Genomic DNA, 71,776 nt, shown 5'->3' on the forward strand with positions numbered 1-71,776 from the left:
ATTCCAGCGCAGAGTTTTATGTTTTCTAGTTCTTTTATTTATTGACTTAGCAATAAAGGAGTAACACAAAAAGGTAGAATTAGTGGAATAGAATCTGTGTGTGGAAGGTGAAGAAAGGGCAGAGCTTTACTTGGGAAAGAGGAGTTTAAAGAGAACTCATTGTTCCTAAAAGAAAAGCTGAGGTATGGATCCGGAGGAGCAGAGAGAACAAATACTTTTATTTTTCTGAAAGGAAGGCTGGAGTCTGAATCTGGGGGAGGGACTTCACTAGTTCGGTACTCGGGATTATTGCACTGCCTGGGCAACCCCGCAGAGGCCCCTGCTTTCTACTAGCCGCAAGAAAATGAGGAGCATGCAGTCATTGGATTTGATGAAAGAGGTGGGTGGTGTAGGCAGGAGGCAACAAGATCCGCGGTGGTGGGAAGGGGTGGTCCAATGCAGCGGGCGGAACCAATCAGCAGCGACTCCGGGCTCTGGCAGCCTCTTTAGAGACTCCGCCGCAGTTGAAGTGCCGGCGCTGCTGGCTGCCGGCCCTGGTGCTGCAGCCGCCAAGGCGCAGCGCCCCGGGGGCAACACTGGAGCCGCACTCCATGCACCACGCACGTTCTAGCTCCTGCTGCCCTGCGCCTTTGTGCATATCCTTTCGCGAAGAAGTTGCAAGCCTTGCAAGTGGCCCTGTGGAGGCACTAGGCCGGGAAAAGAAGCTGCGGGTGGAGGGACATAGGTGGGGAGGTGGGCAGGCGACTGGCTTCTCAGAATCGTCCCAATTAGCGCTAAGTTGGCAGACAACCCCGCAAACCCACGAAGCCTTTGGTGGTTGCCCATATCTTCCGTATTTCAAAATAATCTGATCCTATGAAAACTTCCAACTCCGCCTTGGGTCAAAGAGCGACTGACAGACTCTAAGCACCACCGCCTCGCAGTAACTACGTAAAACAAACCCAGGTGATCCTCAACTGCAGAGCTCTACCCAAAGTCCGTATCTCCACGAGGCGGGCGGGGAGGAGCAGGGTCGGCTCTGCAAAGAGCCCTCTGCGGGAGGGGCGAGACGGTACGCGGAACGTGGCGACAGAAGCGGATTATTGTGGGACTGCACAAACGCAACCCCATCCAAGGAGTTTTGCCAGGAACAGCACCGCCTGCATTGCGTCGGACCTGACCATTTGAAATGTGAAATTCCCGGGGAAGGTTGTGGCCAGGGACCGTGCCTGTGGATGGCTGTGGACCATGGGGAAGTAGAATTGGTGGTCGGCTTTTCTGGCAGAAGCAAAAAGCTGTGCTGGCAAGGGTGGAAAACGAATGCCAACCCCCCTCTGTCGAACCACCCCCTCATATTTTCCAGCTACCTCCTCGCTCCTGCCCTCCCCCGCCCTCCCCAACCCACGCCCGGGTGGGCCAATCGCAGCTCCGCATTCCAGGCGCTTTCTCAGGTTTCTGCTGATCTTGCAGCGCCCAGAAATGGACCGAGCGGACCGGCCACGGCACGCACCCTGCCCCACTCGGCGCTCCTAACAGCTCCCGGCGCGCCGCTCGGCCTTGGCGAGGTCCACGCGCGAGTGCGGGAAGCGGAGGGCACCCGGGAGCCATGTAGACCCAGGCTTTGGCTTGCCCGCCTCCTTCAGGATCGAATCAAGGGCTCCCATAGTGCGCGGAGGGGGCGAGAGTGCTGTTTATCGTCATTTGCTTCAGAGCTTCGGGAGAGGGTGGCGTTTTGCTTCTCCGCCCTGCATCCTCCGGAACTCACTGTACCAGAGCGAGGACGGCGTCTCTAGGTGGCTGGCAACTGGTGAGAATGGGGAGAGGGATGGACATTTCCTCCGCAGTTGCTCAGAAAAGCAGTTGCCCTGCTGAAGGTGCGTAGGACGAGGGGACGAGGGCGGCGAATCTGCCCGGCGCCTCTCGGTGCTGCGGCGGCGGCGGCCGCGGCTCCCGCCCGGCTACTGCAAAGCGACCTGCCGCATTCCGACTCCGGCTCTCCGCCGACTCAGCACCGCCCCTGCGCCAAGCCGGCCGGCCAGGTAAGGGACTCCCCAGTCCGGGGCTGCAAAAGCGGGGGTTGGGGCGATGGGTGGGGGAAGCTGCGGGTATGGGATGCTGCCCGGAACCCGGAGCTCCCCCGGGTCTCTCGGCGCTTTTCCGATCTAGAGTTTAACGAAGTTGTAAACAGATCGGCTGTTGGGCATTGGGGAAAGTGGGGTGGAAGAGCCCCAAACTTGAATTTCCGGGTGTCTGTGTGTGTCTGTGTGTACGTCCAACAAAAGTCCAGTGCTTTCTAAAAAAAAAGCTAGAGGTCTGTGCTCTTCGGTGTCTGTAGGTCCGTCCCATCTGAATGCTTCTGATTTTCTACTCCCGTATCACTTTCTATTTCTCCGCAGCGTCCATCGATCGCTCTGGTGGGAGCTTAGAAGGCGGCAGGCGAAGAGGTGTAGGAGGGGGGAGAACCGAGGAGAAGCAGAGGGGGAGTCAGGCGAGGGGATCTGCTGAGCTGGCTCTGCACCCGGTCCTAGGAGGGCTCGCAGGAGGGAGGGGAGGCCAGAGTAGCCCCCGAAGTGATTTCCCGGCCCTCTAGAATGGCACTCCGTTAAGACACCTCGGAGGAGGACGAACCACCAGCCCCCACCCCCATCCCACCTCGGCAAAGAAAAAAAAAAAAAAAAAGCTGCACCCGGGCTGCAGGCGAGGGGTGTTACAAACTCAGCCAAAGGCGGGGTGGAGGGGAAGGGAACCAGAAACATAGTCGCAGAACTCTCGGCCTGCTCTCTTTGACGCCCCTCCCCCCTGAGCGTGGGGGTGACGCGCACTCCGGTGGGGGGGGCGCTGGGGTCCCCCCCACCCCTCCACTCTTGGTGCTCCCCGCCGCGGGCCCTCTCCTGGTCTCTCACCCCTGCACCCGGCTTCCACCATGACGGTGATGTCTGGGGAAAACGTGGACGAGGCGTCGGCCACCCCGGGGCACCCCCAGGATGGCAGCTACTCCCGGCCGGCGGACCACGAGGACCACGAGTGCTGCGAACGCGTGGTGATCAACATCTCCGGGCTGCGCTTCGAGACGCAGCTCAAGACCCTGGCACAGTTTCCCAACACGCTGCTGGGCAACCCTAAGAAACGGATGCGCTACTTCGACCCCCTGCGGAACGAGTACTTCTTCGACCGCAACCGACCCAGCTTCGACGCCATCCTCTACTACTACCAGTCCGGGGGCCGGCTACGGAGGCCGGTCAACGTGCCCCTGGACATGTTTTCCGAGGAGATTAAATTTTACGAACTGGGCGAGGAGGCCATGGAAAAGTTCCGGGAGGATGAGGGCTTTATCAAGGAGGAGGAGCGCCCCCTGCCCGAGAAGGAATACCAGCGCCAGGTGTGGCTGCTCTTCGAGTACCCTGAGAGCTCAGGCCCTGCCCGAGTCATCGCCATCGTCTCGGTCATGGTCATCCTCATCTCCATTGTCATCTTTTGCCTGGAGACTCTACCTGAGCTGAAGGATGACAAGGACTTCACGGGCACCGTCCACCGCATCGACAACACCACGGTTATCTACACTTCCAACATCTTCACGGACCCCTTCTTCATCGTGGAAACCCTGTGCATCATCTGGTTCTCCTTTGAGCTCGTGGTGCGCTTTTTCGCCTGTCCCAGCAAGGCGGACTTCTTCAAAAACATCATGAACTTCATTGACATCGTGGCCATCATCCCCTATTTCATCACCCTCGGCACGGAGATAGCTGAGCAAGAGGGGAACCAGAAGGGCGAGCAGGCCACTTCCCTGGCCATCCTCAGGGTCATCCGGTTGGTAAGGGTTTTTAGAATCTTCAAACTCTCCCGCCACTCTAAGGGCCTCCAGATCCTGGGCCAGACCCTCAAAGCTAGTATGAGAGAGCTAGGGCTGCTCATATTTTTTCTCTTCATTGGGGTCATACTGTTTTCTAGTGCAGTGTACTTTGCCGAGGCGGAAGAAGCTGAGTCGCACTTCTCCAGTATCCCCGATGCTTTCTGGTGGGCGGTGGTGTCCATGACCACTGTAGGATACGGTGACATGTACCCTGTGACAATTGGAGGCAAGATCGTGGGCTCCTTGTGTGCCATCGCTGGTGTGCTGACAATTGCCCTGCCCGTACCTGTCATTGTGTCCAATTTCAACTATTTCTACCACCGAGAAACTGAGGGGGAAGAGCAGGCTCAGCTGCTCCATGTTAGCTCCCCTAACTTAGCCTCTGACAGTGACCTCAGTCGGCGCAGTTCCTCTACTCTCAGCAAATCTGAGTACATGGAGATCGAAGAGGATATGAATAATAGCATAGCCCATTATAGACAGGCCAATATCAGAACTGGCAATTGCACCACAGCTAACCAAAACTGCGTTAATAAGAGCAAGCTACTGACCGATGTTTAAAAAGCCAAGCAAGCAAAAAAAACCCACTTAGCAGCTTGAAAGACTTAAAAACAAAACAAAAACCCTAGTGACCCATGTCACTCTTTGTCGATACTTTACTAATGTTTGAATGCTCTGTTTATCAGTCAATGCATTGTTGCATTGTGGATTTTTGGGGTGGCCAACCAGAAATTTTCAAGATCCATGAAAAAAAAATGTTTTCATTTTATTTAAAAGAAAATACTGGGAAAGAAAGTGTATTTTATAAAACTGGTATAAAAAAATCGGTCCATAAGCTAGTCTAGGTAAAATAGGATTCATATGCTTCCCCATACTGAAACATTTGTAATCCTTGGGCTTTTTAACTTTTTTCTTTTAACTAAAAACCAGATGATCACTTAAAAATATGAAAATAAAAGTTGTATGGGACTCCAATATAAATCTTTGCAAACTGCACAGCACATTTAAAACAGTGCATCTTATGATATGTAACATGATAGGCCAGCCAAAATGGGCAGTGAACACATGTTTTTAGTTTGATCAACTGAACTGCATATTATAAGGTGAAAAACAAAATTACTTAAGACTGGTCACAAAGCACCTTGTCGATCTGATGCTGGTCCTGGTCTTTAGGGATCCCTGTCCCATTCTCCTTCTATTCAAACTATTCTCATAAAAAAAGATACCAAATTAAATTAATTGATTCTTCTGCAGTGCTGCTAAGTTTCTCAACTGCAGGTGAACCCAACACAGACAGGTCTTGTCTCACCGGTCCCGTACCCTGACCCCTGGCCTCCAGAACTGGATGTAAAACCTTAGCCTCCTTACGGCAAGAGAGCACAAATGGAGTTAAATGTAAGCATGTTTGATTCTGGTAATATTTATTTTATAATCGCATGCCAAGAACGTTAACTCAAACAATAGGGGATAAGCTTACGTTTTGAATTGACTCTTCTAAAAATAGATCCTTTTTCATTTGCATTCACCAAAAGTGCACTCCTTTATTTATTAACTACTTTATTAGTAAATAAAGTACTGTATGTAAGTGCATATGTTAGTCAGATGGGAACAATAACTTTTCGGAGCTCAAAGCATGTTCTCTTATTCAGCATTATGGCCTATTTGATTAAGGTGTACCTTGAATTAATTAATGCATGATTTCAGTAAAAAAAATAAAAAATAAAAAAATAAATAAAAACTACAAGTTTGTGGGATGAAGGGCCCAAATAAATAATGGGGGGTGGGTGGGGGCCACTTAGTCAATTTTCCTGCCTTTGCTCAGGGAAATGTCAGGTTTCTGTGCAGGTGTAGGCAGAGAGAGGACCAATATGCCCATCCCTTAAAGGGAAGCTAAATGGAAAATAAGTCATCAAGGTATATATAGCAACACCTAAGAACAAGTATTATTTCTAGCTGAAGATAAACACAAGCAAAACAAACAAACAAACAAACAAAAAAAGGTGCAATACTGCATGTTTTCTGGTGCATTCTTAAGATGTAAATGAAAATGTTTATCTATTGTATGCATCCAAAGCAGAGCTGATTTCTTTTTGCAGTCATGATTTGAAGTCTGTAGAGACTTCGGCCCTTCCCTTGAGTCACCCTTAAGGAACTTAACCAATTGATTTAATAGTTGCTTAGTGCCTTTATCCTGTACCCACAGTGAACTGCAGAAAGTGCCTCCATTAATACAGCTGAAAAGTTATGTAACAAAGGGAGGAAGGGTTGGGGCACAGATATTTTGCTTTTTCTTTTTCCATCCTCGCTGTCTCAACATCACCACTGTAAGAAGACCACACCATCCTGAACCCTGGAGAGGATCGACCCAAGAGGGTGCTGTTTCTCTGGCCATCCACTGGTCCGAGTCCCTTTGGCAGCCTGCTGTGGGATGTAAAGTGGGACCTGAGACCCAGCTTCCAACTGGACATGAACCATGAACTTGTTTTTTTCCCTCTTCTCCGCCAGAAACCAAGATAAACTTTTGGGGAATTTGTTTCCTATAGAGGGCCACTCTGGACATTCAGGGCTTCCTCAGGTCCAGTGTAATGTTTCTTACATATTTCCATATTCTTTCTCTGTTGGCAACAGCACTTTGCAAATCTCTGATAGTCTGATCTTTCTAGGCATCGTTGTGAATATGGGAATGCTCAGTTAATAATAACCTTTCCTAGGCCCTCCTTCCTGGTCCAGTCCCTTCAGATATTTCCTATGATGCTCCTATGATCTTCCCACCTGGCAGTCACTTTACAGGCTGAGCATCTCACTCCTGCTGCTCCTGGCACCCAGCCCAGAGAACAGCTGGGACCCTGTGCCTAGCTGAAAGAGAGCCACATAACAGACGCCTCTGGGGCCCAGCAGCTGTCCACCAATGGACAGGCACTCACTGCCTTTGTTAAGGACACGGAGTGGGGATCTTCATTCTACACTTAGCATGTTGCCGCCTGTTGCTGACCACTTTACATTCCTGCCCTGCTTCTCCTGGAATTCTTCCCAATTGCCCCCATTCTCTTCCCGACCTTGTACTAGAACTAACAGTAAGTCAATAAACGAAGAAACTAGAGTAACACCCAGGCTGGCTGACACGGTTGAAAGAAAGAACACGGATATTTTATTTTCCTGTGCTGCTCCTGTAAATCTGCAAGATTAATGCAACATCGTGGAAGAACTCACACATCTGACCACAGGGCATAAACTTTCCCCTAAGATGTGTCCTTCTCTTTTGAACCTTGACTCATCTTGGCTATTCATTTGCTACCTGCTTAAAAGTCCCCAGTTGGGAAAAAAATGCCAACCTCCCCCAAATTTTCGGGGATACCATGATCTTTAATTTAGACTCTGAGGTCTAGGACACACAAAGTTTGAAACGCTGCACTCTGTCAACAGCAATAATCCACTCAGTACTATGGGATGGGTGGGTCAGAGGATGAGAAAATGGGACCAAGACTGATGAGACGAACTTTGGCTACCTGGTATGCCTCTCGTAGTTAGAGGCTGGACTGTGGTTCTTCTGCACGTGTTACAGGACATAGTGCTGCATGCAGTGAACCTGTCGGCCTGGGATTGGGGATGAGTTATTGTTATGAGTTTGGGTGGTATGGGGAAAATGAATGCTGCTTATCCATTTGTAGCTCATTGCAACCAAGTCAGTAAGAATGGAGTTCAGGGACTATCTGTGTAGCATAGGCATGCAAAGTTTCACAAAGCTCTTACCCCTCGCACTATAATGTGCTGAAATGTTTTTGTAGACCTGAAGGTGCACTTAACAAAACTGCCTATTAAGGAATGACTATCTTTTGGTTTACTTATATTTATTTTCTTGGGCTTTTTACCTTTTCATCCCCTTCCTAGGTCTTGAGCTTTAACAGCTCATGTCCTGAATACTTGTTTTCTCCGGAAGGAGACTTCTGACAAGCTGATAGCCATAGCTCAGCTCTTCCAGTGTTTTGGGACCCTAGTTCAATAGGGTGACAGTGGAAGAGTTGGGTCACACCAGGGCTGTTAGCCATCCCTGAATCTCTAAAGTGGTTAACTCACCTCAAGTGATCTGAATTAGAGAGACCAAAGACATCCATTTCCTCTGTCCTCAGATTTATAGGAGACAGACTGTCACCAGGAAAGGGTTTTGTTTCGCCTCTCCTCTCCCCCATCTGCCCACAGCCCTCCTTCACTCCCCCTTGACAGTTGAGTTTCGATTATGAGTTAACACAGTTCATTGGGAGTGTGTTAGTGAGTTAGACTAGCAAAATCAAATAAACCAATAGCAAATTCTTCTTTTGGGGTATGACTGATGGACTGTCATTTCTCTAAAATAAAATTGTGCCGTAGGTTTAGATTCGGTGGAACCAAAGCACCAATGACATCACAATCTTGACTCACTTGAGATTTTTTTGTTTGTTTTTTTAAATAGATGTCAATGTTAAGTGAGGAATAGGTTTCTTTAAATAGAATTTGGTTTAGGCCATAAAGGACCTTCTTTACACTGTGTGTAGTTACAGAGTTTTCAAATTACATCACATTTGAAGAGTCAGTACAAAAGTTTCCCACCGTTCCTATTTAATATGAGACCTCCAATCACATGGTTGTTGTTGTTTTTTGTTTGTTTGTTTTTAACAATTTTACATTTGAATTTTCCTTGTTTAGAAGATTAGAGTGAACAGAAAGGAGAAAGAACATCAACAGAAGGCAATTCCCCATTTTCTTTCAGGAACACTTACTCCTGGGAGGGGTGAGAATTGGTGGGTGGTAACCATCCATAGTATAAAATTGTTAGAAAGGATATAAACTGCCAAACAGCCATTTTATCCTCCCACTTTTTCAAGAAAAGATGAAGTCTTTTGATGTTTATGTTCATTTCAAGAAGACAAAAAAAAACCCCACAAAATATTATAGTTTTTAAACCAGACACAACCCAAGTTGACTTGCTATCTCAGGAGGTGGTTCTCATCCACCATGCGGTGTATTAGTACTCGTGTTTATATTATGGAATTTCAGGGTATTTGCGAACATGTCCAGCATGACTCAGGTAAACCTTAGAGGAATGTACATTACTTATCACTTTTGCAAAGAAGTGAACAGGAGCTGAGTTAACTCCACCACCTTGGGTCACTGTGAGAACTCATTCAGGGTATAGGTGTCGGGTTTAGAGGTCTTAAGATCAAATGCGAGTCTTTGTGCTCAGGTCAAACGACCATGGGCTTTCTGGGGAAGTCCAGTGTGTATATAAGGGGTGAAGCCCTGCTGACGTCAGGACTATTAGCTCTAAGGAGATTAGCCTTGGTCACCATGACTTTCATTCAGGAGCTAACTAGGAGTTTATAACGTGAGGCTTCAAAGAGCATAGAACAGCTTTGTACCACAATCAGAAAGGAAGAAGAAATGGTATAGAGAAAGAAAACAAAACAAACCACAACATTTCTTGCAAAATATTCCAGCTCAAAGTTGTCTCTGTTGTGCAGCAACTCTAAGGAGACAGCATGGACTCTAGATGACATACCTCTAATAGTAAAGGTGATGTATTACCAAGCTGAAAAATAACAATTGAGTAGTATTAATTTCAAGTGCACCATCAGGACAACAAACCATTGAAGCTGAAAAAGCACTCTTATTTCTTGAGTTTGCCAGTTGCTTCCCCCTTGGGTTAAGGATGTCTCACGCTCACCTCCTGTGCATCCCCCTGCCCTAACTGTCTAATATGTCAGGTAGAGGACGTTGAATGTTATGAATTGAGAACCTAATTGAAGCGCATAGTTTTCATCTATGCAATTTTACTTGCTTCTGTCACTTTATGATCTGTTCATATTTGGCATCAATTAAAGATAATTTTTAAGGATCTTATCAAGGAATATCTTGACTGTTTTTTTTTGTCTCTTGTTTAACTGGCCTTTTGGGAGCCCTTTCATGTTGGGTTTCTTTAAATAACATAATGGATCCAGGTCTTGTTTTCTTTGAAACACCTGAACTTCGATTTCTTCTGTACAAGGAAGTACGCTGGGGTTGAATTTTGCCGATAGTTTCACAGTTTAGGTTCAGGTAGGATCCCAAGGAGAGGCCTATGAGAGCAATGAGGATCGAGCTCTGAAAAGGGGGAAAAAGAATTGTGACTCAAGGAGTAAAGTAAACTGATTGTTTACCTAAATTGTTTTGGATTTGAAACAATTTGGCATTCATAGTCTAAGCTTTTTAAGAAGGATGAACTACAGTGAATCAAATGTTTGTCCCCCTTTGATTCTTGGTGTGATATAGGTTTGAATTCTAAACTCATTAAATTTGGCAGCTTCCTTCAGACTTGAAATCTGCCTAGAACTTTTACGTCTGCTTTTAACTATCTTTCTATCCCACCGTGCTTTAGCTCAGCCTTGTCCTGAACTTAGCTTTGTGAGAACACGTTTGGGGGCCCTGCGTCTCATGCTGTTTAAAATCCAGAGATCATTCACCCAGGAGGACTTCTGATTTTATCTGCCAGAAGGAGGTTTGGTCTTGCTGCTCCCTCCCTTGCCCCTTAATAGCACTTCTTCTATTACCAGCAGAAACAAACGTCAGCAGCCTTTGGCTTCTATCATTTACGGGCAATCTGACACTCATTCCCACTGAGCTGCTAATAGCAACACCTCCAGTATGTATATCTCTCTTTGCAGTTTTCAGATCACTTCCACATTAGTTATATTACTTTATTCTACTTGGCGAATTAGGTAGGGCTGATTTGCTGTCCTTGTTTTATAGCTCAAGGAATCTGCCCAAGGTCGCTGGGTGGAGGAAGCAGGCCTAGGCTTATTGATGATTTTACGATAGGAACTCTGTGGAATTGATGGAATGCTGGAATGTGTAATGTCACTTGTTAAAAAAAAAGATTAGTGGATTTTGCGTAGGGTTGAAGGCACTTTGAGCCTCCAAATTGTTTATTTCTAAAATGGAAATATAATACCATATAAGGTCGTGTGGACTAAATGAGATAAGATAGGTTAAAATGTTTGGGGTTTTCTCATGTGTTCTATAAATGTGAGATATGAATAGCTATATTATTAATGACACTGGTGGAAGGAAGAGCAGGGGGAGGAGGCCCCTGTATAACCCCTTCTCAGAGGAGGGGCCACACTTTAGAAGAAGTCTCCAAGTGTCCTGCATAGTGATTAGACATTTATGTAATTTACAAAATGGTCCCCTGATAAATCTCATACCCATCTGACACCATACGTCGTTATTACAGTACTATCAACTCTGTGCCCTATGCGGTACATTACACACCCCTGGCTACTCTGCAACTACCAATTTGTATTTCTTAATCTCTCCCCTTTTTCAGCCATCTCCTCAACGCCCCTCCCATCTGGCCACCATCAAAATGTCCTCTGTAATTATGAGTTTGTTTCTGTTTTGTTTGTTTGTTTATTCTGTCTTTTAGATCCCACATATAAGTGAAATCATATGGTATTTGTCTTTATCTGATTTATTTCACTCAGCACAATACCTTCTAAGTCCATCCTTCTTGTTGCAAATAGTAAGATTTCATTCTTTTTTATGGTTGAGTTATACTCCATTGTACATATGCCTGAAACTAATATAATATTTTATGTCAACTATAATTGAAAAAATTATTTTAAAAAAAGGAAAAGAGGGCTCCAGGGAGATGCTTAACTCAGGGATTAACTGGGCGATGGCAACACTTGAGGACTCAGGGCAGGACTTTCATCGGGGTTCGCAGTACATCCTGCATCTCGCACCAGGCACGTGGCAGCCTCACAGGATGCTGAGCCGCTACTTCCAGTTTGTTCGACCCTTGCCCTGAGACATAATACTATTTTACATCTCCAAACCCCAAATGGCAAGGGTACACTCTGCCTCGCAATAAGCGGAGGAGTCGGAAGTTATCTTAAAAATTAAACATCACTTCTGAATGCCTCATTTTCCCCATGTGCACAATATTGTGTGATTTTATTTTTTTTTCTTTCTACCTGTGAACATTGAGAAATAAAGCAAGATGTTGTTTGCAAAATTTTCTCATATGCTTGTCTGAGAGACATTATGTAAATATCAAAACCTAGTCTTACCTTTCTTTGCTAAAAATAAAATAACCCTCACAAGCATACATGAGTCAAGACAGTCTTTTTTTTGAATAGCACATAGTGCAAAGGTGATAATAAAAATTTATAAGTTTTAATATCCCAACAGTGGTCCAGCCCTTCTTTCTTAAACCTAAATAAAGTAGCCATGGTTTGAATAGCAGTAAGGTTTTTTTTAATCTGCTTTTCTTAAAGAATGTAATTGCATTTAAGTAAGGAGTTGAGTATCTGTTAGAATCTTTGGTTCACAAAATATTTTTCTAGAAAATAACATTAAGGCACTAGATTGAGTTCTCAACCCTATTAATGATTTTTGAAAATAGATTTTATGCACTATGTTCATGTTAGCTGTAATAGAGAATGTTCTCAATGTTGTTTCAGGTGCAGAGCAGCATTAAATGCATTTTAGGAATGTTTCCAGAGAAACTAATTCCAGTTGAAATTTATTTTTTCAGAATTAAAATCAGAGGATGATCAATAAGTAGAGGCTTAAGCTTAAGATAATTATGTTTTGAGCTCAGGGCCAAATCCAACTTTTATTAAAAATACTATTTCTCAGTTGATTGAGTTAAGAGTATATGGAAGCCCAAGATACTTTAATTATTTCTACAGTAATTCTTCCTTGCATTTCAGACCATATCATTATCTCCCTGTTTCATAAAGGAAGCAATTTTGTTTTATGTGAATTTCAAAGAAAATCTCTCTTTGAAAGACTCACCCACCAAATGCTCCCTCTTCTTAACAAGCAAAATGTTTTTTAATCTTAGGGAAAGTTGTGTAGATGTTAGCCTTAAGAGAAGAGAGCCCAGCTCAGTTTTTGAGACATCACAGGGTATTTTCTTGTTCTCAAAGGATATTTCTAGTCAGGATGGGATGGCTTTCTTTTAAGTTTTCGGAGAATGAAGATCACATTTGTTGGCATTGAAAAAATAATGTTTATCCTTAATGAAGAAAGATGAGTACTCTAAACATCATTTAATCACAATGTTGGTAACTCACAAAACAAAATAATTAAACTTTATAACACAGTGATTAGTGCACTGGAAGAAAAATGTTTGCCCGCTGTAAGAATTTCAAGTGGTATATTAGAGCAGTGGTACAAGACAGTGACACTCATTAGATGGAAAAAAGGAGGTTGTTTAATATGAAAAAGTCAAATACTTGGTTTTAATTATAATTTTCAAAAGTTTGCAGCAAGAGTATGATAGGTAAAATGGCAGTGGTAATGTTTTACCTGCCTGAAGGTAGGAAGTTTAGCCAAGACAATTCACTAGTTTTATGATGGATGACTTAGAAACAGGCTGAGGAGAGTTTTGAGAACCTGGCTTATGTGTTACACAATTAGTACAATAGTTAATAAGGTTTAAGTCGCTCATTAATTACCTATGGTTATGAAGATGACTAAAACAACGGTTCATTGGTTAATGCCATTTAATATTAAGTGATGGACTGTTATGCTGTTTTTAAAAAGCTATGTAATTTGTCTTATAGGTCAATTCACTGTGCACAGTGGTCAGCCAAGTTGTATGGGAATGGTTGTTGGACTTGGCACTAAAATATCCAAAAAATTTGTTGGTGTCCAATAAGATCGATTCTTTGTTATCACAGGTTTTATAGACATTATTACAGAGGAAAGCAGTTAGGATCAGTGGTCCCCGACCCTCGGGCTGTGGACCGGTACCGGTCTGTGGGCCATTTGGTACCAGTCTGCAGAGAAAGAATAAATAACTTACATTATTTCCGTTTTATTTATATTTAAGTCTGAACGATGTTTTATTTTTAAAAAATGACCAGATTCCCTCTGTTACATCTGTCTAAGACTCACTCTTGACGCTTGTCTTGGTCACGTGATACATTTATCCGTCCCACCCTAAAGGCCGGTCTGTGAAAATATTTTCTGACATTAAACTAGTCCGTGGCCCAAAAAAGGTTGGGGACCACTGCATTAGATGACATTATGGTCTGATTTTGAGGCGGCTGAGAATTCTAGTGTTCAAAACTAAAAAACAACATTTCCATAGGTCCCGAACCTACATAGTGGCCTGAAAAGAAAGTGATTAAAGATAATTTTAAAAAGACAAAGTCTTGTATAGGTAATAAGGGTAACCATGGTTCATTTAAATGTATTTCCTTCATATCTGACGATTTTATATTAAGTGAGTAATTTTCACCATTCACATGAATTGTACAATTACTTTGTTAATGAAAATTCTGAATGTCTAAGCCTATTATAGCAATTCCCAACTTCTCTTGCTGGACTGACACTTACCCCTCGTTGTATTGGGTTCAATCCCCTAGTTCAGTAAACATAATAGTTGAGATTCTCAACAAAAACTGTTGTTCTTGATGTTTTCTCCTTTGGGGAGGAATCTTTTTGTGATTTTCTTTTACAGGGGCTGTAATTTTAATTAAAACCATGCATTGATAATTGAGTTCTTTACCAAGACCTGAAGCTTGAACATTACCAAATAATACATTTCTCATCTATTCTGCTTGAGACTGGATTGTTGCACTTTTCACCTGCTTTCTTCAGAGGTCAGATCAGATGATGCCAGTTAATTTGACTGGGAAATTGTTGTTTATATTCTTAGACCCTCTGGGATTTGATTTGTTAGAGCGTCACCTTTTGAACTGATGGCTGTACATATTCTGTTATTTCTTGAGATCCTTACAACTTATTTTACTGGCACTTACTTCAATGTTGTACCTTTCAAGAGTAAAAGTGAGAAAGGGGATTGGGCACTTAATTTGAAGGTAGACAAATAGGACTATAAAAATAAGTGCTGGTGGAAAGGTCTCTAAAATAAGAAATTATATTCCAGGTATATTTTATTCCTTGCTTATACTATTAAATATCATACTCATTTATTTTGGGGTCCTAATATAAGTATCCCCAGGAAAATGCTTATCCCCAGCCACAGCTCATGCATGTATGTGTGCTCACACATATGCACACACATGTCTGTTAATCTACCTGTCCTCATGCCCTCTAACCCAGTGTCCCCAACCCTCGGGCTGCGGACTGGTACCGGTCCGTGGGCCATTTGGTACTGGTCTGCAGAGAAAGAATAAATAATTTACATTATTTCTGTTTTATTTATATTTAAGTCTGAATGATGTTTTATTTTTTTAAAATGACCAGATTCCCTCTGTTACATCCATCTAAGACTCACTCTTGACCCTTGTCTTGGTCATGTGATACATTTATCCGTCCCACCCTAAAGACCAGTCCATGAAAATATTTTCTGACATTAAACCAGTGCGTGGCCCAAAAAAGGCTGGGGACTACTGCTCTAACCTATACTCATCTACCTGTCCGTAAACCTGCAGCATCACCTGTGCTATAGGGAAGGTAGGTGTTAGTCTAAAAGAGGTAGTGCTTTTAATTGACACTAAAGATTTATGATCACTCCCTTTTCATTAAAAAAGAATTACATAAAGATATCATGATAAAGTTTTCCATTTTGTAGTTAAAGAAACTACCATTCAAATAAAAGGGAAAAATAATCAACAGCAGAAGTTGAGGATCTGGGGGTATTTTCCTCCGGGCTCTGATTGTCTCCTGCTTGGGCTTACACTCCCTGCTGCTCAGACTGCTCAGCTCACGGTGGCAGACGGAATCTGGGTGGACAATATGTTTGTGGATCCCTGATAGGACTAGAGATGTGGCCATCTCTGAACTCTGGTCCCTTCCTGCCTGGTCCATGTCCTTCTACTTTGCTAAATTCAAAAACTGTGTATTTTCTGAGGCAGTGACAGTCCTAAGTGGAACACTAGGCTGGGAGCTTTAGGTTATCCCTTAGACTTGCAGAACGGGGGTTTGTGGCCACGGCCTGTCTCTGCAAGAGTCCAAGACTTTGTGTAAGGGTTTATCAATGTGCATGATATCAAAGAATGTTTGTCTTTGCAGTGCTGTTTGTCTGACTCTCAAATGCCAAAGCATTTTGATACTTTTTGAAAAAATGCATTTTACACACACACACACACACACACACACACACACACCACTGCAAAGCTCAGCAGCACTCCTCAGATTTTAATGAATAGCAGACTTGTTATAATGAATGAAAATTTAAGTGATATCTGCACTACAGGTATGCAGTTTCAGTGTTATTTAAATTTACACCTCAGTAAGCTTGGACCCTCTAGCTTTGTTTATACTCTACATTTGCAGACCACAGGGAGGCCCATTGTGTTTGCTCCAGGTAGAATACCACATATTTCAATGGTGTCTTAGTTAAAGGGGGATGTCATAAGTATTCTTTTTTTATACTTTACCACTTATCAGGGATTTTCAATACACTATCATATTTGATCCTTAAAACAGCCTTTTGAGGTGGCAGGTCAGGTATAGATTCCTTCCCGGTTCCAGCCTGGGGCCCCGGGGATCCAACTTGGAGATGAAGAGGAGGTGTGAGAAAGTTGTCGAGGGTGCCCTTGGTGGTGCACCTGAGGTGAGAAGAAAAAGCAGGTATAACCAGAGCGAAGTTGGGCTGCGGACAAACCACGACAGAGGCCCAGCCACCCCTCCAGGGGGTTCTGAAGGTGGGCTGGTCCTTCGGAGTTGGGCTAAATTGAGATACGGTTAGACGGTTAGACTAGACGTTCTCATTGACCTGTCTTGAGATGAGGCTGCCCTGAGGAAAACCAGGACCTGGGGTGGGCAACGTTTTCTATCTGAGGCATTTGCAAACAGGGCTGAGTGCTAGGGGCGCTCCCAGTGGCTAGGGGACTGAGTGCCACAGTGGTGGAGGGGGTCTGGGTGATGCACGATGGAAGGATCATAACCTTGTATGTGGCCAAAAGGAAGGCACCGAAAGGGTGCATAGGAAAGCAGAGGAACATTCAAAAGCCGGATCATCAGTTTCTAATAATCAAGAGTTGACTGTAGTTTATGAATTGACTTGTTAAATGGACAAAGTGCTCTGAGGCCCCCAGAGATGCTACTTTCTAATGCACGGTAGGAGGTTTCTTCCAGACTTGCTTGAGCTCGCCTGTATGGATCGAGTTCAATTATTAATCAGGAGTGCTGGTGATGCTGGCTAATGCTGCCTAATGGCTCAGGCTGGGTAGCTGCACTCCTTTGTAATGTGTGCGCAGATGATATTGACATGGCCTGCCTCTGGACACCTTGTGGTGTAATGCTTTGAGGCCCCAGTGAAATGCACCAAAGCACTGTGTGACTTAATGCATCTGTGTAACATTAGCATTTCCTCTTAATGTGTCACATGGATGATAAAGAAGTGCCAGGAAGGGAGTTGATGGGAAGGGGGCTTTTAAAGGCAAACTCTCAGTCCTTGTGGCACTACCACCATGCCCTTAAGTGTTTTTGTGGCCGATTTAGAACTACTAGGCATGGAATACCTGGTATACTCATTAAGAGAGTCAGCTTGGCATTTGGTCCAGAAATGACAAAATTATTTAGATTTTTCATCTGAAAACAGATCTCAGGGGAACTAATTGTTTGGGCAGCTTTGCACTTGGATCTGAAAACACCTCTGGGCTATGTGATGAATGGTAATTCCCATCACTCTGCCTCTAACCAGCTAACACAAAATTTGCATTCACTAAAATGCCCAGCTTGTTTCACTAGAAACAGATCTGGCCCAAAGGCTATCTGATGCTATGCAGTGAATAAATATGATTCCCCAAACTGCTGTCATTCTGTACTATTGAATTGTAGTTGTATTAGAAAGCTAGATTTTATACTTTTAATCCAAAACCTTAACATTTTAATCCTTTAAATCTAGAAATAAAATGACAACTTCTTTTGGCTTAAATAGTAAATTATATAAATCCATGGATGCCTGCAGTTTATAAATTGACCATTTAAGCAGTAACATTGGATGAGCCATATTTAAGACAAGCCTGTTTCAGAGGTGTCAAAGACCCAGTTGTACTTAGATTTTGCCAGAATCCCTGGGGCCGGGCTGTTACCCAAGCCTGCAGATTGCTGAACAAAAGGGGAGGGAGGATGGGGAAGCCTGTCACCTCAGAGCCTTCCTTTCCCTACTTCCACCTGGAAATACTGTCCATGAGGGATATGTTTCTTTGCCTTCTTACTTGCTTTTCATTTTTCCTTCTAATTAAATTTTTCTAGCCACTGCCAAACAAAACAAAACACACACACACACACACTCACACACACACACACAAACCTAAGTATGGCCCTATTTCAGATCAGACTCTTCCTGCTGGGAAACTGAGCGCTGAATTGAAACAGAAAAGTCCATTGTTCTTGTTTTTTTCTTGAACCCTTAGAAACATCACGTGTCATACGATTCTTCTAGAAAACTAAGCAAGTCTCTCAAGTGGATTCCCTTCTTTCAGGGGTAACAAGAGAGAAAAGACTAAACCAGTGAGATCCTGAGCATTAGAGAGGATGTAGGTTTGGATCTGCGGGGACTTCGTGACATTTTACTGGGGAAGTGTGCACAGTTGCAGGAGTACGGAGATCCACGCTGACCAGGCGGTTTGGTGAGCATGAGCTCCAGTTCAGAGCTGCCATACGCAACAGCGTCTAGACAATGTTCCAAGACCTGGAATATTTTTAGTTACTATGAAATGATGTTTCTGGGTAGCATCTCAGATACTGTTCCTATGAGAATATTCTTAACTCAGAAGAGCTGGCTCTGTGAGAGAGATGGGTTTTGTTTTACTTTTTTTTTTTTCACTCAGGAACAAAATCTGGACTCAGAAACCATTTACTATGCTGCTAGTTAGCACGCCCGTAGCTTTTCATAGCTGGCCTGGTGTATGTGTGCGCACGCATGTGTAAAGTGTTAAGCTACAAATCTTTAATTCCATTGCCACATAGAGATCTTTATATCAAGAGAACCTCAAATTGTTGTTTGGATCTTATCTGCAAGCCACGGACAACAAGACCTGATACAAATAACGCCTCGGGTGCGTGTTGCGGGACCACAGAATCTCAGAGTTGACCTGGACCTTCAAAGTCATCTATTTCCTTCTTTCTTTCACCAACTTCATATTTGAATCACAGCAGCATCCTTGCCGGCCCCCACAGTTTCCAAGTTTTGGCACTCAAAAAGCTTGGCACATACCCGTTTGCAAATCCAGGTTTTTTTTTATCATTATATGAATGTGTCATAAGCTTGATTCTACTGGCGAGGAAGGACAGAGCAATGCGAAATGCCCAGCTGCTCAAGGACGGAAACTGAGTGCTAGAAGGGGTAGGAATCAGGAGCCCAAGTCTCCAGCTAGGACTTAATTCGCATGGTCTCACACTGCTGTGAAGATGAGAGATCTGATGCAAGCTTAAAAATATACAGTGCAAATAGCAATTAATAGATTTTATTCTTGAGCCCATTTTAATTCATCCTATCTGGACACGGTAGTTATTTAGTGTGAGATTAGGAACATCCATTTAAGCCAAGTCCAAAATGCGTTTGTTTATATAAATGAAGATGTGTGTGATTTATAAAAATCCACCTTTTATAATAAATTTGTTGAAGTCTTTCTACTGCAAAATGTACATGGTTGTATATTTCACTAGGACTGTATATTGTAATATTAAATATTAAATTTTTTTGGCATATCCCACGTTATTTTATCAGCCCAAGCATTTCAGCATAAAGAAAATAAAACTAGGCTTTGGCTAAATAAGAATTTAGCTAACCAGAAGATTAGTCCATTTTTTAGATCTGTGGCATCATTATTCTTCTTTAAAAATATTAATTCTTCTCTCCTATATAGAGCATGAAGCTCCAATTCCTTAGCACAGTGAAGAAGTGCCTTAAAATCCAACCAAGCAGAAACCTCACAGAAGGGATATACTTTCTTTTCTGCTAAGTAGTTAGCACTCGATACATTTTTATTATATATCTTTTTATGCCACATCACTCTGCTCACCGTGTACTCCAGCCTCACAGAATTGCTCACCAGTTCTAGAAATTACATTAATGATATATTTATTTCTTTTAAGTCATGATACCTTTGCAGGTACTGTCCTTTGCTTGACATTGCCCTGCCCTCCCACTTGTATCTTGACTAGGCCAGTATTCAATCCATAAAGACCCAGCTCAGACATCAGCATCACCACGTCCCCATTACATTTAGAAAAGTATATTTAAACTAATGTTTGCCTGTCATTCCTGAGACACTGAGCTCCTTGGGGAACAGGAATCATTTTTGATACATAGTAGGTGTCTGGTAAGCGCTGAAGGGATGAGGAAAGAAAGATTATTTGCTCTTTTGGATGCTATGGGGGGAATGCAAGAAAATTTTGCAAGCAGGTAAAAATTTTTTAAGTGCTTATAATATATTATTTATGCAACAGCTTTCTTCAAGGAGCATAATGTTCTAAAGTCTTTAGCCTTATTTTATCCTTCCAGATTTACCATTTGACTTTTCAAAATAGGGTAAAGAGTTCTCCATCTGTTATTCCTTTGGGCAGGAAAGATTTCCGTCCTTCATGTGGCCCGCAGAGGTTTTCCTTATGAATCCTTTGTCTTAACTCATTAAATGAGAATTACATAATGGGGTTGAGAACTACATGCCTGGGACAGAGAAGGAGACCAAAAGTGCCTTCCGGAAAAGAGTAAAATAAGCCCAGAAATGAAAGAGAACCTTCTAAAAATGACACTGAATTAATAGGAGACCTGAGACTAGAAACCAGAAGGCCCAACAGTTGAAATACTCTCTGCCTTAGTCTTAGAAGTCAGACTCTTACTATTCATAGTGCAGTGGGGTCTGTGTTTGTCTTTCTATTCTCTCTCGAGCCCAGGAGTTGTATAGGGCTTTTCATTTAGGTCTTTGGTTTTGTTCACAGCTCCTGAAAACAGATGAACTCTTTTCATGCTCCCAGGATTAATCCAGCCCGAAAAAAAAGAATAAGTCTAAATAAAAGACTTCAGATAAAAGCTGAGCCATAAGCTTTCCCTGTCAAGGACCAGGTGACCTCTCCTGGGTAAACCGGTCCCTTTGCCGCCCAGCTGAATCCTGTCCTCTCCTTGGCTGAATTGTCTCCGCCATCCCATCTTGTGCTGTTTCTTTGTCCTTTGTGGTGTTTGCAGAACCTCCCAATTTAGCATCCTCTTGCCTTTAATGAGTGTGCTGGTAGTGCTCCCCCTCCTTTGTCGTCATCAAAAATGCTGAGGGAAACCGGCTCATCCCCAATCTGCGGAGCACCCGCTAAACACCTCCCACCCACTTGCAACATAATCATTTTTTCATCACCCTTTGTTTACACTCCTTTCTGCTGTTCCCAATCTGCATGGCAGTGCTTATATCCCAGACAACCTGCAGTTCTCTACCAGTGCCATGGAGAATCTCGCACTTTCTGCTCTGCTGTGATCAGCGGGAGAGCCTTTGTTCTACTTGGTGAGAAGTAAGGGATTTGATGAAAAAGGACAAATGCTTGAGTTCTGATTTTTTTTAGTAATTATTTCCAGGGAAGAAACAGACAGTACACAGAGAGTTGACACAGGAGCCAGATGCCCCAAAAGTGGCAAGTGTAGCCAGTTTAATCTGCCAAAGAGATGCCAACAGCTCTTTGTCAACCCAGAATGCACGTGGGCACTTACAGAAGCACATACAAGCGCTCACTCATTTTCTTATGGCTTAAAAATAGGCTCCCAGTAAGTAAATTCTCTTGGTCCTTTCTTGGAATTGGGTTCTATTTGACTTCGATCATCTAGACTCTGAGAATTGAAAAACAAGAAAGATAGGTTCTCTCTCTATGAGAAGCTCCTTATAATGAGATGTGACCACTGACAATATGATGGGATAAACTTGCTGTGGGCGTAGTAGGTTAAGAGGAAGCAATTAGTTTTGACAGGAGGATTTGGAGAGCTGTTGGGGAAGGAAGCCCATTTAAAGCAGCCTTACTTTTCATTTTGGGAGGGGGTGCTTAAAACAGCTGGAATTTATTCTTTCACGGTTCTGGAGGCTTAAAGTCTGAAATGGAGGTGTCACCAAGGCTGCGCTGTCTCTGCTGGCTCTCAGAGATGGTTCTTCCTGATCTCTTATAGCTTCTGGTGGTGACTGGCAGTCCCTGGTTCCTTGGCTTGCAGTGGCATCACTCCAATCTCTGTCTCATCTTCACACAACTGTCTTTCCTTGTGTATTTGTGTTTGAATTTCCCTTATTTCATCTGGACACCAGCCTTTGACTTAGGGCCAATGTCTAATCCAGGAAACATCGTTACATTCTATCACTACAGATGGTTCTTTTTCTTACTTGTGGTCACTGATCTAATTTTAGTGTGTCTGTCCATATTCTGCCTCTTGTGGGTTACAGTTACCCAGACCGCACACTTTACTCAGGCATGGATATGCCATAGAAAGTGTAGAAGTGTTTTCTTTGCTCCTTCCTTATAATGCCTGTTTGGTTGAAGCAAATTTTCAGATTAATTTCAGCCAAGTATCCTTTCTCTATCCTCTGAACTGCCACAGCACTGTATGGACCTGTTTCATGGCACTTCCTACTCATTAGTGGTTTGGTTATATCATCTCTCTCTTTGCAGCACTGTAAGGTCCTTATTGGAAAGATCCACATTGTGGATACATGTGTGGCCTCCACAAGACTGAGAGCATGGCTTACCTGGTACTAGATACTTAATATTGCATGAATAAATGGATGCACGTGTAAATGAATGAATGAATGAATGAATGAATGAATGGAGTGGGTGTCCGATGTTCTTCCAACTAAAAATCAAGGAAACTATTTTTTCCTTTTGAAATCTTTCCTTCTCTCTTTTCTGCTTTAAAATTATAGCAGATAAATTAAATCAAAAGGTAATACGGGTTTAAAGAGTGTCAATCAGTTTCACTTAGAAAAGCGGAACGTATTTTGTCCTTCCCGCTTTGCAGTGACTGTTTCTCTTACTCTCAACACTTCCCTCTCCTCAGTCCCATCGCCCCTGTGGCTGCAGGCCCCTCACCTGTGATGGGATATGCTGGAGGACTTGCTGGAATGGCAGTTTGGCATGTTTGCTCCTCTGGACTTACATAGTGCTTGAAATGCTGATGTAAAACTTGAAAAAAAAGGGACGTTTGAAATATATGTACACCTTTTTAATCTTTCTTTAAATCTCTCTGTACTCTCTGCATTCTTTCTTCATTCTTACATCTTAGTGCATTAACATAGCTTACATCCTGTAATAGTTGTTTACATTCCATTTTGGTGTTTTAAAATGAGGATAATGATTGACAAGGGTGTAAATAGAAATATAATTCTATCCCTTATTTTTGCCTGAGAATGAAAATACCAGGGAAAAGGTACAGGATTCCATGCCTGAGGATGATATCCGTGGAGTGAGCAGGTTCCACGGAATAAAACCGACAGGACTCTGCCCGTCTGGGTTCTAGTGCTGGGTTCGCCACTCCTGGGTGGTGTGTGTGATCCTAGGCTAGTGACTTCCCTTCTCTGGGCCTCAGTTTCCCTTTCCTTCCTGGTCCTCATCTTGAGCTGTCCTTTTTGGTGCTATAGATGCCCTATGGGGTAAAACAAAACCGTGAAGAGTCTCAGGACAAGTCATACAATCTCAAAGCAAAAAATGGCTTTGTACTGTCAAGGGCCAGCTCCTCACTTGGTGCTTATTCAGGCCTTGCTTCTCTTATCCTCCTGTGCTTCTCCTCTCTGACTGGCTGACAGGGAGGAAAGCGGGCAATTGAGTAAAACAGTACTATAGGCACTTCTTGTAATGACTGAAGGAAGAATATTGAAATTGTTTTTGTTTTTTTTAACTAAACCTATTCAGTTCTTTGTGGATTTGACTTTAAGGTTTTATACTCATTTTTTCTATTAGTCTGAAGAAGAAGAAATCGACAGCTTCTTTTACCAGTGATGGTACAGACATTGAGTGGTGCTTAATGGAGTAATTTTTCTGGTACTTACAAAGACAGTGATAATATGGTAGTAAGCTGACTTAGCTGAACCTAGTAAGCTATATTTATTCCTTTATTAATTATTCATACTTGGACTTCTTCCAGAAATAATATGGAGGGATATACAATAAAAATTACATTTGCAGTAAGACTGTAAAACCGAAGGTAAAAGAGCCATGTAATGGACGGAGGAGATGTAATTGTACAAGAAAGCCCAGCGTTAAAGGACTTTATTTCAGTTGAGCACAAACTTTACCTTTGAGATTCCTGACAACCAAGGAGAAGAAGGAAACACAGTAAGTTGCATGGCTCTCCTCATCCAGTAAAATAAGCATGCTATACCGCAAGTTTAATATGACAATCGAATCTTTTTTCTTCCGCTAGTCAAAAAGCAATTTAATATGTGATTTTTATGACAATAAGCATTTTTAAAATCTTTTATTCGTGCTTTTACAGCAGTAGTGAAATTTTCATTTTATAAAACCATATTTTCTGTTAACATTCAAATTAAGCTGAAGGCATGTTAAATTGTAACAACAAAAGCATCTCTACTGCGGTAAGATAAAGTACCAAGGCTTTTCTTTTTGTTTTGTGGTTTTGATAATTTAATGAGATCCAGTAGTAGAGCCTAGAGAATCAGAATTGTGATTGTGCTCCTTATATTATCTGTCTCAAAGATGAATGGTCTCCTGCAGGCTTTTGATGGGAGCTGGAGAGTTTACTTCCCAAGCGCCAAATATCCAGGAAATACAGCTTTTTGTAGAAGAGGTAACCATATGCTTTACCTACAGGGAACATCGGTGGCAAAGTCAACATTTCCTGTGCAATTAAACAGTTTCCTTTGCCATCTTACCCTATGGCAACCTGGTCTACGTGAGAGGGAAAAAGGCTGTTGACTATTTCAGACAGGGGTAGATTTTGACATTTAAAGTAAGGACAGCTAGTCCTGGCCCAGTAGTTCAGTTGGTTAGTGCATCATCCCGCTATACCAAAGTTGTGAGTTCGATCCCTGGTCAGGGCACATACAATGCATAAAGAACAAATTGATATTTCTTTCTCCTTTCCTTTCTCTCTCTCTAAAAAAAAAAAGTCAGTATATAAATAAGAACAGTTTTTAAGTAAGGACAGCTATAAAAGTGGATAAATTGTCTACATGGCATAGCTTTCTCACTTAGGTACGTAGCCCTGAGTAGAAAAAAAAGTTAATTCTGAAGCTCATAGAGGTAACTTTGATGTAGCATTTCCCAACTCACTGAACCATGAGACTCAATTTTACTTACAGCATAATTATAGAACTTCAATAGGAGCTTATGAAATAAAATGTGTGTTGAAAAATGTGATATCACAGATGAACTAACTGTTGTAAGAAATGATCAAACGATTCATATGTTTAATATACAATAAACATTGACTAATATTATAAAGATATGTTCAAACATAAGACATGATGCATAACATAGACCAGCAGTCTTCAAAGAGATGATGTATATTTGATGCTGGTTTGCAGTTGTGAGTTTTGAGTTTCCAAAACCCTTTGCTTCTCTGGAGTGCTTTCCGGAGGTAAGGTATGAACACTAAGCACTGAGCCATACTGGGATCAGCACATTAGCTTATTACTCAAGGTCCTGCCAGACTGTAGTATAGGGCAGCATTAAGACTTGGAGCCCAAGGGAGCATCCTCTTCTGTAGCACAGTGAGCTAAGCTGCACACTCAGGCCCAGGAAGAGAGACAGAGGATTTGAGAGCTGTTTCTTCATCTTCACACTGCTCCCCCTGCCCCGTGCTTTGCTGAAACTTACAAATGCCTACTCAAGAGCGCCAGTTGTTAAATTTTCAGGAATTATACAAGCCTGTTATAAAACATAGCCATTCAAAAGAATTAAATTCTATAAACTTGGAATTAAGGAAATTATTAAAAACAAAAGCAATGTTCATAACCTGTCACTTTCCATTGTATTTCATTATTATCTATGCTCCGAACATTATTTATGTCAGTCATATCCATATAATGGAAAAACTAATCTGTCATATCAAGTTGGCAGCTTGAAATTGGCCATGCTGGGAACCTTTACACCATGGAAATTGGCTAATGCTTCAGGCCCTCTTTTATGTTTTGAAGAACTAGTTGTTAAGCATTCACTAACATTACTAGGCCCACTCCTAGCCAATTAGAAACTGTTATCTCTATTTTGTTCAGAGGAAACTGAGGCAAAGATAACTGAAGTGCCTGACCTGTGGTGGCGCAGTGGATAAAGCGTCGACCTGGAAATGCTGGGGTTGCCGGTTCGAAACCCTGGGCTTGCCTGGTCAAGGCACATATGGGAGTTGATGCTCCCAGCTCCTCCCCCCTTCTCTCTCTCTGTCTCTCCTCTCTCTCTCTCTGTCTCTCCCTCTCCTCTCTAAAATGAACAAAAAAATAAAATAAAATAAAATAAAATAAAATATAACTGAAGTAACTGGCTCAAACTTACGTAGTTCGCCAGGCAGACTGGACTAGATCTTCCCCTCTGATGCTTTGGCATATCTTCTATATGATGAGAATAACATTTCTACTCATGGGACATCTGCTACATGTATAATAAGATATCAGGCTGTGATAGATTATGGTAATTGACTCACAAAAGCACCAAAATAATTAACAAGTTTAATTTAAAACACTGAGGTCTCTCCTGTGCCAGGTCCTGAGCTGGGAGCTCCTTGTTCCTAAGGAGATTATCACCTGGAAGAAGGCACAGAAATCATCAGGGGATTTCACTAGTGTATGGTAAGTGCTGGGGTAGTGTAAACATAGGTCCTCTAGCAATACATAGTGGAGGCACCTATACTCAAGATCCAGAAAGTCTTCCTGGAAGGAGAGACTTCTAAACTGAGATCTGAAGGCTATGGAAGCCTTAGTGAGGCAAAGAACAAGAAAGGGTGCTGCAAGCAATGAGAATAGCACGTGCTGAGGCCCAAGCAGAGAAAGGGAGTGCTGAGGAGATTGGGCACCGTAGGAGGGTCAGTGTGCATGGAGAACAGAGCCCAGCAAAGGGGGATGGGAGGCAGGCCATAGCAGGATTGTGGCAAGCTTTGCCAGCCAAGTCTCAGGTTATACATTTGATCCCAAAGATGATGAAAAAAGATTTTAAATAGGGACATGATAGCCCTGGCTGGTTGGTTCAGCGGTAGAGCGTCGGCCTGGCGTGCGGGGGACCCGGGTTCGATTCCTGGCCAGGGCACATAGGAGAAGCACCCATTTGCTTCTCCACCCCACCCCCCTCCTTCCTCTCTGTCTCTCTCTTCCCCTGCCGCAGCGAGGCTCCATTGGAGCAAAGATGGCCCGGGCGCTGGGGATGGCTCCTTGGCCTCTACCCCATGTGCTAGAGTGGCTCTGGTCGCGGCAGAGCGACGCCCCGGAGGGGCAGAGCATCGCCCCCTGGTGGGCAGAGCGTCGCCCCTGGTGGGCGTGCCGGGTGGATCCCAGTCAGGCACATGCGGGAGTCTGTCTGACTGTCTCTCCCCGTTTCCAGCTTCAGAAAAATGCAAAAAAACAAAACAAAAACAACACACACACACAAAAAATAGGGACATGATAGAGTCAGCTTCATATTTTATAATTCATCTGATTGCTATTTAAAAACAGTTTGGAGACCGCGGCTACAGAAACAGTTTAGGGCTCTGCAACATGGAAATATGGGCAAGGTTGTAAGATGAAGACTCAGTTTCTTCCAGTGGATTTGTCTAACTGGGAAACTGGTAGTGACACTGTTGAGAGCAATGTCCGTAGAGTGATTGGGAGGCCAGCTAGAATAGGTTGCAGATTGAATAGGAAGGGAGCAAGTGTTGATCACATTTAGAAGCATCTTGGTGGGAGAAATGGACAGAGAAAGGGTGGAGGTAACATGAAGTTGGAGAAAGGACTCTGTCTTCACCACCCACCTGGGAATTATTTTGTTCTTAACTTTTTGCTGATGGTCCTCATGGCCCCGATGCTCAGATCTCAAGCTGACACATATATGTTACTTGCAGCAGACAACCACATTATCCCTCCAACCAACCAGACCAGGGTTCTGGAATGTCCTCTCTTTCTACTGGTCTTCTTTGATAAAATGTTAATTGTCTCAGCTCTCAATTTTATTTGTTCTTGCTTGTTTGAGGACAGGGTTTATGACCTATTCATCAGTATATCCTCAAGGTCTGCTTTATAATTCACACCAACTTTTTGTGGATTGATTGATTGATTATGTTATAGTTAGATGACAATGATTTTTAGATTTAAAGTTTCTAGAGGGTACTTTCAAATTAAGAGGCATTTTTTTATCTCAATTGAATCTCTAATTTGAGGAGAAGAGCTACTTGGAGAGTGGAAGCGTTTATGATTTCTTCTTATCTGCTCTTGTCTGCTCAATTCAGTTCTAGATATTGAGGCAAGAAGGGGCCATTTTAATCTACCTCTTTTCTTGGGCTCCTGTTTCAAAATGGAAGAATTCAGATTGTGACTCATTTCTAATCTCAAAGACCTGCTCTTCTTTCATTTCTCAGTGCAGTTCAGCAAACTCCTAAACTGAAACTTCAATGTGGTCCTCAGCATCTCTTTCTCTCTTGCTGCATCTAGGGCAGTGGTCCCCAACCTTTTCTGGGCCATGGACCAGTTTAATGTCAGAAAATATTTTCACGGACCGGCCTTTAGGGTGGGACGGATAAATGTATCACGTACCCGAGACAAGCGTCAAGAGTGAGTCTTAGATGGATGTAACAGAGGGAGTCTGGTCATTTTTTAAAAATAAAACATCGTTCAGACTTAAATATAAATAAAACGGAAATTATGTAAGTTATTTATTCTTCCTCTGTGGACTGGTACCAAATGGCCCACGGACCGGTACTGGTCCGCAGCCTGGGGGTTGGGGACCACTGATCTAGGGCGTCAGTCTCCATGTGGGTTCTTCTCACGATGAGCTTCTCATACTGGCCCCAACTACCCCTCTTGCATAAGCCCCTCTGTTACATGTGCTGTTGCCTTGGCCCAGAGTGCCTTGGACAATTCCTAGTTGTCCTTCAAGACCCAGCTCAAATGCCAGGCTTAGTTGCTGTCCATATTTTTGCAGTAGCCCTTATCACACTTGGGAATAATTTATCTGCTTACAAGCTGGTTTCTTCTAAATCACAAGCTATCTTTGAATAGATTCACTACAGTGCTTATCACTTAAAAGATGTTAAATAATATCTATAGAATGAATAAAGGAGCACATAGATGAAGACCCACTTCCTGGAGGGTGCCTAGACAAAGACTGCTTGACCTCCTCTCAACTGAAACAGTTTGATAACTTCCTCAGTTCAATGTAGTGATGCTCCGTTGAAACCCACTGTCTCTCGCATATCCTGTGATATCCCTCGTCTGCCACGTACGTTTGAATACCACTCTGGAAGGCACATGTGAGTGCTATTTCAACATGAAACTGCTTTTGTTATATACTCCCTTATAATTAGACTCTCTGTATAATGGGACTTGCTAAATAGGGAAGAGTCAGAGCATGTGTGGGGGCAGGAAATAAGACTGATAGATTATATTCAGCTCAAACTTTCAATCACTCATGAGATCTGTTGCACTCATGGCAGATGGTGAAATATTAAAAAAAAAAAAAAAAAAAAGAACTTGTAGAAAAGATCCACAGAATGCTCTGGAACCAAGGCAAAACATAACCAAACATAAAATGCAGTGGTCAGACATGAACGTGAGAGGACGTCCATTTATTCCACCAACCTTTATTTACTCTTTGGCCGTTCTAAACTTTGAGGATACTACGGTGAATGGTACAAGCACAAACGTCTCTGACCTCAGGGAGCTTATATTCTAGTGGGAGGATGCACATAGTGAATATGAAATTAGTAAAACATGTAGACAGTCTGGAGAGCAGAGAAGGAATGTCAGATGATTCTAACTTTAAACAGAGAAGTCAGGAAAAGCAACACTGAGTTGGTGATATTTAGATGAAGACCTAACAGCGAGGGTGAGCCACATAGATGTCTGGAAGCGGGGGTGGAGGGATGAGCAGTCCAGATGGAAGAAACAGCAAGTGCAAAGAGCCTGAGGTGGATATGTGTCTAGCTTGTTCAGACAACAACCGAAAGGTTAGATGATGTTGAGTCTGTAGGACAGTTGAAGGAGTTTGGATTTTACTTTAAGATAGGAAACTGTTGGAAGGTTGTAAGCTGAGCAGTAACATCTGACTTTGTTTTACAAAGACAGAATGGATCTACTCTATTTGGCAGCATTTTGAAATAAAACCTATTTATTAGGTGAAGACAAGGCTGTGCAAGACATCGTGGCTCAAGTCTGTGTTAATTCTCCTGTTAGTCTTCCCATGTAGTACCTTCTCCTTGTTATTCACTCGACAAATCTTTATTAAGAACCTTTTAAATGCCAATCCCCGAGGAAACAGGGATGAGCAAGGGGATGGCATCGTCACTTTTACAGAACTTGCAGTGTCGTGGGAAGACAGAAGTAAAGCATAACATGTATACTAACTTGGTCTGGGAGTACAGGAGCAGCTCTCCCAAGAAACATGTGTCTGTGGTGAAATCTGATGGCTAAGGAGAGGCAGCCAGGTGAGGGGGTGGAAGAGAGCATTTCAAGGTGAAGAAGCTGCATGGGCGAAGGTTCTGAGGCCGGGGCAAGTACTCACCTTCTTGACTCTCAATTACAATGGGCAGCCAGTATGACTAGGGTACAGAGAGCGAGTGTGGTGAGGGTGGACATGGGGGCATGAAGTGAACTGGAGTGGTGAAGGGGAGCAGGTCACAAAGGACACTGTAGGAATTTGTTCTAAGGGCGATAGGAAGCCACCAGATAAGATTTAAATTTTGAAAAGCTAATTTATTCTGGCTGCAATGAGGTGGGTGAAATGTCAGGTAGAGACTAATAAGGACATTGTTGAGGTCATCCAGGCAAGAAGGGATAGAGGTTTGTACCAGCCATGTGGCAGGAGTGTGAAGAGAAGTGGGTGGATTTGGGACATAGTAGGACATAAAATAACAGAATGTGGTGATTAAATATGGGAAATATCAAGAAAGATAAAGAGTACCAAATTCTGACATGTAGAATACAAGAGGATGAACAGGTTTGCTGGAGAGAAGCAGTAGCTAACTTTGGGTGGCTGGGAAATACTCATGAGAGGTGGGGAACCAGCAGTTGAGTATATGGGTGTGGATGTGCTACGAGAGTCATGTGCGCTACAGATACACTTTTGGAAATCCTTAGCACAGAGACAGCATTTGAAGCCTTGGATGTGACGTGATCACTAAAAGGAGAGGCAAATAAAGAGAGCCATGGAGGTCTTGGAGGGGGTCCTTTTAACGGCTAGACTGAGTTGGAGGCTCAGAGCAGCTCAAGGAAAGCCAGAGAGGGTGGTGCTTTTGAAATCTAGGGAAGAAAGGAGTGGCTTTGAAATGCTATTGTTGCTCCCAGCCCTGGGTGCTGTCTTTGTAAGGTTGTTGAAATTTGATCTTTTAGAATGTTTCCTCTTTAACTCTAGAATGCTCCTTGTCTGCTTCTTCCCTCCTTGCCTCACCTAGACTGACTTTAGTCCTGTCTTTCCAGATGTGCGCAACTTAGAGAAGGGCTCTGACTGTTTAAGACACCACAGGGAGTGAAGTGGAAAATTATAGTTTCCCCTTCGATGAATTAATGTGTTGAGGTTCTAAGAGTATTTCTTAAATCTAATGTTCTTCTCTGGCCATCTATATTGGACCTTCATTTGACAAATGTGAAGTTCAGAGATGGCTTTCTCAAGGACTAACAGTGAGCAGGTGGCAGTCAGGACTTGAACTTGGACACCTAGGCTAGAGCTTTCATAGCTCTTTGCTCACACATACCCAAACAAAGCACACCCACGCACCCACTAACACAGTTTGGAGCACCACATTGAGCTGCCACAGGTGTATTTTTTCCAAGTGATACTAATGGAAGAGGTTAGGAGAAACACAAAACTTTTCCAAAGACAGTTTTGGAGAGACCATTTATGCTGTTTGTTCATGTTCTGGGTCTCTATTAATACACTTTGCAGAAACATAAGGGCACACTGGAAATCAACGTGCAGTTGCTGAAGTCAACTGAAGAAACTCAACAGAAACCATAAGCCAACACTTAGCTAACATGGCCTTTATTTTCGAAATCCAAAGGGTCAAAAATCTTGGCAACTGGCTTTGAACTCTTCACTGCTTTATTCCCTTGTGAGCAATCATAGGCAGGCTTGGTGCTGGGGAAAGAGCGAGATTAAGGGGAAGAGTTTCTCTTCAATGACAGACACCGTGGTGTTGTTACAGACCATGGAGCTGGACACGACATTTTCCACATCTAAAATTAGTGAGGCCATGTCTAGAAAAAAGTTAAGAAGTCAATAGAAAGAGGCACAAAATGTGTAAAACGGGTTAATGGCTAACAAATACTTGGAGAAATGCTTTGTCTCATTAGCAACCAAAGAAATTCTAATTTTTAAAAAATAATTAGACCTATTTTGTTGGCCAAAATTTAATGTGATAATATCCATTTGCAGCAATAACCTAAGTATATTCTCATGACCCAGCAGCCTACTTCTGTGTACTGACCTCAGAACAGCATTTACGCAGGTTTGTCTGGGGACATGTATGAAGGTGTCATCTCAGCACTCTTTGTGATAGCTGGCACTTGGACACAGCCTAGGTGTCAATGCCATGGGAATGGCCAAGTTGCATGTGGTGCATGCATGTTGTGGAATACTGCATGCCAAACGATGGGTGGATCTTAACCCTGGACTGTAAGGTTGAATTCTATAATGTGTTTAATGGAAAGAGAAAAGACACACAAGAGTCCAGCACTGTCTGTTCCTCAGGGACACCTATTTATCCAAATATGTATACTCATCACATTAAAGCAGGAGCTTGTCAGGGAACTGGGGGTCGGGATCAGGGAGGAAGGGGGAAAAATAAAAAATAACAGCGCAAAAGAAGTGCCTTGCAGTGATTCTGACCGGAGCATACCATGAACTGAGCAGTGTGCTATGCTCCACTCTCAGGACTTGGGATCCAAAAACAAAGAAAAAGGAAAAACAAAGCATAAGATTTGGAATCAGAGCTTGACATTGTTCTTTTGAGCCTGGTCCCTAATCCTTATGCACATGACTTAACTGGCAAGTCTCAGCTTTTTCATTTGTAAAATGAGAATAATTAATAACTTCCCTGAAAAGATGTGGCTAGTTCTAACTGAAAAAAATGAATGCATCTTGCTTGGAACACAGATATGCGGTGAATGTTAGGTTGCTTCTTCCTGTCCATCAGTATCTCCACGGGAGGCGCAGGGGTTTGCCCTCCAAATAACTCCCCTTGGTTGGGTCCTCCAACTTTAGCAGTTGTTAATCTGTGACCAGTCTCTTCACGGGGCATTGCTGCCCAATGAACCGAATCATACTGTTGAGAAGACACAGGCTATCCTGGGGCCAGGTACACTGAAGAACCACCTTGCAAAGTCCGTTTCCCATTATCCTTCAGCTCAGGTTTGCAAAGCAGTGCTGGTCTTCCCAAGCCATTCCTGGTGCTTCTGCAACCCGATGTCTCAGATTTCTGTGCCCTTGTTCCCACTCCAGTGAAAGTCTCCTCTCAGAGACCATAATTACTTCTCACTCTATCCAGCCAGCCTGGAATGACTCCCAAACCCACACAGACTTTTCAAGGAGGTTTTGTTTTATCTTCTTTAATTATATCTACTCTTACAGAAAACCCCTCCCTCTCTCTCTCAGCAGAAATGAGTAGCCACAATCCTTCAATGGTTCCTCATAGTCCTTAGGATCAAGTCCAGATTTCTTATAATGGGTTTACCTGCCTTCATTTTACTTGAATAGGCTCACCTGTTCCCACTCACCTAAGTCCTAAAATTGTCTGCTTAGGTTATAGCAACTTCCTTTTGATTGTGATGTGCTCTGCTTTTGCTTTAGGGGATTTTCCCAAGCTGTGCATTCATTCAGTCAACAAATTTTTGTTGAGCACCAACTATATGCCAGGCATCATAACCAGTTCTACTCCTTCTGCGTGAATCTTTTCCCTTCCTCATATTTGCCTAGTTACCTCCTACTTCCTTCAGGACACAGGTGAAATATCACTTTCTCCCAGAGCCTTAGTTGATCCCCTTCCTTATACAGGTTAGATGCCTTTGCTCTGTGTTCCCATAGCACCTCATATGTCTCTCATCACTGAACTTTTGTATAGTTTCTTCTCTCCAAGTGCTGAGAACAGAGGGACCCTATCTGCTTTGATCTCCTCCGTATCTCCAGCTCCTAACTTAGTATAGAGCAGGCACTCACGAATGGTGGTTGTCGGGTATAGAGAATGACCTTGCGGCATATTCTAGTATTGCATCGCTGGTCTAGATTAGGAGGGGACCCTGGAAATACCGCAAGTTAGTCCCCCTTTTTTCACCCTAAATTTTTATTCAAAAAAATATTAAGATATTATGCACATACTATAAAAATTACCTTTTTAATATGTAGAGTTCAGTGGTTTTTAGTAGATTACAGTGTTGTACAACCATTTTCACTATTTGATTCTAAGGCATTTTTATTCCAACAAAAAGAAACCTTGTAGGCCTGACCTGTGGTGGCGCAGTGGATAAAGCGTCGACCTGGAAATGCTGAGGTCACCGGTTCAAAACCCTGGGCTTGCCTGGTCAAGGCACATATGGGAGTTGATGCTTCCAGCTCCTCCCCGTCTCTCTCTCCTCTCTCTCTCTCTCTCTCTCTCTCTCTCTCTCTCTCTCCCTCTCTCTCCTCTCTAAAATGAATAAATAAAATAAAAGTTTAAAAAATAATAATAATAAAAAAAAAAAAAAAAAGGAAACCTTGTACCCATTAGTGGTGACTCTCTGTTCCTCCCCCCCCCCCCCCGCCCAGCCCTAAGCAACCACTAACCTACTTCCTGTCTCTATGGATCTGCTTATTCACACATTTCATATCAGTAGAATCGGTAGACTCATATAAGATGTGGGCTCTTGTGTCTGGCTTCTTTCACTAAGGATAATGTCTTCAAGATTCATACCTGTAGCATGTACCGATACTTCATTCTTTTTTACGGCCGAATAATATTCCATTGTAGGGACAGACAACATTGTGTTTATGCATTCACCAGTTGATGACTGGGCATTCAGGTTGTTTCCACATTTTGGTTATTATGACTAATACTGCTGTGAGCATTTGTGTACAAACCTTTGCGTGAACCTGTATTTTCAGCTCTTGGGGGTAAATATCTAGGAATGAAACTGGTCACATGGTAGCTCTATGTTTAATTTTTTCAGTGGCTGGCAAACTGTTTTCCAAAGGGACTGCTCCACTGGTAATGTGCAACAGTTCAAATTTTTCTACTGCCCAACCAACGTTTATTATTTTTCCCTTTTTAAAATTATATATATATATTTTTTTAAGCCATCCTAGTGGGTGAAGCCCTTCTTTTTCACTAATATGTTGTGCCTCTTTTTTTTTTTTTTGTATTTTTCTGAAGTTGGAAACGGGGAGGCAGTCAGACAGACTCCCGCGTGCGCCCAACCGGGATCCACCCATAGTGCCCACCAGGGGGTGATGCTCTGCCCATCTGGGGCGTTGCTCTGTTGTGACCAGAGCCATTCTAGCGCCTGAGGCAGAGGCCATGGAGCCATCCTCAGCACCCGGGCCATCTTTGCTCCAGTGGAGCCTCGGCTGCGGGAGGGGAAGAGAGAGACAGAGAGGAAGGAGAGGGGGAGGGGTGGAGAAGCAGATGGGCGCTTCTCCTGTGTGCCCTGGCCAGGAATCGAACCTGGGACTTCTGCATGCCAGGCCGACGCTCTACCACTGAGCCAACCGGCCAGGGCCTGTTGTGCCTCTTTATGGAAAAGGAATATGGGAGATTTATTTTGCTTTTGACCTTGGACATGTTACTTAACCCTTGGTGAACCTCTATCCCCTACAAGGGCTAGTAATTTCTACTTCATAATGTTACTATAGGGACAGACTGAGGTGATGGATACAGGGATATAGGGATCCACTGACAGGACCCAGGGGATGTGCGAACCCATGACTGTGGCTTCTGATGAACTTCCTTTGACTCAAATTCCTGATAAAAAAAAAAAACACCCAGTGTGCCTGCTAGGAGACTCTCAAAGTAGATGAAGCCAGGCTTCCTGTTTCCTGTGAGGCTGAGCACAGTGAGAGGTTTTGCAAACCTGCCCCATAACCACCTGTGCCCTTTCGGGGGCAGCATAAGTGTTTAAGAACAAATTCGACAAGAGCAGCGTCCCCTCTGGTGCCTCTTGGGACCGGCAGCAAGTCCAGCCTACAGCTCTTCTGCTGTTGGGTTTGAGTTAATTAGCCAAGGAGACGGTGCATTGAGACAGTGGGGGAAATGGCAGTTAGGAGGGTGACACAGAAAAAATCATGGAATCCAGAAATGAGACATGTTGATAGTGACTGTGGGTGGTCAGGGCACTGCTCTGTAAAACGTTTCCTCATCTGAAAAGTGAGGAATTAGGCTAGAGCCTCCAGATACGTGCTCATGGCCTTTGGGTAGCCACAAGAGTAAAAAGAATAATAATAGTAATAGGTGGTCTAGAACTTAAGAAGGTTTTTAGGTTGCGTGGGGAAGGAGAGAGGAGGGAGAAAAGCTCCATTCTTTCCTCCTCCATTTTTCCTTTCTTTCTTCTTGGCCATGTGAAAAATATTGTGACTGACTGATCAGTGAGGAAGCAGCAGAGATGACTGATGTCTCTTGGGTGTCTTGGAGAATATAGGGTCTGTGATATTTTCAGGAGAGCAGCACATAGGTAGAAATATACTCAGAGATGCCGATTGGAGACAAGGGAGGTTTATCTGATAACATTTTTTGAAGAAATAAAACCATGGAAAGCTCAATGAAATATGATATTCTTTTCCAACTGCAGAGAGCTGAATTGTGATCTTTCATTTGCTGGACTCAGGTTCCTTGATCCTTTTTTTAAAATTAAAGTCCACAAGTATTTTTAGGTATACTTGTGCTTACACATTGGCATTTCTACTCTCTGTTTTCATAGTGAAAAGTCAGATGGTATTTTGGTTGAGAGAGAGAGAGAGACAGAGGGAGAGACAGAATGATACATCTTTGTTCCATGTATATATTTGCACATTTAAGACACACTGGTGGATATCAACTTTGTCCCTAGCAGTGGTGGAGTGCTGGGTTGCTGCCTGTGTGTAACAACACATCTCAAACACATCCTAGGTGGGTTTGATGGCTCTACATTTCTTCCATCACGTGTTATAGGAAAAAGCAAATGTGTACATGAAAGATGGGATTTTTCTTAGACTGAGGCTGGAGACCTGGTTGGACATGATGGGACTTACTTTCCTCCATTTATCTAAGTTCAATGCAGCCAAGTCGTATCTGCAGCCAGGGCTAAAGACAGGCTTGGGAGGCACCAGTCTGATAATGGTGTGAAAAGATGTGTTTTGGACTAAAGCATCTTATTTGGTTGTCTCAGTGGGTTTAATAAACCATGGGACTTTTAGCTCTACCCTTTCACCATCTTTTGGACTGTAACCACAGAGATGAGCCAGTTATCCTGAGATACATGGTTTATAATGACTGAGAAAACCAAATGGTGGCTAACTCTCCATCCTGTATGGTTAGAAAAGACTTCTCTGCAAGGTATTCTTTTCCATCTCGCCTGTGTGAAGGCTAAACTTTCATTAGGGCTGTTCTTCAAAGTGGCCGGGACTGGCGGGACCACGCTGTGGCTTGTGCTTTCTCAGCAGCAGCGGCTGGGGGCAGAGTTGAACTCCTGCTTCAGGCTGTCCCCAGATGCCTACTCTGGGAGCTGTGGCAGCATTCAGGTTTACTGGGACAGGGTGGAGAAAAAGGAGGAAAAATTCACATCAGAGAACAGAGGCCCTGGCCAGTTGGCTCAGTGGTAGAATGTCAGCCGCCTTGTGGATGTCCCAGGTTCAATTCCTGGTCAGGGCACACAGGAGAAGCGACCATCTGCTTCTCCACCCCTCCTGTTCCCCCTTCTCTCCCTCCCTCCCTCTCTCTCTCTCTCTCTCTCTCTCTCTCTCTCTCTCTCTCTCTTCCTCTTCTCCCTCCTGTAGCCATGGCTTGATTGGTTCAAGCACATTGACCCCAGACTGAAGATGGCTCTGTGGAGCCTCCACTTCAGTCACTAAAAATAGCTGGTTTACAAACACGGCCCCAGATGGGCAGAGCATTGGCCTCATATGGGGGTCGCTGGGTGGATGCCAGTCGGGGTGCATGCATAGTCTGTCTCTCCCCTCTTTTCATTTGGATAAGAAGAAAAAAAAGAGAGAGAAGAGAGAGGAGGGCAGCAAGAGTGTGACAGACGTGGAGGAACATTCTTAACGTGCTACTGCCTAAACAGATGAGATGACAGTGAGTTTTCCTTCAAGTCCTTCAAAATACATCTTCGAATTGGGCTATTTTGTGCTCTAATTTTCTCAGGTGACCTAACCCCCAGCACCCCTCCTATAACCCTGATTGGATTAACTCCTTTCAGGCGTTAGCATCTCATTAAAAATGGCCATCCACCTCAGGATGAGGATGCCCCCAAATGTCTTGTTTGGGTGGTGGGAGTATGCTCATTTCTCTCTTTTTTCTAATCCTTATGTACTGTTGATATGTTACTTTAAAATAGAAATTACTGTATTAAAAAAATAAAACAACCAACTTCAGTTTTCCCAAAGCTCATTAAGGCTAAACAAGTTCATCATCCTCAAAAGATCATTTAAAAACACTGTTTGGTGATTAAATTGTAAATGAGGCAAAGACACATACATTAATTTTTCTCACCAGAGAAGTGATTACACGTTTATATTTTGTTGAAAATATTTGTAAAAATTATGTTGTGAAGTAAAAAAGCTTTTCAAACTAAGGCTGAAGGATCTGGGCTTGGAAAGGAATTCACGAGAAACTGGGGTTTGTATTTGGACTTGCCACGCGTTTGAACGTTGCCATCATTCTCCCCTGGAAAAAGCAGGGGGGTGAGAGTTGATAATGCAGGAATATGTACACAAAATGGAAAAACCTTATTGAGATGGCACAGTCTTCAGTCTTTGGATGAAGACACAGAATAGGTGACATCAAGATTATTGAGTCACTGTGATCCCGAACAGGTAACACCCACCGGTCCTGCTAGCCTCAAGTGGCAAAATGGCCATTCTTCCCATTCTTCCCAATGCCATTTAGATGAGCCTGGGCATGAAATTTCTAAAAGCTATAAAGAGCACCTTACTAATCAAGGTTAGTAACGATATATAGCAACAATAGGAACTGTACTACCTGAGCGTTAGATGGGGAAGCTGGACTTGGCTTCATTAGAATTTCGCCTTGGGTGTCTGCTGAGGTGGGAAGCTCTGAGGGGCGGTTTTGCATGTGGCCAGTGGGTGAGATGGGGAAGCCAGGCTTCTTTGCTCCTCCCACATGTGGCCGGTGGGTGAGATGGGGAAGCCAGGCTTCTTCGCTCCTCCCACATGTGGCCAGTGCGTGAGATGGGGAAGCCAGGCTTCTTCGCTCCTCCCACTTGAGGAGGAGCATGTTGACTCCAGCCACACCGTGGTTTTGCACGGTGCTCTACAAATTCATTTTTCTTCTTGGACATGCCATCTAACCAGATTGCAAGCATCTCCAGAGCAGGGACCTGATCCGTAGACCGCTCTGCACCAGAGCTTCTGCATGGAGTTTAGTCCTGTGCAGCCCATCCAGACTGATGGGAGCTGTTTTTCTTTGTAAAAATGTTCACAAAGGCTATTTTAAACAACATCATTTTAGTAAATTCTGGATACCTCGTACCTTTAGAGCTGAGAGCGGCACCCCAGGGGCTGGTGCAGGGTGGTGTTAAGGACTTCACTGGGACTTTGCCTCACACACTCTGGCAGGAAGCTTGTGCTCCTTATCTCCTGTTTCTAGAGAACACAGCTCCTGGGAGAGGTCGGTTAATCTGGCCCTTTACGGCTCTGGGGTTGAAAAACAAAAAAGCTCCTTTTGGTTCACTCGTGAGCACTTAGCATGGTGATAGCTAGCTGATTAGTTTCCAGTCAGGTTTGTTGGAGAAAGGAGACAAAGCCAAGTGCAGCAATTCCTGTGTTATCAGGAGAACAAGGTGTAGGTGGGCTTAGCCCTGGTCACTCTGACTGTGGGGAACACCTGGAGGGGCATAATCGGAGGAAAGAATGAATGCCACTAGGTACAGTCTCAACTAAGCCAGTTTTCTCCCCGGGGGATAGTTGACATTATCGGGAGACAATTCTGGTTGTAACCACTGGGGTGACAGTGTTACTGGCATCTGGTGGGTAGGGGGCAGGGATGCTGCTAAGCATCCACAGTGCACAAGACAGCCCCCCACCACAAACAGTGATCTGGTTCAAAATGCCAACAGCCCGAGGCTGAGAACCCCTATTCTAGAAAGCTGTGGGCTGGATCATTTGTTGGATGTGCGTTTTGGTGACAGACAGAGCTGTGAGCTAGGTGATTTTTAAGCTCCTACCTAGCTCTTTGATACACTTTTTTCCCTTTAAAAAAATGGGTATGAGGCCTGACCTGTGGTGGCACAGTGGATAAAGCGTCAACCTGAAAATGCTGAGGTCGCCGGTTCGAAACCCTGGGTTTGCCTGGTCAAGGCACATATGGGAGTTGATGCTTCCAGCTCCTTCCCCCTTCTCTCTCTGTCTCTCTCTCTCTCCCTCTCTCTCTCCCTCCCTCTCTCTCTCCTCTCTAAAAATAAATAAATAAAATTTTAAAAATCATAAAAAAAATGGGTATAAAGTTTGAAAATGGAAGGCATAATAGAATGTTGTGAAATTAAGATTAGTTTAATTTGGAAAAGTTAAGAATGAATGGTCACTGTGAGCCTTCGAGCATGGAAAATTTTTGTAAAAAAGGATGCTAAGAAATTATTCTTCTCTTTTGGAGACATTAGAAAAAGAAAAGGAGAAAGATTTGGGTTCAACCTAAAAAAGTGCTTCTCTGTGTAACAGAGAATGTGTAACAATAATAAGAAATTAGTCATGTTGCTGAGGAAAGTTATAAAATCACCTTTCACTGACATTCGTGACAGAAGTGAAGCAGTAGGCATCTGTCTGGTATGAGGACAACCTTGAGCCCAGAGCAGGGTCTCTTTGGGTCTTGGCAGCCTGTGGCTCTCTTGTTTTCTTCTTCCCGGCATAAACAAGAGCACTACTGCTATTTCTTCCCTTAAGACCCAGTCTCTTCTTGTCATCTGCTCACCTTACCCACTGTCTATCCACAGTTGTTAGTAGGCATTTCAGTGGTTGCCAACCCTCCACCTGCTTCTTCCTGCTCATCCCCCAGTTTCATCTCTTGTCCTCCTAAGACCATTGTCTACTGGTTGAGAGCCTTCCAGGACCGAGGCTCACATCAAATGCTGCCCTGTAATTGTGACCCACCAAGTGTATAAACAAGGAGCTCTTCACTGTTCCGGCCCACAGTGTGATTGATACCTTGGCTCAGGAGACTTTGTAAGTCACATTAGCGTTGGATTTTGCTGCCTTATTGAATTGCAGTGCCGGATCTAATTTGCTGACCAATATTATTATCCTTAGATCTTTCTTGATGTTCCTCCAAATCTCTCCCGCCTGCCAAAGTTCTGTGATGGAGGTGATTATTTCCCTTGGAAAGTATTTTCCGGATGGATTTGATTTCTATGGTCTCCGCCCCATCTTTGTTACAGAGGAGGGAGGAAATGATTCGATGTAAATTTTCTGCAGTTTTAATAAAAAGAGAAAGGAGAATATAGGACTTTTTTCTCTTTTATCCCCAACCTTATGTGTTCCCCTTCCAACTAAAGTTTTTTTTCCAAACATCTGGGGAACACTACTTGTATCCCTGTGTGGCCCACTTACCTCATTTAGAGAAAATTCTATGTCATGACCACAGACTATACCTTTCTCCAGGCCTGCCATCTTGCAGTATTTTGGCTTAGCCAAGCTATTCTCATAGTTAGAGAATACGGATGTGTTTGTATAAGTTTACTCCTCAGAGTAAATGTCTTTTCTGTTTGTGGCTCATTTGTCCCATCTTTACCAGTGGCCTGCTTTTCCTCATCCTACCAGTTAAGAGTGCAGTCTTTGAAGTCAGTCTGACCTGGTCCTCATCCTTGCTCTAACAGTCACTCTGTAACCTCAGGTGAGTTACCTAACCTTCCTGTGCATCAGTTTCCTCATTTGTAAAATGAGCTCACTGGATAATGCTGACCATGGACAGTTCTCATGAGGATTAAGTGAGATACGTTCTGTAACGTGGAGCCTTGCGTTGGTAATTGCTCGGTAAATGCAGAATGGTTACTCAAAGAGATCTGGAGTGAAGAGAAGCACGGTGGAAGCTGAGATGTTGCAGGACCCCTGGAATTCCTGCATTTATTGTGGTGATACCACTTCTCACCCCTTTCCTCATCCAGACAGGCCCAGTTGTGAGTACAGTTGTGATCTCAGAGAGATACCCATCCATGCGTCCTGGGGGAGACCACACACAGCAGGGTGAGGGCTCCAGGCCCGGGAGTCTGTGCTGTTCCTGACTCACTGTGTAACTCTCCTGGCTATGGTTTGCTGCCATCAGTTCCCCCCCCCCTTGCAAGGGTGACATTCTGCCAATGTGGTAGTCTTCCTTCCTCATCCCAAGTGATTCGTCAAGTCCATTTCAGTGATCTCTGGACTCAGTTGTGGTCTATAAACCATCCCTTCACCCCTTTTTATCCCACGACACTGAGTGTTGCCTGAACTCTTGTACTTCAGGAGAACCCCACTTGTCTAGACACCGGGGAAGTGGGTCCTCCCGTCCCCTGGCTCCTGAGCGCTGCACTTGCTCGACATCTGTAAGCTTGAGAGCCAGTCCCTGAAGCGACGTCAGCAGTTCCTTAGAGTCTCACTGTGGAGGTGACCTGTGCCTTAGCGCCTTCCTTATTTCCCAGGCCCTTCACTTGTCTGGTCGATACATGGGATAGGACTCTCTAGAAGCATGTCTAAGGAAATTCCCACAAATGGAACAAAAATTTAATTTAGGTACGGGTATGTGAGAGCTTGGCTTTGTCTACGTGAGGCCGGGCCCTAGATCCTCTGAGAGTCTCCTTTGGTTCACAGGCAATGATATGTTGGTGGTTCTTTCATCTTCGTAGGAGAATCTGGGGTATCAGGGCCCAAAGGTAAACTGGGAAGGCTGAAGGGTTTCCAGAGCCCCAGTTTCTGCACCAGCCCAGGAGGCAAAAGCGAAGTAAAAACGAGGAGTGTAGAAAGGGGAGGGAGGGGGAGTTGGCAGAGACTCAGCGGGCACTCCTATAGACCCTCTTCTGCTGCACAGCACCCCGCACCCCTGATCTCACCAATCCTGCAGCTAAATCCAGAATTTCTAGTGGCCCACAAAAGCCATACCAGCCAAAGACTCCCCAGGATACGTCAACTATGAGTTGAAACTGGCACTTACTCCTTTCCTGTGCTGTACTGTCACAGCAGGTCACTCTTGGTGAGGTGGAGCCCACTTCAGGCTCAGCACCTGGAGCTCGGAGGCCACCAGGAGCAGAAGCATTGAACTGCCAGACTCAGCCAGGTGCTGTTGTCAGGCCCTGCTGACGCCCGCTGCTTTAACATTTGCACTGGCTGAGGTGTTTTTGTGTTAGCTTCTAGGCCAGCAAAAATCCAGCTGTTCACTGCTAATCATCCCGGTGGCATTTTAACTCCGGTCAGGGAGTCCTTCACTGATCATCAGTGACTGTGGAGGATCCTGGGACTTTACAGATGGAAAACACAGCGTCTGGTCTCAGAAAGGTCTCAGCAGAAGAGAGAATACATGTAAAACCACTCCAGGTTAGTGTGTTACGTGGCAGAACAGAGGCATGCAGGGAGCCAAGGGAAGGGGGTCCTGCGGCCCGCCTGGGCTGCTGTGAGGTGAGGGGGACAGCATGGAGAGAGCACCAACAAGGCATCTCAGGGGAGGGGATACGCTGACGCACAAGTAGGAGTTACTGTGGCAGACATCCTGGGAAGAGGAGAGAGCCCGTGTGAAGGCTGGAAATGTAAGGGACCCTGCTCCGTTCTCAGAGCTGCTAAGAATTTCGTTTGGGTAAAGTGTAGGGTTGGGGAAGGGAGTCTGGCAGGGATAGTAGGGAATGACAAGGAGAGCCAGGTACCACCAGGCGAATCTGGAAGGCTCTCATGGGGGCGGGGTTTAAGATACAGGTGATAGATAGGGGACTGACTGCGTATGATTTTGCAAAAACTTCTTCTGGCCATGGTGTGAAGAAGGGATTTGCCCCTGGGCACAGAACCAGGTCCACTGAGCGCTTTCTTCCTAAGGTAGTCAGAGGTGCTTAGCAAGGAGAACCACGGGACCCCATTTCCCACAGCGGGTGCAAACAAGACGGTTAATGATGGGCTGGGACAGCAAGCCAAGTTTGCTCCGTGCCGGTGGTTGGGAATTAGCTGTTCCTAGGCTCTCGCTCGAGATGGGTCCTTGCAAGCATTAACAGAACAAAAAAGGAAATAGAGCTTCAGCTATGGGATATGTGAAAAGATCTTGTGAAAGAAAGCAGCCAGAAAATCTCAGGCAGAGAGCGGAGGAAGGAAAAATATGCAGAGTAACAATGGATTATAACAAAAATGTGAACCCTTGTCAGAGAGGATGTGTCTGACTCACTGTTCAATAGGGAACTAGGCAGAGGGGGGCATGCCAGCTGCCGGCTGACAAGAAAGGGACGGGAATTTCAACAATCTGCGTTTAACTCATTTTAATTTGCCTTTTAAGAATAATATGAAGACTCTGACCACAGACAAAGTGGACATTGATGAATCAGTTATCACTATCAGTAGGGATTCACTAGGAAGCTTTGTGATAGTATAGAGTCGAGGCTAAGAAATGTCTTTGACGGTGTTGTCTTGGGAGAAAAAGGGTGTCAGAATTTATTACTGAGGACTGACATTTATGAAACACTTAGAATGTGACAAGCACAGTTCTTACAGCATTGCGTGTCACTCCTTTAATCCTCAGAGCAGCCCAGGAGGTAGGTTGTATTATTAGCATCCCCATTTTACAGATGAAGAAATCGAGACGCAGAGCTTATGTAACTTGCCCAAGGTTACACAGTGAGTGAACTGGCGAGCAAGTCTGGACATCCAGGCGGTCTGGCGGCAGGGTTCCTGTGAGCCATCCAACTGAGCCTTCTCTGAGACGGGTCTAGGTGAGCCAGGTAAGTCAGTTAGGTTAACCAGAAAGGGGTGTGCAGGCTGCTCAGAGCTGTTCACGGGCTGCATATCACCGTTTTGAATGCATTTAGGATAACAGAATTGTAGAAAAGCCACAAAGAAAAAACCAAGAAGCAAGAAATCCCGAAGCAAAACCAAGGACACAGTGCAGCCTTGCTGGAGGCAGGGAGACTGTGCATCCAGTGCGGATGTGTGGGCAGGAGTGCTGGGTGGAGAGGCGGAGGTCATCTGGCAGGAAGAGCGCTCTTCTGGGAGAGCAGGTGTGAGCACAGCAGGGGCCACGGAGCAAGGCGCAGCGCAGGAGCACTGCCGTGCGGTCTCCCGAAGCCCCGTTTCCAGGACTCTACCCTGAATGTGGAAGCCTGACTGTGTGGAACCAGCTCAGCCCTGGCCCAAGGGGAGTCAGGCAGATGTGGTCACAGAGCCATGGAGCTGGAGCTGTGGACGCGAGGAGTCCTCCAGCTTCTTCCTGCTCTACTTCCCAATAGGGTTTGACTACACTTACCCATCTCAGAACAAAAACGTGAGATTTCTCTACTTACCAAGGCTTGGGAGATCTCAGAGAAGATGCGCTTTCTTTTTTCTTTCTTTTTTGCTAATCAGCATGTTTTGGAGTGATCTGTGGTTTCCTCCAATGTTTGAGGTGTCTGACCCTCTTGTTTGTTCATGGCACATAGACAGTGAGAACTGGAAAGAACCTTCTGGTTCTGCTAGTCCAACTCCCTTACTTGACAGATATAGACACAGTCCTAGGACGAGAGGTGCTCAACAGGGTCACCAGCTGGTGGGTGGCAAGGACAGAAGTGGACCCAGTTCTCTGAGTCTGGCCCAGCACCCGTGGACGAGCTGGTTGTATTGAAGGGCCTTTGCACCTAAGTGCAGTGACCAGTGAAGTAGCTCGTGACGGTTCCGAGTCAGTGAGTTCCTGAATGAACAGTGTCTCTTTTTATTTGTGTTTTGCTCTGTTTCCGGGTTGGGTTTTCTTTTTCCCCTCTCCTCTCCCCACCCATCATCCCCTGTCTGACATCTCTCACGTTGGCCTCTCTGTCCTCAGATTCCCTGTCCTCTCTCCTGAGTGTTGCTGCTGCTTTCCCTCACTTCCGTGGTTTTGGTTCCTCTCTCCTCCTCCTCTGCCTCACCTTTCTTAGCCCCACACACGCGTGCATGCACACGCGCAGACGCAGGCGTGCGCACACACAGATGTACGCACTGTTGCTGGCTCACATTCTTACTCTCAACTTAGAGACACAGGTGGACTGGGCCCATCCCCTCCCCTCCAGGAAGGCTAACAGCCAGTCCATCTGCTGTGGATCTGCTTGTTATTGGAAATTTTGCCTTATAAAGAAAGCGGGAGGCTAGGATTCTTATACTTTCTCACCCTTCTCTTCAAACACAAGGAAGTAGATGTTTCTCATTTAATGATAAACACATTCATAAAAACTGGGCGGGGAATAGGGAAGCTGTACTGACATCCCCGTTTAGGGGAATCAGTGTAGTGCCTTTTGCAGATGGGTACATCATGAATTTCTGATGACTAAAGTGACGCCCGCTATCATGGCTTCATCACAAGCTCATGCGTCTCCATGGAAATCAGTTTCCCTTCTTTGAATTTTTTTTGCCCATGTCAGATTGTCGAACTTTTGTCAGTAGGAAGACCATGGCTAGAGCCGTCTATCATTAACCTCGGGGCTAAAGTTTGAGTGTGAGGGAAGCTTGGGACCACAGCCCCCCCATGTCAGATCACAGTGGCCAGCTGCTGAGGCCTGCAGTGGGTGTGAGAGGCAGTGACCTTCAGAGCTCCTTGTAAGAATTCATTCTTCCCTAATGGCCCCACAGGTGAATCCCACTAGCGAGGACTTCTCAGTGGTACCGTGGCTTCCAGCCCTGAACATTAGAGGCGACTCCCTGCAACCCCAGGACTGTCCTCGTTCTCTTCGGGTCCCGTCTCAGCTGATCTGCTGTCATTCGCCATCCTCCAGCCCCCCAGGGGGCCTCCTCACACAGGCTCGGTCAGCTTTGCTGTCTCCATCACCTCTCACGGGCTTACCCACCTCTTCCCTTCAACTCTTACCCTTCTGACCCACTGGCCCTTTCTACCTAGAGTGCGACATAAGACTAGCCTCCTGCAGTCCCATTTCCTCCGGGCAGCCTGGCTCCGTGGTCCAGTTTTCTGCCCGTCCCATCTAGTGTGCCTGTGTAGGTCAGGGATGAAGGGGACTTTTATTTGATCTCGGTTTCAGTTAGAGGGCCACCTATCCAGTTTCCCCTGCTGCTGTCCTCCCCCTGACCCCTGGCAACTGTGAGACTGGCCCTTCCTACTTCACAGCAAGACCCCATTTGGAAAACGCACATGGAGCCATTTTGAAAAGCATGGGATCCTAGAGGAAGGAAATACTTTTTAGTCTTTTAGGTCTTTGAGTGAGTGTTTTTATAGTTGGGTTGATGAGTGATGTTCTATATACACCTTCCTCGGGAGACCTAGTTCATAGTTTGTCGTCAAAAGCTATAGAATCAACTCTTTCTTCCAAAAGGGATTGACTCCAAAATACAGACCTATTTCTCTTCTCATTCTAAGTTCCTGAGACAATCGGCCCGCATAGGACTGAATGATTTGGGCATTTTCCCTGGAGCTATGTAAAGACATCATTAATTTCTTGAAGGAGGGGCCAGGAGGTTGTGGAGAAAAGTGACACTTCCTCCTGAATCTCTTAGCCCTTTCTAGACAAAATCTTTCCCAGGGAAGGACAGCCCTCCCAGGGTGCCTCTGGGTGTGAATGCGAGTTGAGGTTGTCACTGTGGCATTTGGAGCCAGGAATGTTAACCATTCTGCTATGCTACATGCGATCCTCACTGTGGAAAAACTGCCCCACCCCAAATGCTAGGATGTCATAACATCACAGAGCGACAGAGGAGTCCCTGTAGAGGCCAGGGTTCCAGACCCTCCTTTGACAAAGGAGAAAACTTTGGCCTAGAAGGGGAAAGTGGTTTACTTAACTTTAGGCCACACAGCTAGCTGGGCAGAGCTGGGACAGAAGCTCAGCCCTCGGGTTCTGAGCCCAGCGTGCCTTCTGCCATGTTTATGCAGCAGAGGACAGGAAGCACTGTGGCCACAGGAGCAGGCCTTGCGGTGTGGACCCCAGGCAGGCCCTGGGTGGCAGGGCTACCTGGAGGCTGACTATGTCTGCGATTATGGAGTTGAGCTAACCCGCGGCGCCCTGGACTCACTGCTGCCCTGGGCTGACTTGCGACTGCTACTCTACTTTCAGGGGGTGGGTTTGGTTGTTCTGTTCAGATTTTCTTCCTCCCTCCAGGAAACATGCCCAAACAACCCCTATGTTCAGGAGTTAAGTTAGCTTAACGAAACATCGCAGCTTCCCTCGGGATAAAGGAAGGGGTTCTCTTGCTGAGGGCCCATGTTGTGTGCTCTTGAGGGAGGATGGAGGACAGGCTCTTGGTGGTTGGGCAGCAAGGGGCTGGACGTCTATTCTTGGTTCTGTTGCTGTGTGATGCTGGGCAGGCCCTTGAGGCGTCTTGTTCTTTTTGCTCCTGTCCCCGGCCTCAGCCTCGAGCACTGCAGTCACTGTCTCTTCCCAGTGAGGCACCAGAGCTGGTGCCCGTGGGGGAGGGGAGCCAGTGTGTCTAGATGCATCAGCCAGTGTGCAGGCAGGAAACACACAGTATTCTCAAGTGAGGCAATTCAGGAGACTTTAATAAACGCAGTGCTTTCTGTGGAGGCGATGAGGACAAGGGTGCCCAGAGCCCCTCTGCCTCCCCCTGTAGACTCCTGTCTCTTCCAGGAGAATCTCAAGGTGGCTGGTTCCTTCTTTTCCTTTCCTAGATTTATTCTCCATGCTTCTCCACCCGTCTGTCACCTTGAGAGGGTAAGGAGTATGCTGCCTGGGCCACCCACTGTGCCTCCCGTGAGCCCTTGCTGGGTCTTGCTGGTTGGCCTGTTCCTCCCCTGGGGCTGCAGCCCCTATCAGGTGGCCCTCTCCACATAGCTGTCCCTCTGGGTTTCGGGGACTCTTCTTCCCCCTCATATTTTTGGAATGAAGGCTACGAGGAAGAGAACCCTGTATTCCCAGGAAGCACAGAGTGTAGCGGGTGAGGCTTCTGCACTCTCCAGGGACTACTGCAAACGGGAAGGCCTGCCGTGAGCAAGAGGGCAGCGGTGAGGTCTCCCAGCTATCCAGGGAGGTGGCAGGGAAGGCTTCACGAGAACGAAGACACTTGACTTGAGTCTTGATTAGTTCCGCTCACAAGGTTGGTACCGAGGCTCTGTCTGGTTGGTTCAGCAGTAGAGCATTGGTCCAGCGTGTGGATGTCCCAGGTTCGATTTCCAGTCAAAGCACACAGGAGAAGTGACCATCTGCTTCTCCACACCACCCTCTCCCCTTACTCTCTCTCTCTCTTCCCCTCCCGCAGCCATGGCTCAAATGGTTCAAGTAAGTTGCCCCGAGCACTGATGATGGCTCCATGGCCTCACCTCAGATGCTTAAATAGCTTGGTTGCCAGGCAATGGAACAGCATTCCCAGATGGGCAGAGCATTGCCCTGTAAGGGGCTTGCTGGGTGGATCCCAGTCAGGGGCATGCAGGAGTCTGTCTCTCTGCTTCCCTTCCTCTCAATAAATAAATAAATAAATAAATAAGGCTGTTACCAAAACCACAAGCAGAGGCACCACTGTGAATGGACCCCAAGAGGCACAGCTCAGAATCCCAAGTTCTTTTTTGAGGTCAAGTAGTAGACACTAAGCTTAAAGTATTTAGTTAAAGACCAAAAAATAGTGTTGGTTCCTGTAACTAAAATGCCCAGGGGCTGCAGGCATGACTGGCCTCAGGGACTGAAATAGACTCGCCAGCCTCCATCTCTCTGTCTGCCCATCTCCACTCTGCTGTCATCAGGGTGAGCTTGATGCCGGGGCAGGCTTCCTCCACTGTGACAGAGGGACAGAAGGAGGGAAGGCAGGTAGCTTCTGCAGCACTAGGCCCCCGTGTTTCTTTCAACTTGTGGCTCTAGAGAAAGACGTGCACTTTTCCCCTAGCCTCTGGATAGCAAGTGTCATGAGAAGTCCACCCTCCCAGCTGGGATGACAGAGAAACTTTGGCAAGGTCTGGGTCAGGCCTATCCTTTGGCAGGTTGCTGGCCCAGAGTCAGCACACCTGGACCACACAGAGAAGGTTCCCACAGGAAATGGGCTTTTATTACCTGAAGAAGGGGGAAAGGCAAAGCATTCTGGGAAGACCAAAACTATAGCTCCTGCAGCCCATTTCATTGCGTATAGTTAGGGAGCAGGGTGTGTATGTAGCAGTGTATGAGCAGGGTTTTTGGGTGTTGGGAGCTAAACAGAGTCCAGGTAATGACAGCTTTCCCTTGGCAGTGGGGGCCCCTGAAGTGTTTTAAACAGAGGAAAGACTGAGTCTGACTTGGATTGTTGTGGCATAATTTGAAAAGCAAAGCTACTCTTCACTGAAAAGAAAACATTTTTTGAAAGCGTATACTACTTCCAAAAGCCAAAAAGAGAAGCAGCCGGGATTACGTGTTATTTAAATCTCCCTGCCGTCGCCCCCTCCCCAAATATCCACTAAGGGCAGAGCAGGCTCTGACGTGCAGATTTTCAGTTTGCATTGGAATGCTTACTTATGCACAACCGGATCCTTTTTATTTGGGGCTGGAGGGCCAGGACTGATGTGCCTGATTGCTGGGCCGGGCTCCAGTTCAGCCGTTTCTATGGAGCTAGAAGATTTTGCAGGCAGATCCTGGCTGGGACACTGACAGGCAGCCTCTCGGCACGGCTGCCTCCAGTTCCCACCATGGGCCCGTGAGTCACACCAGACCCTGTCACACTTACAGCGGGCACTAAGCCACACGCTGTGCTCTCCCCGTAGCAGGCGATCGCTACTGACACTGTCTTAATTGCACAATCGTTTTTCATTTGTCAAGACCCACCTGTCTCCATGCAACATAGAGACTGACAGTCAGGTGGGGGTGGACACTTTTGAGTGCTGAGGGAGCAGAGACTTTTTGCTAAGAGTGACTGTTAGCATATCCATATCAGAGGCTTCTAGAAGAGTGACGGCAGGGACAATGGCTAAGGACTCGGACTCTGGAACTGGGCTGCTTGGATTCCACACCAGGCTGGCTCTGACTGATGGTGGGACTCAGGCAGGTTGCTTTTATCTGTGCAGTATGCAAGAAGAGTCCCTGCTTCATAGGTGGGCGGGCGGAATGGGAGGATGGTCATACAGCACTCGGCACAGTGCCTGGGTCAGTGCTAACTGCCTGTCACCAGTGTCCCAATTTTCTAGCCTTTTCATCAACTTGCTCCCTGTTTGTTACTGGACATGTCCATGTGGCCGGATGTTCTTTTTGGGTGCTGGACGTCAGTGGGTGGTTGGGTTAAGTGGACCGAGCCTGGACAGTGTTGGCAAGAAGCTTTCAGGGTAGCCTTGGTCTCTAGGGGCACGTCCTCCTGGCCTTCTCAGAAAGAACTTCCTTCTCACCACAAATTCCCTGCCATTCTGGAAGAAATAGAGATAATTACAGAGTTGGAAGACACACATGGTTGATTTAGTTTACAGAAATACTTGATGTGCAAATATTTTCTCGGGTTCTTTATTTGTTAAGTCAGGCATGCATTGGAAACCTCAGCATTTTAATGTATCGCCTCTCCTGGGCTCCTGTGCATTGAAAACGAATGCTTATTTATCCAACACTGGGTTTTCAGGATTGTTGTGTTTTTTGGTTTTTTTTGTTTTTTTATTCTAGTGTTGTGACTTTAGGGAGCTTATAAATGATCTGTCTCTCCTAGTTTAGACCAGTTAAAAACTAAGACTTCAGAGTTGGAAAGCTGGGGTCACACAATGAGCATGTTTAGTGAGTAAGCGGAACCGGAGGGTAAGGCTTGACTTGTGGTCACGATGGGGCTCCCTGATAGTTTCACCCCTGAACTGAATGTATCAGTGTGATCCCAGGCAGAGAGGGACACACCCAGCCTCTCCACAGGGTCAGGTCTCTCCCCCCACAGAGAAGGAAGAAGGGGAGAGGCACACAAACTCCCATCTCACGTCAGAGCTTCCAAAACCAAGCCCACCCCTTCTCTGCGTCCCCACCTTCGGTAAGTGGCACAGCTGAGCACTTAGTTACTCAGGCCGAAGCCATTGGTTCTCCCAGACTCCTCTTTTCCCATCTCACCATATACCTAATTCAACAAGAGGTTATACTGCATTTATCCGAATAAAATATATCTCACTTCCAACCACACCTCAGCTCTCCTGCCCCCATCACCTGATCCGAGCCACCCTCATTTTTTGCTTGCTTGGTTGGACAACCTGGATATCTTCCCAACTGCTCTCTGTGTGTTGCCTCTCATAACAGCATCAGAGTGATGGTTTAAAACAATAAGGCAGATTGGTTACTTTTCTTGTCCACACTCCTAGTTTCCCATCAGAAGCAAAATCTCTAAGCCCTTTGCTTTTGCTTCTGAGTCTCTTTGTGACAGCCTACTGCCCTGACCTTACCTTCTCCCACTGCTCCCTGCTCACACTGCTCTAGCCACTGTGCCTTTCCTTGGGTTACTTGAGCACTCTAAGCTCACTCCTGCCTCAGGGCCTTTGCACATCTTACTTCCTCACAATACATCCTCCCCCCTAATCTTTGCTCATCATTTTATTCAGGTCACTGCTCAGTCATTGCCCTACTGCTCAGAGAGGCCTCCCTTGACCAGTCTTTCTAAAATAGCTATCCCCTCTCTCTGTTACTCTCTTGGCCTTTATCTTTTTAAAATTCACTTATCACTGCTTGACATTATAGTATGCATTTTTAATAAATGCTTGTTTAGAACATTGTTTTATTTATTGCTGTTTCCCTGGTGCCTAGCATAGGGTCTGACCTAGGGTCAGAGCTCAGTAGATGGGCAGTGATTATATCAGCCTTGCAGCAAAGCCAGTCTGAAAGAGAAAAAACCCCGAAGGGGCAGAATCACACTGCTCAGGGCCTTCTCTCAGGCTCTCTCAGCACTGAGACCACTCCTCTCTGTGGGGCCAAGGCAGGAGGGGCCCCTCGTCCAGGGTTTTCAGAGAGGCATTGTGAGTATTGCTTCTGGCCCGTTGTACAGATGAGAAAAGCCCCAATCCCAGCTCGAGTCTCTATGCTGTTAATCTCTGAGTTCTGTTGCCTTTTGGCTCCTGTATTTATCATAGCTTTTCTCTTCTAATCTCCATCCCAATCCTATGGTGCACATTTTACAGTTCAGAAGCAGATGAGAAAGGTGTTCGGGGTTTAAGTGACTTCCTCAGGATCACACAGCCCGAAGCAGCAGAGCGGAGTTGGGATCAAGGGGGCTTGACTTACAGCCTTGGTGCTCCGCCCCTTCGCCTCATCTACTGCCACTCCTTGGGGAGCAGAGGCCACCAACAGTGCTGTGGTGCTCGGTGCTGTTGTGAGGACCAGTGAGATGGACGCACGTTAGTGTTGTGTGACCCTGTTGGCACTTACTGGGCACCTGCTACAGGCCAGCTCCATTCTAGTTCCTGAGGATGTCGGATTGAAGGGTACAGAGTCAGTGCCCTAGAGAAAGTCAGTCCAGTAGGGGAAACGAGTGAAATCCAGCAATTATTACAGTGTGGCACCTACTGCAAGGTGGAGAGCCCAGGAGGCTATGGCACGTGGGACAGACACTTAATTTGGACTTGCGAGGTTAAGGAAGCTTCCAGAAAAGAGGACCTACCTGGAGACTGGGAAGATGGGTGGACATCAGCCAGTGGGAGGGGAGAAGGGCAAGTGTACCCAATCTGTTCTGAGAGTCACATGCATTGACTATATTTGGACTAGATTGTTGAGTAAAGGAGTGGGAACAGGTGAGACTAGAAAGAACGACCTATCTTGAAGGGCCCTGAGTGACAAGTGAGACAGCTGAGACCATGTCGTGCAGGCACCGGGAGGTCTGAACTGACTTGAAGAAAGCAGGCGATGTGATTGGATGTGCCTGTGAAACTGATCACTCCAGTTTTACTGAGAGGGAGCCAGAAAGGAGGAAAGACAGCCACCCCCCAGTTATGGGACCACTGCAGTAAGTGAGGGCTGAACTAAGATGGCAGCGGTGAGGATGAAGAGGACAGGAGAAATTCAATGTACACTTGACCACTTCCAGGCAGGAGGCACTAGTCACAGTCTAAAGAAAATATGGACACAGGCATGAGATAAGCCATGTGTCTTCACTAGAGCATGAGGCAAGCCCATCACAGGTGCTTCAAAGCTGCAATGACTTCACCTCCCCCCTGAGCTGGCTCTCCAAGGAGGAGCTGGCCAGCTGCAGCCAAGCAGGCTGTTGCTGCAATGCTGTAGCCTCCCGCTGCAGCGGAACTGGTCTGCAGCTGTGGGCCTTCCCTCCCCAGTCTCACCCATGACTCAGCAGAATGCAGGAGTGCTGGTTCTCTCTGCAGACCTGCACCCTGGCCTTTCCCGTGCAAGCTCTCTGACCCATTGGGACCAAGCGTGACTCCTCCACATTCCTTTGAGGTTTCTGCTGATACTTTGAGGAATCTCAGGAAACGTGGGCTTCTGAACCCAAATAGGTGGGAGAACCTGCAGGACTCTCAAATTGCAGCAAGGTTTCAGATTTCCCGCCTGGCTGCAGCGGACCCTCTGGGGAGGGCCCGAACTGCACACGCTGTTTGAACTGTCCACTAACAAGGTTGCACGGATGCATCAAGCAGTGATAACAAACCCTTAGAAATGCAGGTCTTAAGTGTTCACAGGTGTGACAAGCTGCTGTTTGTTTTGCCTAATTGAATTGAACCACCCCCAAACTTTCCATTTTTTAGAACTGTAGTATAAAATATCATAATCTAGACTAAAACAACCAAAAAAATGTGGCTGTTTACTTCCTCAACTGTGTAAGTGAACTTTCTCCAAGCTACTGTTGTAAAGCATCCGCTGGGAAAGCAGTGAGGGCCCGTGGACAATGCTCCTCCTCCACCCCACTCTGGACAGCTACAGGGGGGCCCCTTTCCTCTGTATCCTACTATGTCTTCACTGTCTAAGGGAAAGCTAATATGTAAATATATATTGTTACTCATTTCTTTGAGAGAAAAAGCTCATTCTACAAAAGCAAGCTTGATGTATAAAACTTTTTTTTTTTTAAAGAGACAGAGTCAGAGAGAGGCACAGACAGACAGGAAGGGAGAGACATGAGAAGCCTCAATTCTTCATTGCAGCACCTTAGTTCTTCACTGATTGCTTTCTCATATGTGCCTTGACTAGGGGGCTACAGCAGAGTGGGTGACGCCTTACTCAAGCCAGTGACCTTGGGCTTAAGCCAGTGACCTTTGGGCTCAAGCCAGCGACCCTGGGGTCATGTCTATGGTCCCATGCTCAAGCCAGCGACCCCACACTCAAGCTGGATGAGCCTGCACTCAAGCCAGCAACCTCGGGGTTTTGAACCTTGGTCCTCAGAGTCCCAGTTTAATGCTCTATCCACTGTGCCACCACCTGTTTAGGCTGATGTGTAATACTTTTGGCAGATAATATATGCATGGTAGTCAGAGATCTGCAGTTTTAAGTCTTGGCTCTTTTGATTGAGGCTCTACCAGCTACTTAATCTCTGAAACCTCAGTTATTCACCTATAGTCAGGAACTGTGAGCTTCCCTGCTCAAAATATTGTAAAGATGGAATAAAATAATTTGCATAAAACTATCCTCTCTGGTACATAAAGGCATTAATGTAATTAATAACAATGAGTACAATAGTGATAATAGTCATAATGATAACAAAATATGATAAAACCTTCAAAACATTTTACTTTGGGGTTAAGACGTATGCAATTAGTTTCATTTTAGAACTTGGAAAATCAAGGCTTCTGTTCACAAGTCAGAGATGACTGTTAGAATGGGAAATGGGACCCAAATATCCTGAAAAGGAGTACTTCCCCTTCCGGCTCCACCTGCCCCCCAGTCCTGGGCTCATGCACACTGCCAGGGTGTTGAGGGGAGGGCTGTGGATCTGTCTCCGGTCAGGAGAGGCAGAGGACATGGCCACTCTCTACACTGTAATCTGAGAAGAACTCGAATGAATCAAGCAGGTATTGATTTCTCCAATGAGATATGTGCTATCTATTTAGAATCAACATGAAACCAGACAAGGTGTGTGTCCTCTCCTCACGGGACTCTTGAGCCCGTCCTGGGCTGAACAGCGTTCCGAGGAACCTTAATCGGCCCCTCTGACCTGTGACCCTGCTGCCTCCTGCTGCCACGGTCCTCTGAGGGCACAGTTTCCATCACCTCACTATCGTCAGCGACTCCCTCTTCAGCTAGCCAGTGCCTACCTGATTCCCTCTGATTGAGTCCATGTCCAGTGTCCTTTCCAGGACCCCATGCTGCCTGGTGCTGTAGAAACATGTCCTTGCTCAAGATCACAAGTGGCGAAGGTCCTAGTTTATTGCGCCCACCCTCAGTATGCCGTTCAACTTCCACCTTTCCTTTTTTTTAGAGCCACTTCTCTGAAAGGGTCTGCTGTCTTTTACACTGGGCCCCAGTTTAAAGATTTCTTTACAGAATCTCCAGAAGTCTATCACCCTGTCTATATGTGGTTCCACCTGCAGCGACTTGCAGATGGAAGCCTATGGGTGGAAAACAGTCCACCCAGTTTTCTGTAACTGACTCTTCCGTTTTGTGACCCAGGAATACCAACCCGATCCCTTTGTGCTACATGTCACAACCATTGTTCCCTGCAGGGTTCTCGTCAGAGAGCAGAGCTGTGGCTGTCAAATTCCATTTGAAACTTCTGGGGCTGTGAGATGTTCAGTAGGAACCTCCATAACCATCCCTTCTCTAAAAAGAATCATCTCCATCTTTCCACTCATCTTTGTGGAAACCACTTTACAAACTCTTGCTCATTTTCTTTCTCTTCTCAGACACTGAGTGAGTGGCCTCCTCAGACACATTTTTAGAGCATCATGGCCACAGGAAGCTCTCTGATATAGATCCTTAATTTTTGTATTTTAATGTGTTTGATACTCAGGAAGGGAGCTGGTTAAAAAGCAGATTACAGGCACCTGCCCTCGAGACGGACTCGGGAGGGAGTCCGGGAACTGAGGCCAGCAGGCTGCGTGCTGGGTTCGCTCCCTTGGATTCTGGCGCAGGGATGGCTTGGAAACTGGCACAGGGATGGCTTGAAATCTGAGCAGTGATTTTATTGCCTGCAGAGGAAGGCATGAGTTCTGCCACATAGCAGGACACAATAAATTCCTCTTGGATAAGTGAGTACATTGTTCACTGCAGAGTGGACTGATGGAAGAGATTTTTTTTAAGTGCCTTTTCCATTCCTACCACAAACAGAAGAGATTAGTTTTTACCTGCTTCTGAAAAGACAGTGGGAAAAGGGGTTTTCCTGAAGGTCCACTGTTGGGGAAACTGAGGTTTGTTTATCCACAGCTTAAGTTCTATGAAGAATGGTGCATCACATGGTCTCAGCTTCCACAAAACAGTAGGCTAGCAACTCACTTCAAAATGAAGTACTGAGAGGCATAGAAACGAACTGCCATCCTCAAGAATTTTGTCACACATATTGGAAATTCAGTGGCAATATTGTTATAGCATTTCAGAAAAAGAGGTGGTCACATTCAGCTGGGGAGGCTTGGAAGACTTTGCAGAAATGGGAGGTATGAGCTGAGACTTATGGGATGAGTCTAATTTGAGTAGATGGGGAAGGGGCGTGTGCTCCAGATTATGGTATATGGTGGACTGAAGTATGTGAGTGAGAAAGGAACTGATCTAATGATAGTGAGTCAACTGGCATGGGTAGAACTGAGGAGGCTAGGGAGAGGGGAAAATAGTTAATATGGACAAGTTACATACACACATACATAATTTTCACAACAATTCTACCTGAAAGGTAGCAATGTTGCCACTGTATGTGAAAAAAGTTCAGAAAGGTAAATTAAATAGTTCAGACCATACAGCTAGCACAAGACAGACCTGGGGTTTGAACCCAGCTCATGTGAATGCCTAGCCTAATGCCAGGGGGCTCACTTCCCCAATAAAACTGCTCCAGAGCCCTGGATGTCGAACTTAGGGTTTTGTGTCTAACCTCCAGATAATCGGTGCTTTGCAAAGAAGAGTCTAGACCGCCTCTCCGCTCGTCCAGTATAAAACTACAGCCACAAAATTTGGCCCGTCAGACCCTGTTGGCTGCTTGTGATATGAGGAGTATTGTGAGAAAACAGGGGAAGAGTCTTACAGATTCCTTCTCAACAGCAGTTCTCTAATTAATATTGTCACCACGCAGCCCAGTTATCTTGTCAAGAGCAGGTGAGTGTCAGTAGTGTGTGCTTGGGCGGCTTGGCCATGTGAACAAAGTCTGCATCTCCAGCTGACGTCTGAATTCCAGGCCTCAGAAAAGCCAGGGTAGGAATGATTAAACTTCCTGCTTGTGAGTAGCAAAAGAAATTCCTTGGTCCTGTGTGGCAAGAAGAGCCATTGTTACTGTTTTTTCAGAAAATTAAATTTAACAGGGTGACATTGATAACAAGAGGGCATAGATTTCAGGTAAATATCTCCACATCATTTTAACAGTCAATTATGTTGTATACTCATCACCCAAAGTCAAATCTATTTCCGTCATCTTATATTTGTGACTCTTTACACCCTTTCCCCATCCCCCTCTCTCTCTCCCATATCCCCCTCCTGGGAACCACTGCACTCTTATCTATGTCCATGAGTCTCAGTTTTGTATCCCACCTTTGTGTGAAATCATACAGTTTTTAGCTTTTTCTGATTTACTTATTTCACTCAGTATAATGTTATCAAGGTCCATCCATGTTGTCATAAATGTCATTATGTCATCATTTCTTATGGCTGAGTAGTATTCCATTGTATATATGTACCACATCTTCTTTATCCAATCCTCTATTGAAGGACATTTTGGTTGTTTCCATGTCTTGGCCACTGTGAACAATGCTGCGATGAACATGGGGGGTGCATTTGTCTTCACGTACCAATGTTTTTGAGTTTTGGGGGTATATACCCAATAGAGGGATTGCTGGGTCATGTAGTAGTGCTATTAATTTTTTGAGGAACCACCGTACTTTCTTCCGTAATGGTTGTACTAACTTACAGTTCCACCAGCAGTGAATGAGGGTTCCTTTTTTCCACAGCTTCTCTAATACTTATTACCTGTCTTGTTGGTAATAGCCAATGTAACAGGTGTGAGGTGGTATCTCATTATACCTTTGCATTTCTCAAATAGCTAGTGATGATGAGCATCTTTTAATATATCTGTTAGCCATTTGTGTGTCCTCTTGGGAAAAGTGTCTGTTCAGTACCTCTCCCCATTTTATAATTGGATTGCTTGATTGTTTGTTGCTGAGCTTTGTGAGTTCTTTATATATTTTGGATATTAACCCCTTTTGGAACTGTTATTTGCAAATATCATCTCCCATTTAGTTGGCTGCCTATTTGTTTTGTTGTCAGTTTCTTTTGCTGTGCAGAAACTTTTTAGTTTCATGTACTCCTATTCATTTATTTTTGCCTTTACTTACCTTGCCTTTGGAATCAAATTCATAAATTGTTCTCTACAGCCAAGGTCTATGAGATTAGTGCCTTTGTTTTCTTCTATGTAATTTATTGTTTCAGATCTTATTTTTAGGTCTTTGATCCATTTTGAATTAATTTTTGTGCAGGTGTATAAACTGTAGTCAAGTTTCATTCTTTTGCATGTGGCTTTCCAGTTTTCCCAGCACCATTTATTCAAGAGGCTTTCTTTTCTCCATTGTGTTTTGGCTCCTTCGTCAAAGATGATTTGCCCATATCTGTGTGCTTTTATTTATGAGCTCTCAATTCTATTCCATTTAAATTTTAATTTCAAAGCCTTATGGTCAGAGAATATTCTTGATATAATTTCAATCTTCCTGAATTTGTTGATGTTAGTTCTGTGGCCCAACATATGGTCTGTTCTTGAGAATGTCCCATGTACACTGGAGAAAAATGTATACTCTGAAGTTCTGGGCTGAAATGTCCTGTAAATGTGTATTATGTCCATTTGGTCTAGTGTGTTGTTTAAGGCCAATATTTTATTGATTTTCTGTTTGGATGATCTACTAGACTTCCAGTGGTGTGTTGAGATCTTCAAGTATGATTGTGTTTTTGTTTGTTTTTATTTTTAGATCAGTTAGCAGATGTCTTATATATTTTGGTGTTCCCTGGTTTGGTGTATATATATTAAGAAGTGTTATGTCTTCTTGATACAATGTCCCCTTTATCATTATAAAATGACCATCTTTGTCTCTGGTTACCTTTGTTGTCTTGAAGTCAGCATTGTCAGATATGAGTATGGCTACACATGCTTTTCTTTGGGTATTATAAATATTTGCTTGGAGAATCATTTTTCAACCTTTTATTTTGAGTCTACTTTTGTCCTTGCCACTTAGATGTGTCTCTTGAAGGCAGCATACAATTGGGTTTTGCTTTTTGATTCAATCTGCTACTCTGTGTCTCTTTATTGGTGAGTTCAATCCATTTACATTTAGGGTAATTATTGACACTTGAGAATTTCTTGTAGCCATTTTATATATTGCTTTCGGATAGCTCTGTTTCTCATTTGGTTCTTCTCTTTTTTTTTCTGTCAGTTGTTTTTTGTTTGATGGTATTCCATACATCTTTCTCCTGTTTCTTTATTTTTTTTTAAGCTTCATGCTTCAGTAGTAGCATTTTTGTGGATGGTTACCATTAAGTTATTAAAAGAAAAATTGTCAGTTTACAAGAGTCCATTATCTTAAGAGTGCTTCTCTACTCCATCCTCCTTTGCTACTGCTGATCTTTATCATCCCCCCTTTTATGTTATTGTTGTCACAGATTATCCTTGTTTTTACTGCGATCTTCTTGGAGCTTTTACTTGTAGTTTTGTTTTGTTTTGTTCTATGTATCTGGTCGGATAATCCTTTAGTATTTCCAGCAGTGAGGGTTTTCTGGTGATAAATTCCTTCAGCTTCTCTATGTCTGTACAAGTTTTATTTCTCCTTCATATTTGAAGGATATCTTTGATGGATATAGTATTCTTGGCTGTTAATTCCTCTTTTTCAGTACTTTAAATGTTTGGGTCTACTCTGTTCTGGCTTGTAAAATTTCTGCTGATGAAAAGTCTGATGATAACCTAATGGGCTTTTCTTTTTATGTTATATTCTTCTTTTCCTTAGCTGCCTTGAGGATGCTTTCTTTGTTGTTGATTTGTGACAATTTCACTATGATGTGTCTTGGAGTAGGTTTATTTTGGTTGATATAACTCAGTGTTCTGTTTGCTTCTTGGATTTCAGGCTCTAACCCTTTCCACAGGCTTAAGAAGTTCTCATCAAGTATTTGAATAGGCTCTTCATTCCCTTTTTCCTCTCTTCTCCTTATGATATACCCATTATTCTTACATTGCTCTTTCTGATGGAGTCAGACAGTTCTTGTAGAGTCTCTCATTTTTTTTAAATTTGTGAGTCCCTCTCTTCTTCTCTCTGTTGTATCTCTAGTTGCCTGTCTTTAATGTCACCAATTATCTTCTCTATCTGGCCTGTTCTATTAGCTAAACTTGCTACCTCATTTCTCAGCTCATGTATTGAGTTCTTCATCTCTGTTTGGTTCTTTTTAAAAGTTTCAACCTCTTTGGTGAAGTACTCTTTTTGTTCATTAATTTGATTTTTGAGCTCATTAAGTTGCTTATCAGTGTTTTCTTGCATCTCGAGTATTTTTAGAACTTTAATTTTTAATTCTCTGTCATTTAACTCCAAGATTTCCATGTAATTGAGATTTTTTTCCCCTCTGGAGATTTTTCATTATCTATCTGAACTCCATCTCTGTTTTGTGTATCCATGATATTTGATTTCTTCTTCCTTGATGGTATTTGAGAGTGATATTGTTAAGAACTCTATCAAGAGGCAACTAAATAATGAAAAATAAAAATTAAACTTTTAAAAATAATAAGTAGGAAAGAAAAACAAGAGAAAACAGAGATCAGGAACAAAAACACAAAAAAAGGGAAAGAAAATGAAATAAAAAACAAAAAAATCCACAAAAAATAAGAGTAAAAAAATATATAGAAATGTGAATAAAATTGAAATTCATATGAGAAAAAAAGAAAAGGTAAGAAAGAAAAAAGGAGTAAAAGAAAAACTGTCAAAAATAAAACACAAAAAAGAATAAAAAAATATAAAAATTAGGGATAATGAAATCCAAATGGAAAAAGGAGAAAAAAGAAAAGGAAAGAAGAAAAAAATGAGGAAAAGAAAAAATATTTGTTTTTTAGTTTTGAGAGGTTACTTTTTTCTTTTTCCAGTAGGTGTCACTGTACTACAAGTTTTGGCTCTGGGAAATTCTTAAGCAGAACTCTGCTGAGAGGTTGCTGTCATAATTACGTAGGCAGGGCTGCAGTCACATTGGTGGGTGGGAAGTTTGTGAGGGCTTTACAGTTTCAACTTTATGGTACTGCAGCTCTATGGCTTTACAGCTTTGTGGGTTTACGGCTCTAGCAATGGCAGTTTCAAGTCCCCAGGTGCTCCTCCCCATCTCTCAACAGACCAGAGTATCAGATGCAGAGCACTTCAGCCTCTCAGGGGAGAGAGTGGCCACAGAGAATCAGCTGTGGGGGGTCTGCCACTGCCACTCTTTGTACTGCGAGGGTAGGGAGGTGAGATCTGGGAGGCTGAGAGGCCTCACTTTGGTCTTCTCCAACACTGCACAGAGCATGGGCCACAGTTAGAGCACAGGCTGTGCACTGTGGGCTAAACATACTTGAGTGCTGTGTGAGCTGAACTCTGTGGGCCAAGTGAGCACCAAGCAAGTGAGTGAGCACTGCAGGCATGCACATGCCAAACACTGGCCAATTGCAAGCCGAGCATTGTGGGCAGACCACAAAAACCTGGGCAGTGACCCTGTGTTTGGTTGCGCCCACCTCAGTTCAGGTCCTTCCCCTGTGCCCCTCAATTTCTCCGCTTTTCCTGGCTCAAAACAAAACCCAAGCCAGTGGAGCCTTCCTCCCTCAGTCCAGGGAAAAAAAAGAAAGAAAAAGAAAAACCCAATCCTCTGGCTTCTCTCCTTTCCAGAGTCCACCACAAAAGCGTTTTATTTTCTGCCCCATTTCAGTCCCTTCAGTGTGCAGATCTTTCAGGCGCAGCTGCAAGCCTGGCTGGGATTCCTTCTTTGCCTTATAGTTGCTCAATTTGTTGAAATTTTAAGGGGAGAGACCAGGAGTATCTCTCATGCTGCCATTTCTCTGACATCACGCCATGGTTATTGCTTTTCATCCAGAATTTTGTTACTGCTCCCCTGCATAAAGAATATAATGTGGTGAGGACACATTTCCTTTCATAAATGAATTTGGTGAAACAGTTCCCAGACAGGGTACATATGACAAGGATGGCTTGAAGGTGATTATCTGGTTTCTTAATATAAAGTATTCCTTCTCTATAAAGATGAGATACCAATTTAGAAAGGATTTTTTTTTTTTTTTTTAGTGTTTTTCAAGTTTCCAAAGTATTTTTCCATGCCATTTAATTCTCATGAGAGTCCGGGAGGTCTCTGGAATCAGGTCTATTTTGCAGATGAGGAAACTGTGTCTCAGAGACATTGAATATCTTGACTAAAAGTTAAGTAAGTATTAGTGAGTATCAGTGAGACCTCTAGAACCCACATTATATGTCTTTATACATGTTCACCCATTTGTTTATCCATTCATGTTTTTATTTGTTCATCCATTCAACATTTATTAAACATCTACTATGTTTCTAGCATTGAGTTAGTTGTGGGAATCTGAAGATAAAAATGTGAAATATTTTGAGTCCTTGAAGAGAGGGCTAATAGAAGAAAAAGCAAGTCAATAATTGGTTTGTTTTTTGGAACTTTAATTGGTGTTATTTCCACACATGTTTAAATACAAGTAAACAATATTAGGAGTCTGTGAGTCTTCTGGTCAATACTCTAGCCCCTAAAAATATTTTTATCCTCATTCACCTGCATACTTTTGGGGATTCTGTTACCTTCCCTGGGTCAATACTTGCCTCTGTTCAATATTAATTACCTCTTGAATGCATGCATTTCCTTTCTCTTGGTTTCTAAAGAGAAGATGTTTAAGTGCATTTGTGTATTGAATCAACATCAGATCACTTCTCCACCTGAGTCACCTCCACTAAAGTTGTCCCTCACTTTCTTTTTCTTAACCTTCTTGGCAAAAAATGGTTTAACTTTATGGAATAAAACCTGTTTCTTCCTCCTGTTCCCCTTCTTGCTGTCCAAGGTGGGTGCTGTCTGGGATTGCAGGGTGGCTAAGTAATTGGTTTGGTTAAGCAGGGTCATGATTTTTATTACTGAAGTCTTGGACTGCTCTGAAGGCAAAATTGAAAAGGTACACTGATCTCCTAAAGAGGTTTACTTTAGTATATGGACAGCTGAATCAGCCCCTTATCCTCCGTGGTTATGCCAAAGTAGATAGTAGGTGTCCATTTGGGGACAATATCATTCATTCTGCAAAGACTTTTCCCCTTCAGGAAAGGTTACCTCTAAAGTTATTGGAGTTTACTAGGTATCAAGAATTTATGTGCATTTTAAGCTGTGTGAAGGGAAGCTGGCCTGGGAAAGCGAAGTTTATTACAACCTTTTGGAAGTATTGGGCCATAGCTGAATCCCACAAAGCAGTTTTCAATGCTAAAGAAATGAAAGCTTAGATGTGGGCTATGCTCCTCCAAGGGATTCTGGAAGAGTGTTATATTGGAACAAAGTATGTAAGCCCTCTACCTTTCTGATTCCCCATCTGTAAAAGGAGACATGGTCTCTAAATACTCATATATCTTCAGAGACCAGGGGGTAATGTCTCGGGAAGAAGCAGGCCAGGTGTAGGCCAGCAGGGCGTGAAGAGGACTGGAAGGTGCCGTGCCTGCATACAAGCTCTTAAGTTAGCATTTTTCAAGCCACCAATTTGCAACCTTTGTTCTAAAGTCTTTGAGCTTTTTCTTGAAAGGAAGGTATATATAAGTCTAAGTTGTTATTACCTTCAATCACTTAGGCAATAGCATTATTTAAATGCCACCAATGGGACAATGAATCCCATACCATATGCTGAAGAAGAATACAAGATATTTTACCATGGAATCCTGATTTTTGAGGATTTAAATATTTGGTCTAATTGTATAGACAGTTGTTCATTCACCCATTCATCTATCCATTTATTCATTTACTCATTTATTTTTTCATTCAAGAAATATTAATCAAACATCTATATTGGTGATCAAAAACACAGGATCTCTGCCTTCATGGGAGCTACATTCATTAAACTCAAGTGACCCTTGTGAAAAGTCCCAAGGGACACAGTGAAGGCTAAGATGTGGGCTTTGCCTTCCAGTCGTTCATGTGCTGGTGGAAGAGACGGAGACTCATATGACCCCCATTCCCAGCATGAGATGGAAGTCGATGGAGTGAAGACATCAACCAAGTTCTGTGGCATCAGAGAGGATGGGGGATTACTAGGAAGGATCAAGATGGACTTTCTAGATGAGGTGATGTTTTAACAGCCCGCTTTTTGATAGGTAATGCAGTTCAAAGTAGGTGGATTGGGGGAGGGGGTTCAGGGAAGAAAACTGTGGAGGGAACCAGAGGTGGAAGGGGCAGGGAGGAGGTTATAGCAGTGAGACTGGAGACTTGAGTGATGCCTTCTGGGACGTAGGGCTGGGGAGATGGGGCAGGTCGTAGACAGTTTCACACATGTTAAGGAGTTTGGGTTCTAGTCCCTTGTCATTGAAGAATGGTGGAAGGTGTGGGCGTGATCAGGCTCCGGCAGCAGCTCCCCCTCTCCCAGCTGACAGGACCCCTCCACTCCACCCCCCTTTTCTCTCCTGCCTCAAGAAACAAGTGTCCCTACTTCTTACCCACACAACCTGTGGTCACCTTCCCATGGGAACTCCGAAACTTCTCTGTTTAGGATTCTTTCCTTCTCTCTTTTTTTTTTCTTTTCTGTATTTTCCTGAAGCCGGAAACGGGGAGAGACAGACAGACAGACTCCTGCATGCGCCCGACGGGGATTCACCCAGCATGCCCACCAGGGGGCGACGCTCTGCCCACCAGGGGGCGATGCTCTGCCCCTCCGGGGCGTCGCTCTGTTGCGACCAGAGCCACTCTGGCGCCTGGGGCAGAGGCCAAGGAGCCATCCCCAGTGCCCGGGCCATCTTTGCTCCAATGGAGCCTCGGCTGCGGGAGGGGAAGAGAGAGACAGAGAGGAAGGAGAGGGGGAGGGGTGGAGAAGCAGATGGGCGCTTCTCCTGTGTGCCCTGGCCGGGAATCGAACCCGGGACTTCTGCACACCAGGCCGACGCTCTACCACTGACCCAACCGGCCAGGGCCGTTTAGGATTCTTTTATCACATTTCTTCATCCATTCTCTCTCACCTGAATTTCTAAATTTCCCTACATGGTAGACCCTTCTCCTCTTCCTATCAACACACTCAGTTCCCCCTCCTAAAGTCAAAACAGAAAGTCTTCTCCTAGCCAAGCACATAGTAGGTACTCAATGATCACAATTATACCGAGGATTACTCTTCTTTCAAGCTATTGCTTTATCTCTATTTTCCTTTACTTTTTTTACCATGTAATCTTTGGTCTAGTCATTGCTCTCTGCTTCCGCTTTGTCCCCAATCATCAATTCTTAACCTCTTGCAGTCTGGCAGGGGCCTCACACCCCACCTTCACACCCACCTGGGATCTGTGCTTTCCTCCCACTGCCACCTGCTGTGACCTATTCTCAGCAGTTGTTTGACCAGCTTTTTGGATCTCTGAATGAGCTTTCCTGAGCTCCCAGAGTGGCATGTGTTAGTTGCCCCTTACATGTGCCCAGAGCCCCTGTGGGCACCTCAGTCTCACTCTTCCTACTGCATTTGGCTGCAGTGGTCTGTGTGGCTGTCGTTTGTTCCTCAAAGACCAGGACCACCCTTCACTCATGTGGGGCCCCCGGTGAATAAACAATACTTAGGGCTGTTCAGTACGGTGCCCACTAGTCACATGTGGCTACTGAACACTTGACGTGTGGCTGGAAGTGCAAAATAGGCATGAATTTTAAAGATTTAATCCAAAAAAGAAAAGTAGCTTACTAATAATTTTATATTGGATACATGTCAGAGTGACTATATTTGGGATATCCTGGGTTAACTAAAAGTATATTATTGAACTTATTTTACTTGTTTCTTGTGAATTTTTTTAGGTGACTATTAAAACGTTTTGAATTCTGTTGTGGCTTCTGTTATATTTCTGTGAGACAGTGCTGGCTTAGAACAAGGTGGGGAGGAACAGGCCCTCAAATCATAGTGATCTAACAGAATTGAATTGAGTTGGATGGTGCCCTTTCTTTTGAACCTCCTTCCCTAATTTTGGGGGTGAGCCCCCCCCTGGTCCTCCTCCCAGCCCTGTGGCCTCTCGTTCTCTGGCTCTGTCATCTCCCCTCTCTGAGTTCTGGTCACCCCCAGATCTGAGCTTTATTCAGCCCCGTGCACCCAGCATGTGGAAGCTGACCTAAAAGGATAAATACACACAAAGCCATGTTGAATTTTTATAAAGCAAATGAATGAAATTAAAAGCCAAGGAAGCCTCTAGGCAGTGGCAAGCGTTCGTCACTGCAGTCTGACGGGTGACCTTGCACAGAGGCTTTGGAGGCGAGCGCAGGGCTGGCCAGCTGGCAACCCCAGCCTTCCACCCACTTACATAAAGACTGCTGTGAAATGCAGAGCAGGACTGAAAACTGAGAGACCTTGAAATGGAGAAGCGTTTGCTTTAGTAACCAAGGGCGTCATCTCTCCAGGTGGGACCAGCAAGGCTGCAGGGCTGGGCTGGGTACACCTGGTAGGCCTGGCAGGTGCACTTCCTGCCTGAGCGCTGTCTCCACATTGAGCAGTGGTCAGATTTTTTTTTTTTTTCTGAAGCTAGAAACAGGGAGAGACAGTCAGACAGACTCCCGCATGCGCCCGACCGGGATCCACCCGGCACGCCCACCAGGGGGCGACGCTCAGCCCACCAGGGGGCGATGCTCTGCCCCTCTGGGGCGTCGCTCTGCCACGACCAGAGCCACTCTAGCGCCTAGGGCAGAGGCCAAGGAGCCATCCCCAGCGCCCGGGCCATCTTTGCTCCAATGGAGCCTTGGCTGCGGGAGGGGAAGAGAGAGACAGAGAGGAAGGAGAGAGGGAGGGATGGAGAAGAAGATGGGCGCTTCTCCTGTGTGCCCTGGCCGGGAATCGAACCCGGGACTCCTGCACGCCAGGCCGATGCTCTACCACTAAGCCAACCGGCCAGGGCCGAGCAGTGGTCAGATTTAAGAAACTTAGATTCTCTTATTGTTGCCTCATCTTGTCTTGGAACCTTAAGACTTCTGACCCCTGACTTCCAGTCCCGATTTCTTGGAACTTGGGAAGATGGATGATAACATAATGAAAAGGATGCTGAGTTGCTCTAGGTCAGTGTAAGGTCCCAGGTGGAGTTTTATTATCAAGCAAGCTTAAAAGCAAGCTTAAAAGACTTAACCCGCTTGGGGTAACCTCCCACCCAGCTCTATTTGCCCCAAAGACACAGCTTAGATGACAAAAAAATGTTAATAACTATCACTTGTTGGGTCCACCCCTTGCTAGCCAGACATACCTGTGAGCTGGACGTTAACCTCAGTGTCATGCGGGTGAGAATGCTGACTCTGGAAAGGCCCCGTGGTAAGAAGCAAAGCTGGATCTGAACCCCGTGGAGTCTCAGGCTCCTCTCACGGCCGTTGCCTACACTTCCAGAGTGCCAGGAGCCCCGGGGCTGGGTTATGTATTCAGTTCTCATTCAGCAGTTATCCCCTCCGGCCTGATTTTATTTGGCCCAAGAACTATTACAGTATTTTGATAGGTAGATAGTAAATGGTAACCCCCAACATCACATTCCTGACTCTCTGGGAAAAGTGCACTAGACAAGGATTTTTCAACCGTTTCTGAAATGGCTGTGAGGCTCAGCATAGTCAAGTGGTATGTTCAAAGTCTTGCAAGGAGTAACTGGCCAGACTGAGTGTCTGGATTCTGAGCAGTGACCATTATAAGGGCTATCCCTTCCCGCTGCAGAGAGTTGGAACTCAAAGGGGCACCAGACACAAGCTCCCAGAACAGAGCGGCTAGCCCTCCCCTGGCCGCCACGAGGCTGGGGGTAGCGAGAGGGCGGCTGTCTGCGTGCTGGCATGCATCCCTCCCTGACGAGCGCCATCTGTGCCTGCAAGCGTCTGGTGTGGTGGTGAGACCCTGCTCCCGATCGCTCGTATCCTCAGCATGGATCTCCCCGCAGTCTGAGGACAGCAGTGGCTTAGGAGAAAACACCAGAGCCTTCTGAGAGGCAGCGACTACTTACCTTGGAAATCGCCTGGAAACAGATGACTCATCATGCCTCTGCTTCCAGGCAGGACTACACCCACAGCATCCCTGACAGCGTGGGGGGAGGGACAGCGTGTCACTGTTCTTCATGGTCTGTAAAAGGATGACATAACTCAGTGTCTCATGGGTAGGCAAGCCTCCTTTACATAAAGTCTGAAACTAAGGAGACAGAGAAGAAACAGGACCCCTTCCTTAGGGACTTTAAGGACATGGTGGACAGGGCCTGCCTGGGTGGCTGACTAGGAGGGCACCGCCAAGTACTGAGCGAGCACCATGGAACTGCTGTCAGGACCAGAAACATGTTTTTGGGCTCAGGGAGCATGCAGGCTGGTCGAGGGCAAGGGCTGGTCTACAGACCTTTTGTGGAAGTCCTTCATTTTGCAGGTAGAGCAGCTGGGCCCTCGGGCAGTGGTTCCCCTGATCAACACCCCGTCAGAGGCCAGGTCAGGGCTTAATGATCACCCCTTCCCCTTTCTTGGGAGGTGCACCATCAGCTAGTCAGAGGTGCTTGACCCAGCCATCTGGATCCCCACAGACCTGAGCCCCAACTGTCTGAGATTCTGAGAGAGTTGTTCTGTGATAGAGCCTGAGATTTTGTTTGTGAGCCTCATGGGTTATTCTAGCGAGTGTCCAGAGTTGAGAACTGCCAGCCTGGATCAAAGCTGCAAGGCCAGAAAGTGGAATCAAACAGAATGCACCAGATGGCATGAATACCTGCCTGGGCACAGGAAGGCTTTGGTATTTAGGGGCACCCTGGGGACGCACAGTCACATAAGACACAGTTCCTGCCTTCAAGGAGCTTGGCGTACACTGATTATTTGGGGCAGGGGATAGGCAACATGGGAAACACAAGCAGTGTGTTGTAGTGAAATTCCTAGTGCAGTTAGCTTTTATGCTTGACACGGCACAGCAAGTCCCGTATGGTGCCAGGTACAGGTGATGCACATGCTTTAGGAGAAACCAGACAGACCAGGGGCCTGAACAGAGTGGCAGCAATGCTTCTGTCCTGAGGTCTTTGCATTTGCTGTTCCCTCAGCCTTGGCTTGACTGATTCCTTGTCATCAAGGTCTCAACTCAAACATTACTTCCTTATGCCTGACCAGGCGGTGCTACAGTGGATAGAGCATCGAACTGGGACACAGAGGACCCAGGTTCGAGACCCCGAGGTCACCAGCTTGAGCGTGGGCTTATGTGGTTTGAGCAAAGCTCACCAGCTTGAGCCCAAGATCACTGGCTTGAGCAAGGGGTTACTCACTCAGCTGTAGCCCCCAGGTCAAGGCACATATGAGAAAGCAATCAATTAACTACTAAGGAGCCGCAACTATGAGTTGATGCTTCTCATCTCTCTCCCTTCCTGTCTGTCTGTCCCTATCTGTCCCTCTCTCTGACTCTCTCTCTCTGTCTCTGTCACATACACACAAAAAGCATTACCTCCTCAGAGAGGCTTTCTGGTGCCGTTCCCTTCCCTGTTGTTCTCTCTCTAACAGACTGGTTGAGTCTCTGTATAGTGCTTATCTCTAACTGGAACCATATTTCTTTGCTTCTTTGTTTATTTTGTGTCTTTCCCCACTGGACCGTAGCTCCATAAACATAGGGATACTGTCTCTTCTCTTCCCGGCTGTATTTCAGCACCCAGAACAGAACCTGGCTCAGAGCAGGTGATTCATAAACATTAGCCCAGTCAACTGTTAGTGAAGAAAGCTGGTGGGAAAGGTGGTGTTTGAGCTGGTCCTTCAGACACGGCTAAAATTTCGAAGGGACGGGAAAAACATGGGGGTGGCAGGTTGGGAGTGGGGCCTGAGCAACGTTGCCTACGTGAAACAAACTAAGGGTGTTGGAGTGTGTTTGGGGAAAGGTGGAAAGCTGGCAACTAACTAATCAGGTTGTCTAACACAAAGGGGTGCTCCTGAGGGTGTGGTGGGAGATGTGGCTGGGAGGTAGCCTGAGCCTGTTCCTGCAGGCTGTGAATACCCCGCCAGAAGCGAGCATGGCCTGTGGTGCGGACAGTGGGACCTTCCCAGGAAGGTAAGCAGGGGAGGTGCATGGTCATTTGGCCACAGCATACAGGTGTTTGAAGTTGAGAGAGCAGCAGGGACCCATATACCCCAAGGGGATGACCTAAGGAAAGGAAGTCTTTGTCCCTGTGCGTCCCCAAGTGCCAGGTGGCCTCAGCTGAGTTGGAGCTGTGTTTCCCCTGCTATGGTGTCAGTTGTGCTCAGAAGGAGTGCCCGCATGGGAAGTGGTGGTGGCAAGGTGAGGGGGAGGGGCAGGCGGCCGTGTGGATGGGCTGGCAGCACGCCCTCGTTGCTGTCAGAGTGACTCAGACCCCCTGCTGGCACCAGCCTGCTCCCGCAGTGCAAGCTGTTCCTTTGGCTCCCGGAGACTGGG

General features: G+C 45.1%; 1 protein-coding gene across 3 annotated transcripts; it reads left to right on the plus strand.

Moving 5' to 3' along the window:
* The first annotated feature begins 1,480 nt into the window (after positions 1–1,480).
* Positions 1,481–58,141, plus strand: KCNA1 (potassium voltage-gated channel subfamily A member 1). Of its 3 annotated transcripts, XR_010749242.1 has the most exons (3): positions 1,481–2,018; positions 2,376–5,224; positions 58,088–58,141. XR_010749242.1 is itself a non-coding variant. In XM_066368622.1 (2 exons), the coding sequence occupies exon 2, from the start codon at positions 2,903–2,905 to the stop codon at positions 4,388–4,390; it is 1,488 nt and encodes a 495-aa protein (XP_066224719.1). In that variant the 5' UTR covers positions 1,481–2,018; positions 2,376–2,902; the 3' UTR covers positions 4,391–9,683. The 3 variants fall into 3 exon arrangements, 2 of the variants coding, with proteins under 2 accessions (XP_066224719.1, XP_066224721.1); XM_066368622.1 differs by lacking the exon at positions 58,088–58,141 and having other exon boundaries at positions 2,376–9,683; XM_066368624.1 differs by lacking the exon at positions 58,088–58,141 and having other exon boundaries at positions 2,570–9,683.
* The last annotated feature ends 13,635 nt before the right edge of the window (positions 58,142–71,776 follow it).

The sequence above is a fragment of the Saccopteryx leptura genome, chromosome 2, assembly GCF_036850995.1.
Source record: "Saccopteryx leptura isolate mSacLep1 chromosome 2, mSacLep1_pri_phased_curated, whole genome shotgun sequence".
NCBI lineage: Eukaryota > Metazoa > Chordata > Mammalia > Chiroptera > Emballonuridae > Saccopteryx > Saccopteryx leptura.

Bases quoted from the DNA above. Each gene is read 5' to 3' on its own strand.
- KCNA1 (XM_066368622.1), top strand. From the start codon at position 2,903: ATGACGGTGATGTCTGGGGAAAACGTGGACGAGGCGTCGGCCACCCCG.